Source organism: Pyrus communis, chromosome 3 (assembly GCF_041283825.1).
Source record: "Pyrus communis isolate YQ-2024b chromosome 3, ASM4128382v1, whole genome shotgun sequence".
Classification (NCBI taxonomy): Eukaryota; Viridiplantae; Streptophyta; class Magnoliopsida; order Rosales; family Rosaceae; genus Pyrus; species Pyrus communis.
In genome coordinates, this window is record NC_142567.1 from 14032752 (window position 1) to 14104840 (window position 72089).

Consider the following 72089-nt stretch of genomic DNA (forward strand, 5'->3'; position numbering starts at 1 on the left):
ACTTCACCATTCTCCATATTTTCTGCCCAAAACCAACCCTTGCCGTCCCCTACATCCATCCCAAACCTAAATCCATCATTCTACATCATCCATAAACCCCCTAAACTCACCAGAACCTCTTGTGCCGTAGCAAAGGAGAGGAAGAAGATTGCTTGAAGATTCTAGCTATTCAACATTGGATCGTTGGAGTATTTAGGTGTTCTCTTTCTTATATTTACAATGTATAAATCTGTTTTCCTTTGTTTTGTGAACATGAGGAACTAAGCCTTTTGGCTAGGGGGCTATTCAATACCATGATTATGCTTGCAAGATGAATTGATTACATCCAATTGTTATTTCATCAGTTGTGAATTCAATTTGCTTAACTGTTTGATTGATAACTCATTCTTGTGTGTTGATTAAGGTGGCCACTTAGTTTTTCATGCAGGGATTCGAAGCTAAAATATAAGGGAATTTCACCTAATAGTTATAACCTTATATTTGCTAGTAGTGGAGGTCGTTTATCGACGATCGCGTTAAGTGAATTCTTGGCAAAAGTTTCATGCTTTTCATAGTAACAATTGCCTCGTCAATACTTATAGTTTTCATGAAACTTAATGATCTTTGATTGTACCTTTATTGTGCTTTTCACGTAAGGGACTTTTAGAGAATGTTTTGAGTTCTTGTATGCGCATTCCCATCCAATTCAATAACTTAAGGAAAACTTGAAAGTTAAAAAAGTGTTGTTCACGGTTAACTTGGAGTATTGAGTTTCATGATTTATTGAAAGAAGCAATTGGAAATCAATTTGAATGCAAGTGTGTCATGTGGGGAGAAGAACCCTCTAGTTAGCCCATCATTCATCAATTCACCTAATTTAGTCTAAAGAATCTGTTTTCTTTGTCCTTGTCTTAATTTACTTAATTTTCGTCAAAACCAATTCCCCCATTAATTTAAGTGTTAGATTAGTTAGAAATCAATTTAGTTGATGTTTTTAAGTGTTTGGAGTCAAGTGATAACTTAATTTCGTCCAGATTTGAGTATAGTGTTCAAAACTGCCCAAAAAGTGTTTTTAAGGCAGTTTTGAGTGTTTGTTTGCTGTTTTGAGTCTTTTGGTGTGTTTTGGTGTTTCATAGTTTAGTTTTGCATTCTTTGAGTCTAGTTTAGTGTTTAAACTTTGTTTTTACGATTTTGAGTCAGTTTAGAGTGTTTAGCAATCCCTCCTAATCCCCGGTTTAAGAACGATCCCTACTTACATATCTACTACAATTGTCAACAAGAGGGTTTAATTTGTGTGTTAAGTAATTTTCGCATCGGAGACTTGAGCTTAAACGTTCTTTGGAGAGTTATTAATCTTGATTTCTTGTTTTCTAAAGTCATTGCATGATCTCATTATTCTTTGCTTGGTTGCTACTTAGAATGTGTTTCATCACTATAGTTCCAAATACTAGAACTCATACCCGTTTCATTCAAAGCATGAAATTGATTAGCATAACAAATAACAAGATGAAGTTGTGTAGTGGTCACCACCAGAGCCAAATAGTTGAATCCACGATTGTCATTTGTATTGTAGGAATAGCCCCTTTGAGCCTTATTTAGCCTATTTTCTTTGTTAACCACATCCCCCTTACCTAGCCTAGAATAGGACTTTCCATACCCTTGTTCTTGAAGTATAGTGGGGCATGACTTAGAAGGAATTCCTTTTGAGTGACATTATTCTAGAAAACAAGTGTGGGGGAAGGGATTTTTGTATGTATGTGTGTGCCAAAGTCCTAAAGGGGGCACGAGAAAAGAAAAAAAAAGAAAGAAAAAAGAAAATTGTGAAAAAGAAGAAAAAGAAGAAGAAAAGAAAGAAAAGGAGTTGAAAATAAGTGAGAACGAACTCACAAGTGTTGGTTGTTGAGGAAAGGGTCCAAAAAGTTGAATATGGCCCTAAGTTTTGTGTGACTTCCCCTTGGGTGGTCAAAGTTGATTTTTGCATTCTAAAGGGAATTCTAAGTGCCTAATTCATTACTTTGCTCACTATTGCTTTAAGAACGTTTGTTTCCTCTACCTCTCCTTGTTAGCCAATACCTTAGCCCTATTACAACCTTTAGACTTCTATCTTGCTTGTTATGTGTTTCAATATGTGGAGTTTAAAATTGGTTTGAGCATATGGTATCCCTGGTTCTTGCGTCTAAGTAGTGGCATTCCAGTCATGAGATCATATACATATACATGTTAATAATTCCAGAAAGTGCCTTCTTTCATTATACATATGTGAGTGCTAGTCTACATGTTTACATCAATCTTCTCACATATACCTAGTGTAGGGAGTGTAGTCAGAAAATCTGTGTGAAAATAGAGAGTATATCTTGTGAGGAATTAAGGGATTCTCTAAGGCATGTTACTACATTCAAAATCATGTGTTAATTGATGAAATGCGATCTAGTGAGTGGTAACTATGATTAAGTATATGCTTGAGGGTAGGGATAACTAAAATCTATGTGAGTGGTGATCTTTAATATGTCATGTTGCATTGGAAATCCCTGAGGTAATGTTGGAAGGTCTAGGTTGTGTTTTGCTTGTTTTGTTAGGAGCATATGATGCTATTTAGTTATGTGGGGGAATTTGATAGGAGCATATTATGCTACTTAGTTATGTTATTTCCTTACATTTAGTGAGCTAATTACTACTTATTATAGTGTTTTAAGCTATTTTCGTTTGTTTGTAGGTCCTAATGACAAAGTTGGCAAGAAAAAGCAATTTTGAGCCTTTTAGAGCAGTTTTGGGCTTATTATGGATAGCTTGTATATGAAGCAAGGTGGATGGATGAATTTGGAGTCAAAAGAGGTTAGAAACATGCTACAAATCAGAAAAGGAAAGTTCAAGACAAAGAAGATAAAGAAAGAGCAAGAAATATGGAAACTTATCCTAACAACCTTATCCTATCTTATCCTAACCTAATCTTGTTCCACCTTAATCCTAGCTGCAAGTGGACCTAAAAACCTAACTTCTAGAAGCCTTATCTGACCCTAAAAGGGTGCCACACCTTCCCCCTCTTTTATGCCTTCTAGAACACCTAAAATCAGCCACAAAACACTTAGTTTCTAGAAGGCCCAATTTTGGACGAAAATTCTTAAACATTTTTCTGATTGGATTCTGATTTAATTTGGCCCTTTTCCTCTTGGATTTGGATTGTATAAGTCCATATCTGAAATAAATTGGGCTAGGATTTGATTTCCAAGCCTTTGCCACAACCCTAGGGGCCCTAATCACTTATTTCTGCTAGGTTTAACCCTAAATCTGATTGTTAGGGTTTTTGGCCGTGCTATATATATATATGCATATTATTGTGCCGCACCCCCGGAGACACCCTAGGCAGTCATTCATCATTCAAATCCTTCATTCATTCACATCATTCATCATCCATTGAGAAATAGACCTTTGTGCCGCAATTGTTAGGGAGAAGAAGGAGTGTTGTGGCTTCCATAGGAGAAAGATCATCTTGTGCCGCAAGAAATCTGCAACCCTTGGAGACTTTCAGAGTTTTTTCTTCCCTCGTTTCATGATGTGAGAATTACTTGACACTCAAATTAAACCCTCGTTTGACAATTGTAGTAGAATGAATAAGTGAGGGATCGTTCTAGACCGGGGATTAGGAGGGCTTGCTAAAACCTTCTAAATTGACTTAAAAACATAAAACACAATATAAAACACTATTTAATGCTCGAAGAAAGCAAAACTAAAAATAAGGAAGATTAAGACTAAGACTTCAACGAAATAGGGGGGAATTGGATTTGGACGAATTTAAACTAAAATGAATACTTGGAAACAAAACAAATTGTAAATATGGATTTGACGGAAATGAATGGATGGGAAGCTAGCTAAGGGTTCTTTCTCTACACATGATATTTATGCATATGAATCAATTTCCAGTTATTCCTTCATTGAATTATGAACGACAATGCCCCAAATTAACCGTGACATCACTAGTTAACCCTCAGATTTTCCTTATATTATTGGATTGGATGGCATCATTCGACAACCCAAAACATTCTCAAAAGTTCCCTACATGTCATCATAATAGAGATACAATCGAAGATCATTAAGAATAATGAAAACCATAAGCATTGACAAAGCATTTGCAACTATGACATCATGTTACTCATGCTAAGAATTAAACTTAACGCGATCGTGACAAGCGACCTTCACTACTTTCAAGTATAAGTTAGTAACGATTATGTGAAACCTTCTTAAACTTTAGCCACATATTCATGCATGCTAATTAAGTATCGACCCTCAATCAACAAACACAAATAAGTTAATCATCAAATAGTTAAGCCAATTGCATTCACGAATCAAGAGTTCATAACTGGAATTCATCAATTCATATCACATAAATAATCATGGTATTGAAATCACCCCTAGCCAAAAAGGGTTTAGTTCCTCATAACTTTGAAATCAAAGAAACACCTAAACATTCCAACAACTCAAACTTGAATTGTATGAACGTTTAGGCACTCTTCTCTTCCATTCTTTATATTACAAAACAAAGAGAATTGAATTTAGACATTGAAATCAAAGAAACGCGTAAACATTCCAACAACTCAAACATGAATTGTATGAACGTTTAGGCCTTCTTCTCTTCGTCTTCGTTGTAGCACAAGGACTAAGGGATGTTGTTGGTGTGTTGAATGGATTGGGGGATTATGGAAATGGAAGAAATGGAGGAGAAAGGGAAGGGAATGGTGCAGAAAATGGAGAGACTCACGGCTAGGGAGAAGATGGAAGTGTTTGTGGTGTGTTGTGTATGAAAAATGAGATGTCCATGAATGAATGAATGCAAGGGTATTTATAGGAGTAGTGGAGGGAACATATGGCTATGTCATTTGTAGGTGAAGTAGGTGGATGTTATGTTAAGTGATAAGTGATAAGTGATATGATATGTGGTTATGATATGATAAGTGGTTAAGTGGTGATGATAAGTGATAAGTGATTAAGTGATATGATATGTGGTGATGATAAGTGATAAGTGCATGTGGGTTAACTAATGAAGGAAATGCATGTGCAATGACAATGTGTTAGAATGGATGTGTGTTATGCATGGCATGATTGGGATTAGGAAAGGTTTAAATGTCCTAAAACTAAAGAGAACAAGGTTCCAACACTTTGGCTCCAATTAGGTCTTCAATTTCGTCCAACACTTTGGCTTCAAGCATAAGCTATCCGTCCTTAGCCCAAAAGTGCTCCAAAAGTCTCCAAAATGCATCTTTTTGCTCCTTTAGCCCTTTGGACCTACAAACACACGAAAATAGCTTAAAGTACTAAAATAACTAAAGAAACATAACGTAAATGTACGAGAACAAGCCATTTAAGTCGCATAAATATGCTCCTATCATTTCATTTCCATGTTTATTTTAATTTGCTTCTCAATTGTTATGAACATGTGTAACTAAGTTTTTCTTAGTTAAGGGTGCACTCGAAGCCATGGGCATATGTTTATATGAATTGATTTCCTCCAGATTTTGTTTCTTGAATTGTGAATGTGATTTACTTAATTGATTTATTGAGAACTTGTTCTTGTGTGTTGATTAAGGATGCATACTTAGTTTTCATACATGAATTTGATGCTAGGATATAAGGGCATTTCACCTAATCGTTATGAACTTATACTCACAAGTAGTGAAAATCACTAGTCATGATTGTATTAAGTAAATTCTAGGCACGAGTATCATGCAATTCATAGTTACGAATGCCTAGTCAATGCTTAGAGTTTTCAAAAAGCTTAATGATCTTTGATTTTATCTCTATTATGCAGTTCATGTAGAGAATTTGATAAGAATAATTTGATTGTCGATGCGTATTCGATCCAATTCAATGAAACTAGGAAAATCTGAAAGTTAATTTGTGTTTTTCACAATTAATTTGGGGCATTGTCGTTCATGGTTTAAAGGGATAAAATCTGGAAATCAATTTGTGTAACATATGTGCATGTGTGGAGAAGGACCCTCTAACTAGTCTTTTTCCCATTCAATTCACCTAATTGAGTGCCTAATCTGTTTAATTTACAATCTATCCAAGTTAATTAATTTCGTACAAATCAATTCCCCCTTTTATTAAGTGTGTTAGATTAGTTAGAAAAGTGTTTGAATCTGTCCAAATTAGTGTTTTGGGCTATTTGAGTGTTTTTAAGTGTTTTGGGCTATTCGTTCAAATCACCCTTTAGAGTCTATTTGAGTGTTTTGGGCTGTTTTGAGTCTTTTTAAGTTGTTTTGAGTCATATAGGTCTAGGTAAGCGTTTTAAAGTTTAATTTTGTATTTTTAAGTCAGTTTAGAGTAGATTAGCATCCCTAGTTAATCCCCGGTTGATGTGAAAATTAACTTAACACACAAATTAACCCTCTTTTGACAATTGTAGCATATAAATAAGTAGGGATCGTTCTTACACCGGGGATTAGGAGGGATTGTTAAACACTCTAAACTGACTCAAATAAATAAAACTGACCTTTAAAACACTTAACTCACTTAAAAAGACTCAAACAAGTTCACAAGGCTCAAAATAGGCTAAAAGCACTCAAAACTGCCTAAAAACACAAACTGGGCAGTTTTGAGCCTAAACACAAACTTGGACGAAAATTGGTTCTAACTTGACAGGGGCATATCTATGCACCTTAGTTTAGCTTGTTCTTGTGCATTTATAGTGTTTTTCCTTAGTAAAGTAGTCTTTTAAGCTAGTTTTATGTATTTTCAGGATTTAAGGGCAAAGTATGAAAAAGGATGCATTTTGGAGCCTTTTGGAGCAAATTAGAGCTTGGGATGGATATCATATGCTTGGAGCAACAAAGAAGTTTTCCAAGTCCAAGAAGGAGAAGAATTCCAAGATGAAGAAGGATTAGCTTTCCTAATCCTAATGCACAAGGTTTTCAGCCACAAAGAGGAGTCCTAAACACTTTAGGACACCTTATCCTAATCCTATAGGGATGCCATGCACTTTACCTTATCTTGGAGGGTTTCTAGAAGCCTTAGATGCCCTATCCTATCTTTGCCGTGGGTTTTATCCAACTCCCCTTAGTTTTTAGGCTTTCTAGAAGCCCTAACATTATCCCTAAGAAGGTGCCGCACCCTTATCTCTTTTTCCCTACAAATCTGGCACTTAAATCATGATTCTAGAAACCTTATCTTATCTCCTACAAAGGTGGCGCCCCAAATCCTTCTAGAAGTGCCAATTTCTGCCACAAAACACTTTGTTTCTAGAACCCTAAAAATCTGGCGCCTCTATTCCTTTTCCTTTGGGGTTTCCTACCTTCTAGATGGCCGATTCCTGATGGGTTTTGATTTCCTTGTCATCTTCAAATACTTAGTCCTTTTCCTTGCTGATTGAGAGGGATTTTGCACTATAAATAGACCCCCTTGCCGCACCAATTGATCATCATTCACTCCTCCACATTCAGAAATTGGCCAGAAATACATTCCCAACCCTTTGCCGTAGCCATCCTTCACCATTCCCCATATTTTCCCACCTTGCCGCACTCCCCATCCCTCCTAAACACTACCCTACCATCACACATCCATTCCTCCATACAAATACCACCCAAAACCTGTCCTTAGACCTTGTGCCGCAACAAAGAGGAGGAGTTGCTGGAATTTTTAGGTGTTTCCTCTCCTTTGAATTCAATGGTTAAATTTACTTCTCTTTGTCTTGTACGTATGAGGAACTAAACCCCCCCTTGGCTAGGGGGGATTCGAAACCATGATCATGCTTGCTATATGATTTGATTACCTCTAATTGCGTTTCATAAGTTGTGAATTCAATTCACTTATCTATTTGAATTAAACTGATTTGTGTGTGTTGGTTGAGAGTGCACGCTTAATTATCATGCGTAAATCTAATGCTAGGATATAAGGAAGTTTCACCTAATCGTTACAAACTTATATTCACAAATAGTAAAAGTTGATGATCTCAATTGCGTTAAGTAAATTCTTGGCATAAGTTTCATGCAATTCATAGTAACGAGTGCTTCGTCAATGCTTATGGTTTTCAAAGAACTTAATGATTCTTGCTTGTATCTCTATTATGCAATTCATGTAGGGAACTTGTGGGGAATGCTTTGGGTTGTCGTATGCAATCATCCAACTCAATAACGTTAGGAAAATCTGAGGGTTAATTAGTGCAATTCACGGTTAATCTGGGGCGTTGAGAATTCATGGTTTATTGAAAAGCAATTAGAAATCGTTTTGTGTGCAAGTATGGCATGTGTGGAGATGAACCCCTTAGCTAGCCTTCATTCCATTCATTAAATCCAAATTCGTTTTAAAATCTGTTCGTTTTACAAAGTTTTAAGTTTTGTTTTCAAATTCGTCAAAATCAAAATCCCCCTTTACTTGGAGTGTCAAATTAGTTAGAAATCAATTTAGTTTGTGTTTTTAAAGTATCTTGAGTCAAGTTATAACTATTTTCGTCCAAATTCTTCTCTAGTGCTCAAAACTGCTCAGAAAGTAGTTTTAAGGCAGTTTTGAGTGTTTTCTTGCTGTTTTGAGTCTTTTGGTTTGTCTTAGTGTTTTAAACTTTAGTTTTCCATTCTTTGGGTTTAGTTTGGTGTTTTATATTGTGTTTTTACGTTTTTGAGTCAAATCCAAGTGATTAACAATCCCTCCTAATCCCCGGTCCAGAACGATCCCTACTGACATTCTTCACTACAATTGATAAAAAGAGGGTTTAATTTGTGTGCGTATAATTCTCACATTAAATTTTGGCGCCGTTGCCGGGGATTACCAACTTTGCTAATCCCTTGGATTGTTTTATTTTCGTTTGTTTTATTTTATTCCAGATTCTTAATCTTGTTTTGTTTCTTGTTTTAGGTACTAGTTTATGACTCGGAGTTCTCATCCGATTCGTGAACATATCTTGGACTTTGACGACGATTTCGAGCGAGAGTTGAGACGAAAGAGAAAGAACCCAGAACCTAGCGAATCAAGTGAAAGTTCCGAGTCCGTTTCTGAATTTGAAGAAGAGGAACCCACGGCAAGAGTGGGTGAAGTACACATGGCAGCGGACAACCTAACAATCAAGGAGCTTTCCGCTTCGGGATTGGACAATGCCGCACCCCTATGTATTCAATATCCTAGGGCGGCTCCAGATAAGACTGCCGAGTTCGAATTGAAGTCAAGTTTGTTACATCACATTCCGAAGTACCATGGGCTGTCCATGGAGGATCCAAACAAACACTTAAAGGAGTTCGAAGTTGTTTGTTCGAGCATGACCCCGGTGAATGTCGATGGAAGCATCTTGAAGATGAAAGCTTTTCCATTCTCTCTAATGGATAAAGCTAAAGATTGGTTGTATGAATTGGCTCCCGGAACTATCACATCTTGGGAGAGCATGAAACGGGCTTTCGTGGAGAAGTTTTTCCCAACTTCTCGAGTCATCCTCCTACGAAAAAGGATAAGTGGAATTCAACAAGATGAAGGTGAATCTTTTCCTACTTATTATGTACGTTTCAAATCTCTTGTTGCTTCATGTCCATAGCATCAAATGAAGGAGGAACTTCTCTTACAATACTTCTACGAGGGACTTCTACCAATCGAACGTCAAATGCTAGATGCCTCAGCGGGAGGAGCCTTAGTGGACAAGACCCCCACGGCTGCAAAGACCTTGATTGCTAATTGAGCATTGAACGCTCAACAATACGAAGGCGTTGGACAGAGGAGTACCCCACGGCAACACCAAGTCAATGAGGTAAGTGGCATAACCGAACTTCAAAATCAAATGGCTAACCTTACTACTTTGCTTTCTCAGGTGATGGACGGTCCAAAAGTCCAAACCGTAGCTTCTTGTGGTGTGTGTGCTCCATGCAAGGGCTTCCCACGGATAAGTGCCAACAATTGATCGAGAATGGAGGGTGGGAGACACTCAATGCCGTGGGATATGGGAATCAATACCAAAATCGTGGTGACCCCTTCTCCACTACCTACAATCCCGGTTGGCGTGATCATTCAAATTTCAAATGGCGGGATCCTCAACAACCCCAACAACAAGGAGGATTTAGGCAGCAACCACCGGGCTTTTATACAAAGCCATTCGTCCCCAATCAAAGTCAATCGCAATCTACCCCAACAAGCTCAGGTATGTCTTTGGATAATGATCAAGTTGTTAAGTTACTTACTACTTTGACGCAGGAAGTACAAACTCAAACTAAGGAGAGAAAAATCCAAGACAAAAGGGTGGACAATTTGGAGAAGCAATTGGGGCAAATTGCCGAGTTCATGGGACAATTTCGAGAGCAAGGTAGGTTGCCAAGTTCAACCGTGGTCAATCCGAAAGGTGGATTCGAATCTGCAAAAGCTATGAGTTTGCGAAGTGGAAAGCAAGTTGGATCTGATCCTAGACCACCCACATCACATTCCAACGAGGAGGAAGAATTGAGAATTGAAGAGGAGGAACAAAGCTCACTCACAGCCAAGGTGGAAACACCTTTGCCGCAAGCCTCATGTGATCCTAAACCGTCCAATTCACCCAATAAAGGTAAAAACGTGTCAAGTTCAGTTCCTACTAATGCTTTTCCTTTGAATGTTCCTTTTCCTAGTAGGTTTAAGCAAACAAAAAAAGAGGAAGCAGAAAAGGACATTCTCGAGATGTTTCGCAAAGTTCAAGTCAATATCCCTCTTTTGGATGCAATCAAGCAAGTCCCGAGGTACGCCAAGTTCTTGAAGGAACTTTGCACTAATAGGAGGAGGATTTCGACCAAGGAGGTTGTAAAAGTGGGTGAAAACGTCTCAGCCATCTTGCAACGCAAACTGCCCCCTAAATGCAAAGATCCGGGTAGTTTCACAATTCCGTGTGTTATTGGTAATTCTAGGTTTGAATCTGCCATGTTAGACTTAGATGCATCCATAAATGTCATGCCATATTCAATTTATGCATCTATGCACCTAGGAGCGTTGAAAAATGATGGTGTTATTATACAATTGGCCGATAGATCTAATGCCTATCCAAAGGGAGTTTTGGAAGATGTTTTAGTGCAGGTTAATCATTTGATCTTTCCGGCGGATTTCTACATACTTGAGATGGATGAATCGGACCATGCCCCGTCATTACCCATTCTCCTTGGAAGGCCATTCATGAAAACTGCTCGTACGAAGAGTGACGTCTATAATGGCACTTTGACGATGGAATTTGATGGGGAAGTTATTAATTTCAATCTTTCTGATTCTATGAAGTACCCTAGTGAGAATCATTCATGTTTTCCTATTGATGTAATTGACTCTTTGGCGCAGAACCATTTGGACAATTTGAAGGACGATGCACTTGAATTGGTCATTGCACAAGGAAGGGACATGCAAAACATGGAAACAACCACCAAGGAACCCCACGGTATGCATGAGGAATCCTTGGCCGTGCTCCCTAATGAGGATATTATTGAGATGGTGGCTGCCCTCGAGTCATTGCCATCACAATCGGGTAAGTTTTTGGACCCTGTTTTAAGTTCAGTTTCGGCTAATAAAATGCTTCCCTCAGTTGTGCAGCCACCTACACTTGAACTTAAGCCGTTGCCTAGTCATTTGAAGTATGTTTTCTTGGGCGAGGATGAGACATTGCCCGTCATTATCTCATCCTCACTCACGGCACAAGAAGAAAACAAATTGGTGCGAGTGCTTAAAGAGTACAAAACGGCAATTGGATGGACATTGGCTGACATAAAGGGAATTAGCCCTACTAAGTGCATGCATCGCATACTTCTAGAGGAGGGGTCCAAAACATCTCGAGAGGCTCAATGCCGTCTCAACCCTCCGATGATGGAAGTTGTGAAGAAGGAGATAATCAAGCTTTTGGATTGTGGAGTAATCTATCCAATCTCGGATAGTAGGTGGGTTTCGCTCGTGCAATGCGTTCCAAAGAAATCCGGAGTAACTGTGGTTGCAAATGCCGAGAATGAGCTTGTTCCTACGCGCATTCAAACTGGTTGGAGGGTGTGCATCGACTATAGGAAGCTAAACGCCACCACGAGGAAGGATCACTTCCCATTGCCGTTCATTGACCAAATGCTTAAGAGGTTAGCCGGTTATGCTTTCTATTGTTTTCTTGATGGTTATTCCGGTTATAATCAAATTGTCATTGCACCCGAGGACCAAGAAAAAACCACTTTCACATGCCCTTTTGGTACATTTGCATATCGTCGCATGCCTTTTGGTTTATGTAATGCACCTGCCACATTTCAAAGATGCATGATGAGCATATTTTCCGATTATGTTGAGAAAATAATTGAAGTTTTTATGGATGATTTCAGTGTCTTTGGAGATTCCTTTGATGGTTGCTTGCATAATCTAAGTTTGATTCTAAAACGTTGTGTTGAAACTAACCTTGTTCTTAATTGGGAAAAATGTCATTTCATGGTTAAACAAGGCATAGTTTAAGGTCATATCATCTCCGAAAACGGCATTGAAGTTGATAAGTCAAAGATAGATCTTGTACGTCACTTACCCTCTCCGACTTTGGTTAGAGAGGTTCGTTCGTTTCTTGGCCATGCAGGTTTCTATCGTAGGTTTATCAAAGATTTCTCAAAAGTTGCACAACCTCTTTGCCGCCTCCTACAAAAAGACGTGGCGTTTGAATTCACTAAGGAGTGCACGGCATCATTCAACCAACTCAAGGAGTTGTTGACCACGACACCCATTATTGTTCCCCCGGATTGGAGCCTCTCGTTCGAGCTTATGTGTGATGCATCCGATTATGCTTTAGGGGCTGTTTTGGGACAAAGAAAGGACAAGAGGCCGCATGTCATCTACTATGCCTCACGGACGTTGAACGATGCCCAGTTGAACTACTCCACTACGGAAAAAGAACTTCTTGCCGTTGTCTTTGCTTTAGATAAATTTCGATCATATCTAATTGGTACTAAAGTAATTGTTTTCACTGATCATGCAGCTCTAAAGTACTTGCTCACCAAAAAGGAGGCCAAGCCCCGGCTAATTCGGTGGATGTTGTTACTTCAAGAGTTCGACATCGAAATTCGTGACAAGAAGGGAAGTGAAAACGTGGTGGCTAACCACCTAAGCCGAATGGTGCATAATGAGGAGTCCCTACCCATTGCAGAGACATTCCCCGATGAACAATTGCTGTCCATAAAGGTTAGTACACCTTGGTATGCCGATATAGTTAATTTTTTGGTGTCAAAACGTATTCCAAGTGAGTTCAATAGGCACCAACGTGACAAACTTAGGCATGATGCACGGTTTTATGTGTGGGATGATCCATACTTATGGAAATTTTGTCCCGATCAGATTATACGTCGTTGTGTGCATGATTCTGAATGTCATTCAATTTTGAGTTTTTGTCATACATATGCATGTGGAGGGCACTTTGGCACACAACGCACGGCCCTCAAAGTGTTACAATGTGGATTTTATTGGCCTAGTATTTTTAAGGATGCTAGAACGTTTTGCTTAACATGTGATGATGCACTTTGGGCGTATCGTACGGCATACAAAACCCCCATTGGGATGTCCCCTTTTCGACTTGTCTATGGCAAGGCATGCCATCTTCCCGTGGAGTTGGAGCATAAAGCTCTTTGGGCCGTCAAGAAGTTCAACATGCACTTAAATGAAGCGGGAAGTCATAGGAAATTCCAATTGAATGAGCTTGATGAAATACGGCACGAGGCGTACGAGAATGCAAGCATTTACAAGCAAAAGACCAAAGCTTTCCATGACAACATGATCCGTGGGAAATCCTTCTCCATTGGGCAGAAAGTGCTATTGTTCAATTCCCGTTTACGTTTGTTTCCCGGTAAGTTACGTTCCAAGTGGATTGGACCGTTTGTTATTACTAATGTTTTTGTTCATGGTGCAGTCCAAATCCTAAGCTTGAAAACGGGACATGAATTTAAGGTGAACGGGCATCGTTTGAAGCCCTATTATGAGAACTTTGTGGAGCACATCATGGATGACACCCCCTTGGATGCCGTGGGCTCCAATCTGGAGTGATTAGGTTCTTCGTCCGGCTGTACGACGTTAAAGCAAGCGCTACTTGGGAGGCAACCCATGCATTCAACAAAGGAAGACCTAGAAAGCACTCCAATTCCAGATTTGCGTTCCTAAACTCTTATCTTTGTTGCTATTTCGTTTCTGCCATGTTAGGTTGTTTAGTTTTTGTTTTGTTTATTTGTTTGTTAATTGTGTGAGTCTATGCTTGGAACATTGAGGACAATGTTTGATTTAAGTGTGGGGGGGGGGGGGGTAACTAAAGTGTTTTGATGCAAATTCGTAGGGTTTTATCCACCATAACTTCTAATGTTGTTCTTGCTGTTTTTAAGTGTTTTTAAACTGTTTTAGTGTGTTTTGACTTAAAAATTCGAAAATCCCATAAAAAATTGTTTCAAAAAACCCAAAAAGAGTTGCTTTTGTGTCTTAGGGTACCTTCCAACACAATGATGAGGATTCGGTTTGTAATTGCATGACTATTAAAGAGAGTTGTAAACATGGATGAAAGTTTGATTTACTCTTTGGTTCATGATTGGTTGTGGTTATAATTTATGAATTCACATGCAATCATAAAAGAAAAAAATCAGTTTTTGTAACATGCTTGAAGGAAGGAACTCAAACTAACGCTACAACCTTGTGAGACTTGAGCCTAAACGTTTATTTGGAGAGTTAATAATCTGTGCATTGTTGTTTTCTAAAAGTCGTTGCATGATCTCATTATTCTTTGCTTGGTTGCTACTTAGAAGGCGTTTCATCATTTAGCTCCAAACACTAGAACTCATGCCCAATTCATTCAAAGCATGTTATTGATTTGCATAACACATATTCAAGATGAAGTTGTGTAGTGACCACCATAGCCAAATTGCCATATTTCCCTATTTCATTTGTTTTGTAGGATTTAACCCCGTTGAGCCTTGTGTAGCCTACTTTCTTTGTTAACCCACAATTATCCTCACCTAGCCTAGAGTAGGACCACCCATACCTTTGTTCTTGAAGCATAGTAAAAGCATAACTCAAGATGAATTCCTTTTGATCATTGCATTGCAGAAAACAAGTGTGGGGGAAGGATTCTTGATATATGGGTGTGCCAAAGTCTTGAATGAGGCACCGAAAAGAAAAGAAAAAAAAAAAAAAAAAAGAAAAAAAAAATTTCGTGGAAAATAAGAAGAAAAAAAAGAAAAGTTGTGAAAAGAATGAAAAAGGAGTTGAAAAGATGTGAAAAAGTGTTCTCAAGTGTTGTTTGTTGAAGGAAGGGTCCAAAACATTGAATTCGGCCCTAATTGATTGCTTGAACCTTCCCTTTGAGTTTAAAAGTTGATTTCTGCATTCTAAGGGGAATTCTAAGTTCAATTTCATTATGTTGCTTACTATTGCTTTAAAGAACGTTTGTTTTCCCTATCCTTTCGTTGTTAGCCAACTCCCCAAGCCCCGTTACAACCCTTGACTTTAATCTTGAGTGTTGTGTGTTTCAATTTGTGGAGTTTGAATTTGGTTTGAGCATATGGTGTCATTGGTTCTCGTATCTAAGTAGTAGCGTTCCATTCATGAGATCATATCTAAACATGTTATTAACTCCGGAAATTGCGTTCTTTGTTATACATATATGTGAGCATTCGTTTTTATATTTACATCAATCTTCTCACATATAACTAAGTGTAGGGTGTGTAGTTAGAAAATCTGAGTGAAAATAGAGTGCATATCTTGTCAGGAATTGAGGAAATTCTCTAAGGCATGTTACTACATTCAAAACATCGTTTTAAGTGGTTATTTGTGAACTAGTAAGTAGTGACTATGATTAAGCATGTGCTCGAGTGTAAAGATGGCTAAAATCTGTGGGAATAATGATTTTTAACATGTCATGTGCATTGGAAATCCCTGAGACGATTGTTGGAAGGTTTAGGTTGTGTTTTACTTGTTTAGTGTCGTTTTATTTGTTTGTTTTCATTTTGTTTTGCTCGAGGACTAGCAAAAGCTAAGTGTGGGGGAATTTGATAGGGGCATATCTATGCACCTTAGTTTAGCTTGTTCTTGTGCATTTATAGTGTTTTTCCTTAGTAAAGTAGTCTTTTAAGCTAGTTTTATGTATTTTCAGGATTTAAGGGCAAAGTATGCAAAAGGATGCATTTTGGAGCCTTTTGGAGCAAATTAGAGCTTGGGATGGATATCATATGCTTGGAGCCAAGAGGATGGACGAAATTGAAGACTTGAAGATGATGATTCCTACTTGAGCAAGGTTTCCTAGTTGAAGTAGGAAAGTCCCTAATGGAAGATGGGTTTCCTAGTTGAATTAGGATTCCTAGAAGAACAAAGTTTCCTACTCAAACAAGGTTTCCTACTTGAAGTAGGAAAGTTAAATCCCAATGGCCTCAAGTTGCAGCAACAAAGAAGTTTTCCAAGTCCAAGAAGGAGAAGAATTCCAAGATGAAGAAGGATTAGCTTTCCTAATCCTAATGCACAAGGTTTTCAGCCACAAAGAGGAGTCCTAAACACTTTAGGACACCTTATCCTAATCCTATAGGGATGCCATGCACTTTACCTTATCTTGGAGGGTTTCTAGAAGCCTTAGATGCCCTATCCTATCTTTGTCGTGGGTTTTATCCAACTCCCCTTAGTTTTTAGGCTTTCTAGAAGCCCTAACATTATCCCTAAGAAGGTGCCGCACCCTTATCTCTTTTTCCCTACAAATCTGGCACTTAAATCATGATTCTAGAAACCTTATCTTATCTCCTACAAAGGTGGCGCCCCAAATCCTTCTAGAAGTGCCAATTTCTGCCACAAAACACTTTGTTTCTAGAACCCTAAAAATCTGGCGCCTCTATTCCTTTTCCTTTGGGGTTTCCTACCTTCTAGATGGCCGATTCCTGATGGGTTTTTATTTCCTTGTCATCTTCAAATACTTAGTCCTTTTCCTTGCTGATTGAGAGTGATTTTGCACTATAAATAGACCCCCTTGCCGCACCAATTGATCATCATTCACTCCTCCACATTCAGAAATTGGCCAGAAATACATTCCCAACCCTTTGCCGTAGCCATCCTTCACCATTCCCCATATTTTCCCACCTTGCCGCACTCCCCATCCCTCCTAAACACTACCCTACCATCACACATCCATTCCTCCATACAAATACCACCCAAAACCTGTCCTTAGACCTTGTGCCGCAACAAAGAGGAGGAGAAGAGGGCTTGGACGTTCATGCAATTCAAGTTCGAGTTGCTGGAATTTTTAGGTGTTTCCTCTCCTTTGAATTCAATGGTTAAATTTACTTCTCTTTGTCTTGTACGTATGAGGAACTAAACCCCCCCTTGGCTAGGGGGGATTCGAAACCATGATCATGCTTGCTATATGATTTGATTACCTCTAATTGCGTTTCATAAGTTGTGAGTTCAATTCACTTATCTATTTGAATTAAACTGATTTGTGTGTGTTGGTTGAGAGTGCACGCTTAATTATCATGCATAAATCTAATGCTAGGATATAAGGAAGTTTCACCTAATCGTTACAAACTTATATTCACAAGTAGTAAAAGTTGATGATCTCAATTGCGTTAAGTAAATTCTTGGCATAAGTTTCATGCAATTCATAGTAACGAGTGCTTCGTCAATGCTTATGGTTTTCAAAGAACTTAATGATTCTTGCTTGTATCTCTATTATGCAATTCATGTAGGGAACTTGTGGGGAATGCTTTGGGTTGTCGTATGCAATCATCCAACTCAATAACGTTAGGAAAATCTGAGGGTTAATTAGTGCAATTCACGGTTAATCTGGGGCGTTGAGAATTCATGGTTTATTGAAAAGCAATTAGAAATCGTTTTGTGTGCAAGTATGGCATGTGTGGAGATGAACCCCTTAGCTAGCCTTCATTCCATTCATTAAATCCAAATTCGTTTTAAAATCTGTTCGTTTTACAAAGTTTTAAGTTTTGTTTTCAAATTCGTCAAAATCAAAATCCCCCTTTACTTGGAGTGTCAAATTAGTTAGAAATCAATTTAGTTTGTGTTTTTAAAGTATCTTGAGTCAAGTTATAACTATTTTCGTCCAAATTCTTCTCTAGTGCTTGGTTCGAGAATTATACGCACACAAATTAAACCCTCTTTTTGACAATTGTAGTATAAGTATAAGTAGGGATCGTTCTGGACCGGGGATTAGGAGGGATTGCAAATCTCTTGGAAACTGACTCAAAAACGTAAAATAAAGTTTAAAACACTAAACTAGACTCAAAGAATGCAAAATTAAAGTTTAAAACACTAAGACAAACCAAAAACTCAAAATGCTTTAAAACACAAACTAAATTGAATTCTAACTAAAATGAACATTAAAGCAAAAGGGGGATTGAGGTTTTACGAAAATTGAAATAACGAAACAAGTTAATAAACTAGACAGAATGTAAATATGAAATTTATGGATGAATGCTAGCTAAGGGGTTCATCTCCATACATGTTACACTTGCATACAAGATTGATTCTCAGTTGGTCTTTCGATAAATTATGAAACTCAACGCCCCGGGTTAATTAGGTCCGCTTAAATTAACCGTCAAGTTTTCCTTAAGTTAATGAATTGGATGGGTTAGCGCAACGCAATTCACAACATTCTCCAAAAGTCCTTTACGTGAACAACACAATAAAGAAACAGTCAAAGATCATTAAGCATCATGAAAACTATAAGTGTTGACGAGGCATTCGTTACTATGATGAGCATGAAACTCGTGCCAAGAATTCATTTAACGCGATTGTTTATAAGCAACCTCCACTACTTGTGAATATAAGTTCATAACGATTAGGTGAAACTCACTTATATTCTAGCGTCATATTCATGCATGAAAATTAAGCGCGCATTCTTAATAAACATACATAAATAAGTTATCAATCAAACGGTTAAACAAATTGAATCAACAACTTATGAAATTCCAACGAAAGTTAATCAATTCATATTGCAAATATAAACATAGTTTCGAATCACCCACTAGCTAAAGGGGGATTAGTTCCTCATAACTTTGAAATCAAAGAAACACCTAAACATTCCAACAACTCAAACTTGAATTGTATGAACGTTTAGGCACTCTTCTCTTCCATTCCTCATACGTACAAAACAAAGAGAATTGAATTTAAACTTTGAAATCAAAGAAACACCTAAACATTCCAACAACTCACACTTGAATTGTATGAACGTTTAGGCCCTCTTATCTTCCTCGTTGTTGTAGCACAAGGTCTAAGGTGAGGTTTGGGGGATTATGGAAATGGATGAGGAGTGGTGGAAATGGAAGCAATGGAGGAGAAGTGGAAGGGGGACTCACGGTTTTGGATTCTAAGGGGAAGTGTTTGTGTTAGTTGTGGTGTGAGAAATGGAGATGGAGTGGGGAGTGAATGAATGACAAATGAATGAAGTGTGTGTGGTTTATATAGGGAGAGAATGGGTGAGAATGTGGCTGCAATGCATGTGAAAAACAGCTAGGAAAGTGGGTGGAAAGCTGGAATTGCACAAGGGGAATGCTGGAAAGCCAAGGGAACCCACGGCATTGAAGGTTTTGGTGCATGTGTTGGCTGATTTGTTTGTTGGGAAAAGCTTGTGAAAGCATGTGAATGTTGTTTGTGTGAAGTGTGTGTGAATGCATGTGGATTAAAGAGTGAATGATGGCTGAAATAATGATGGAAAACAGCTAGGAAAAGTATGGAATGCATGTGAAATGTAAAGGGAAAAACTGGAAATGGGAATGAAGGCCACGGCATGGGATGTTTTTCTGGAATGATGGCAGGTTGTGTATGTGTTTGGGAAGAGAATAAATGTATGATGGTGGCTGAATGATTAAAGGGAATGAATGGGAGTGACACTAGGTTGGTTATGCATGTGGAATGTAGGTGTGTAGGTGCTGAAAATGCATGTGAATGCATGCTGGAAATGGGAGTGAAATGCACGGTATTGAGTTGGGAAATGAATGATTAAATGTGCATGTGGGTGAATGTGAAGGGAATGCATGTGTTGATTGATTTGTGGTGCAATGATGAAAGGCAAAGTGGAAGAATGTGGCTGAAATGGTTGAGGAAGGCACGGCAATGGATTAGGGGGAGCATGTGCTTGTCGGGTTGATATGTTTGAAGATGCATGTGTTGAATTGGTGGTTGAATGATGAAAGAATAAGTGAATGATTATGATAAGTGATAAGTGAATGACTATGATAAGTGTATGATATGTTAAGTGATAAATGAATGATATGTGGTGAGTGATAAGTGAATGGAAGTGATAAGTGATAAGTGAATGGTATGATAAGTGAATGCTTATAATAAGTGTATGATATGATAAGTGAATGATATGATAAGTGAATGCTTTAAGTGTTTAAAATAGGGAACAAAGCCCTTCCTTGCATGGCAAGGAAGGGAGACACAAGGAAACACACGACAATGTCCTAAGGTTGCAAGGAATGTTGTTTTTGTGTTCTAAAATGCGTAGGAGTCTTCAATGATGCTTAAACATGAGGTCTTTTAGGATTTAACTTTCCTACTTCAAGTCTTTAATTTCGTCCATCCTCTTGGCTCCAAGCATATGATATCCATTCCAATCTCTAATTTGCTCCAAAAGGCTCCAAAAGGCTCCAAAAGGCATCCTTTTGCATACCTTGCCCTTAGAACCTGAAAACACACAAAAGAAGCATAAAGGACTAAAATAACTAGAGAAACATAACGTAAATGCACGAGAACAAGCCATTTAAGTCGCATGAATATGCTCCTATCAAATACCCCCACACTTATCTTTTGCTAGTCCTCGAGCAAAACAGAAAGAAAAACAAAACAAAACCAAACGAAACAAAACAAGTAAAACACAACCTAAACCTTCCAACAACCGTCTTAGGGATTTCCAATGCACATGACACGTTAAAAATCATCATTCCCACAGATTTTAGTCATCTTCACACTTAAGTACATTCTTAATCATAGTCACCATATACTAGTTCACAATTAAGCATTTAAAACCATGTTTTGAATGTAGTAACATGCCTTAGAGAATTTGCTCGATTCCTTACAAGATATGCACTCGATTTTCACTCAGATTTTCTAACTACACACCCTAACCTAGTCATATGTGAGAAGATTGATGTAAACATGAAAACGAACACTCACATATATGTATCACAAAGAACGCAATTTCTGGAGTTAATAAGCATGTTTAGATATGATCTGATGAATGGAATGCTCCTACTTAGATGCGAGAACCAGTGACACCATAAGCTCATACCAAGTTCAAACTCCACAAATTGAAACACATAACACTCAAGATTGAAGTCACGGGTTGTAATGGGGCTTGGGGTAATTGGCTAAAAATGAAAGGTAAGGATAACAAACGTTCTTTAAGCAATAGTGAGCAAAGTATTGAATTAGGCACTTAGAATTCCCTTTAGAATGCAGAAGTCAACTTTGACCACCCAAGGGGGAATTACACAAAACTTAGGGCCATATTCAACTTTTTTGGACCCTTTCTTCAACCATCAACGCTCGTGAGTTCATTCTTACTTATTTTCACTCCTTTTTTGTTTTTCTTTTTCTTTTCTTCTTCTTTTTCTTTTGAATCTCAAAACATAAATATAAACGTAAGAACAAACTTTTACTCCCCCACACTTATTTCCTTGCATAATGTAACTCAAAAGGAATTCATTTAAGTCATGCTCACTATACTTTAAGAACAAGGGTATAGGAAAGTCCTACTCTAGGCTAGGTAAGGGGTGATGTGGTTAGCAAAGAAAATAGGCTAAACGAGGCTCAACGGGGTTAAAACTAATATATACGAAATATGGGAAGTAAGGCTATTTGGCTATGGTGGCAACTACACAACTTCATCTTGATATATGTTATGCAATTCAATGTCATGCTTTGAATGAAACGGATATAAGTTCTAGCATTTAGTTCTATCATGATACAATTGCATTCTAAGTAGCAACCAAGCAAGGAATAATGAGATCATGCAACAACTTTTGAAAACAAAGAATCACAGAATATAACTCTCCAAAGAAGGTGATGGCTCGAGTCTCACAGGGATGTAGCGTTATTATGAGTTCCTTCCTTCAAGCATGTTACAAAAACGAATTTTTCTTTTATGATTGCATGTGAAGTCATACATTATAACCATAACTAAGCATATACCAAGAGTAAATCAAACTTTCATCCATGTTTATAACTATTTTTAACAGTCACGCAATTACAAACCAAATCCTCATCATAACATTGGAAGGTTCCCTAAGACACAAAAACAACTCAAAACACTCTTTTTGGGCTTTTCAAAAAAAAAAAAAAATGTTTTTCAAATTTTTATGTGATTTTCGGAGTTATAAAACAAAACACGCTAAAACAGTTTAAAAACACCTTAAAAACATTTAAAACAGCAAGGAACAACACTTGAAGTTATGGGTGATAAAATTCAACGAATTTGCATCAACATACTTAGTTACCCCCCTGATGCGTGATTTATACGCACACAAATTAAACCCTCTTTTCGTCAAATTATAGTATATGTATAAGTAGGGATCGTTTTGGACCGGGGATTAGGAGGGATTGTTAATCACTTGGATTTGACTCAAAAACGTAAAAACACAATATAAAACACTAAACTAGACTCAAAGAATGTAAAACTAAACTTTAAAACACTCAAACAAACCAAAAGACTCAAAACAACACAAACACACTCAAATCTGCCTAAAAAACACTTTCTGGGCAGTTTTGAGCACTTTGGTGAATTTGGACGAAATTGGGAAATAAATTGAATCAAAACTCTTAAAAACACAAACTAAGATACTTTCTAACTAAATTGGACAATAAAGTAAAGGGGGATTTAGATTTATACGAAAATTGAAATAACAAAACAAGTAATAAACTAAACAGATTGTAAAACGAATTTGATGGAATGGAATGAATGGATGATAGAATGGCTAAGGGGTTCTTCTCCACACATGTTACACTTACATAATAAAAAGATTTCCAATTGCATTTCAATAAATTATTAAACTCATCACCCCGGGTTAATTAGGTCCGCTTAAATTAACCGTCAAGTTTTCCTTAAGTTAATGAATTGGATGGGTTAGCGCAACGCAATTCACAACACTCTCCAAAAGTCCTTTACGTGAACAGCACAATAAAGATACAATCAAAGATCATTAATCATTATGAAAACTATAAGTGTTGACGAGGCATTCGTTACTATGATGAGCATGAAACTCGTGCCAAGAATTCATTTAACGCGATTGTTTATAAGCAACCTCCACTACTTGTGAATATAAGTTCATAACGATTAGGTGAAACTCACTTATATTCTAGCGTCATATTCATGCATGAAAATTAAGCGTGCACTCTCAATAAACATACATAAATAAGTTATCAATCAAACGGTTAAACAAATTGAATCCACAACTTATGAAACGTAATTAGAAGTAATCAAATCAAAATGCAAGCATAAACATTTATTTCGAATCCCCCCCTAGCCAAGGGGGGTTTAGTTCCTCATGGTACAAAACAAAGAGAATCAAAGAAACACCTAAACATTCCAACAACTCAAACTTGAATTGTATGAACGTTTAGGCCCTCTTCTCTTCCATGCCTCATTCGTACAAAACAAAGAGTATTGAAATTAAACATAGAAATCAAAGAAGCACCTAAACATTCTAACAACTCAAACTTGAATTGTATGAACGTTTAGGCATTCTTCTCTTCCTCTTCGTTGTAGCACAAGGTCTAGGGATAGTTTGATGGTGTGAATGGTTTGGGGAGTGGTGGAGGAATGGAAGAGGAGTTGTGGAGATGGAAGGATGGTGTTTGGATTTGTAGGGGAATGGGGACTCACGGCAATGAGGGAATGGAAGTGTTTGTGGTGTGTTGTGTATGAAAATGAGATGTCCATGAATGAATGAATGCAAGGGTATTTATAGGAGTAGTGGAGGGAACATATGGCTATGTCATTTGTAGGTGAAGTAGGTGGATGTTGTAGGTGAAGTAGGTGGATGATATGTTAAGTGATAAGTGATAAGTGATATGATATGTGGTTATGATATGATAAGTGGTTAAGTGGTGATGATAAGTGATAAGTGATTAAGTGATATGATATGTGGTGATGATAAGTGATAAGTGCATGTGGGTTAACTAATGAAGGAAATGCATGTGCAATGACAATGTGTTAGAATGGATGTGTGTTATGCATGGCATGATTGGGATTAGGAAAGGTTTAAATGTCCTAAAACTAAAGAGAACACGGTTCCAACACTTTGGCTCCAATTAGGTCTTCAATTTCGTCCAACACTTTGGCTTCAAGGCTATCCGTCCTTAGCCCAAAAGTGCTCCAAAAGTCTCCAAAATGCATCTTTTTGCTCCTTTAGCCCTTTGGACCTACAAACACACGAAAATAGCTTAAAGTACTAAAATAACTAAAGAAACATAACGTAAATGTACGAGAACAAGCCATTTAAGTCGCATAAATATGCTCCTATCACCCCCCACACTTAAATCAAACATTGTCCTCAATGTTTTAAGCATAGATTCACACAAAGCATAAGTAAATACACAAAAAACACTTAAACATACTAAACATGGCATAATGTAATTAACAAAGAGAAGAGTTTAGGGACGCAAATCTGGTTATGGAGTGTAAATTCCCTCTTCTCCTTGGTGATTGCATTGAGGCTTTGATTTTTGTGATTCCACAGGCTTACTCTTGAACTGGTTTCTGTCCATCGTTGATTTTCCTTTGTGCTACTTCTTGAACTGGGCAGCAGGATGGTTCTTTTGGTTTCCCCCGAAGGTCTGAGCTTACCCCTTTTATCTGTTTCTTTGTTCAATCTTTGCAGGAGTGGTCCCTTCTCTGGAAGTGTATCAACCGTTGAAGATGACTACTCGAGAGCAACGCTAGGTAAGCAATCAGGAATAGATTCCAGGCAGTCGGCTCCAGATCGGAAGACTGGCTCCAAGTGCCGGCTGATTGCTTCTTTTACTTTGCCATGCAAGTAAGAACAAGGACAAAGAAAAAGACAGGGAAAGAGCATGATATGAGATACTTTTGCTTTTGACCTTGATGATATGAGATACCTTTGCTTTTGAAGAAGCGGTGAATGAATCAGCACATGTATTTGTTGTGCTGCTTCCTCCTGGGTCATCTGTACTCCAGGCATCTGGTATCATGTTTGGGGAAGAAGAAAGAATTGAGTATTTCGAAAGGCTTTGCTGGGAGTGCGCCCTCAGAGGTGAGGGAGAGTTGGGCATTTTCTTCAGGTTTGCCCTGCCATACAAGAAGAAGGTCGACATATATAGAGATAATATTAAGTGGTGGTACTTTTTACCCTTGTCGACAAACGTTTTGATCCCGCAAATCCGGCTTTTTGAAATAGTGGCGCCTCTTCGATCTTTGAATACGCCTCTTCGATTTCTGAGCAGGCGCCCCTTCGATTTCTGAACGACGCCCCTTCGCTTTCTGAACGACACGTGGTAGTACAGATGCGGCTCCTTTTGACAAAGCTGCACGCGTCTTCTGAAAAGCAGAGAAAGTGTCGCCGAACTTTGCGCTTGTCGGCTAAAGATGTGTAGTTGCGATGATGGCCTCCACGTGTTTTCAGCTTTATCAGAAATCTTTTGACAAAGTTGAATGCGTTTTCTGAAAAGCCGAGGGAGCGTCGCCTAACTTACGCTGGAAAATCCGGCTCTTTGAATCGGTGGACGCGTCGCCTTGGCTTTTTATAGAGCTATCGATCACCGCCAACATACACACTCTGAAGATTTCCCATTCTTGAACATCGTCTCCGGCCCTTTGAAAAATTTTAACTCCATCCACCCCTTCTCTTTGAACGCTTTTGAAAAAAAATGGCAAACTTATCGAACCTTAGCTTAGATTTGAGTCTTAGCAGCGATCCGGTTGCGCCCCGTCAAGGTAATGTATGGCGCCCTTCTTTTTTATCTTCTAACGGTCCTCTTTCAGGTGAAGACTCTGTGATGCAGGACGCCACAACAGCTACAATAGTAGCTAGGAACCTCCTCACACCAAAAGATAGTAGGCTGCTGTCAGGACGGTCCGATGAGTTGGCCGTTCAAGAATCTCTCGCACTTAGTGTTTAGTGTGCGAGCTCTGTGTCCAACATGGGCCAACGCCTGCTTGCTCGGTCCCGCCAAGTGGAATCGTTGATGGCAGAGGTGGAAAGTCTTAAGCAGGAAATCAAACAGCTTAAGTACGAGAATAGAAGTTTGCATGTGCTTGCAAATAACTATTCGGCGGGCATGAAGAGGAAGCTTGATGAACTACAAGAATCTGAGGGTCGAATTCACAATGATCGTCAAAGGCTTGCGTCTTATCTCCAGAGGCACCTTTTTCCTGGGTCATCCAGCGTTTGGCCAAATATTGAGGCCTGGAATGCTCTAGCTCCGATGCCTTCCGCTTCTATGCCTTCCGCTCCTATGCCTTCCGCTTCTATTCCTTCTACTTCAACGCCTCGTAGTGGGGCTTCAGATAAACATCCTCTGTGAAGGCTCCATCTTTCTCCATGTTTAGTATCTTTCTTTTTTTTATTTTTTTATTTTTTTTTTATTAACATAAATAAAATCAAACGGCATGGAATTGGTCCTTGAATGGAAGGTGATACTTGAAGTGAACCGGCATTGGTTTGAATTCTAGTGTAGGTGCCTGATTCAAAAAAAATAGCAAGTTAGTATAAAATCTAATGGAATTTGGAAAAAAAAACTTACTTGTTTTGTCCAACAAGAACTCAATGACAAACACCACTCCTTTGAAAGTTTCAGGGATATTGGACTTGGCCAGATTGCAAGTGATGGTTATGACTTGTCCAATGTCATCAAATTTAACTTCTTTGGATTTTGTGGTTTCAAGAACGTCCTCTTTGATGAATTCATGACATTCCCTACTTGTCACCTTTGGAAGGGCTTCCAAGATGTCTTTTTCACCTTCTTCTTCCTTGGAAGTCATGAATCTGCAAGGAATAGGGATACTTGTTGGAACGGGGTTAAAAATAATGAAATTTGGAACAACCATACCTGTATTAGATGGCATAGGAGCAATAGGTGCCTCCGGTAAAGGTGTTTCCACCCTTTCCGTGGGTTGGGTGTATTCCTCTTCCTTGTGATTTGATTTTGATGGTTGAGGGTCCGTTCCAACCTCCTTGTTACTTCTCAACATGATAGCATTGGTGGTTTCAAATTCTCCCTTCTGATTTGCAATGGTTGAACTAGGGAGTTCGCCTTGGTCGCAAAATTGTCCTTCGAACTCCGCTATCTGCCCAATTTGCTTTTCCAGAGTAGTAAGTAATTGAAAAATCGTATCATTATCATTTGAATTACCTACATTACTTTGGGCAGGTTGTGGTGGCTGCATAGGCGTTGAATAGAACTCCTCATACGGCTGCCAATATCCTTCTTGTTGAGCCTCATTGTCTTGATTTTGTGAGCCCTGCACCAAATAAATTAATTCATTAAGCTTTTGATTATAATCTATTGACGAACTTAAATTTGGTTGGGCATATTGAATATGAGGTTGTGGTGGCTGCCAATATCCTTCTTGTTGAACATGTTGAGGTTCCCACCACATAGAGTTTGAATGATCACTCCAATCCGAATTGTAAGTATTGGAAAACACGTTATTCCTTGATTGAAGATCAAATATATCAATGCTTTGCATTTGGGACCTTTTCATGAGCTGTGACAAAAGAGAAGCATTATCAAGTGCCATGTTGTTCTTCTCTAGTACTTGAATTCAACAAACAAAACACAATTCAAAAACTAAAACTAAAATACATAATAGAAACGAACAATCCAAGAGATTAGCAAATTTGCTAATCCCCGGCAACGGCGCCAAAATTTGGTGCGAGAATTATACGCACACAAATTAAACCCTCTTTTTGACAATTGTAGTATAAGTATAAGTAGGGATCGTTCTGGACCGGGGATTAGGAGGGATTGCAAATCTCTTAGAAACTGACTCAAAAACGTAAAATAAGTTTAAAACACTAAACTAGACTCAAAGAATGCAAAATTAAAGTTTAAAACACTAAGACAAACCAAAAACTCAAAATGCTTTAAAACACAAACTGAATTGAATTCTAACTAAAATGAACATTAAAGCAAAAGGGGGATTGAGGTTTTACGAAAATTGAAATAACGAAACAAGTTAATAAACTAGACAGAATGTAAATATGAAATTTATGGATGAATGCTAGCTAAGGGGTTCATCTCCATACATGTTACACTTGCATACAAGATTGATTCTCAGTTGGTCTTTCGATAAATTATGAAACTCAACGCCCCGGGTTAATTAGGTCCGCTTAAATTAACCGTCAAGTTTTCCTTAAGTTAATGAATTGGATGGGTTAGCGCAACGCAATTCACAACATTCTCCAAAAGTCCTTTACGTGAACAGTACAATAAAGAAACAGTCAAAGATCATTAAGCATCATGAAAACTATAAGTGTTGACGAGGCATTCGTTACTATGATGAGCATGAAACTCGTGCCAAGAATTCATTTAATGCGATTGTTTATAAGCAACCTCCACTACTTGTGAATATAAGTTCATAACGATTAGGTGAAACTCACTTATATTCTAGCGTCATATTCATGCATGAAAATTAAGCGCGCATTCTTAATAAACATACATAAATAAGTTATCAATCAAACGGTTAAACAAATTGAATCAACAACTTATGAAATTCCAACGAAAGTTAATCAATTCATATTGCAAATATAAACATAGTTTCGAATCACCCCCTAGCTAAAGGGGGATTAGTTCCTCATAACTTTGAAATCAAAGAAACACCTAAACATTCCAACAACTCAAACTTGAATTGTATGAACGTTTAGGCACTCTTCTCTTCCATTCCTCATACGTACAAAACAAAGAGAATTGAATTTAAACTTTGAAATCAAAGAAACACCTAAACATTCCAACAACTCACACTTGAATTGTATGAACGTTTAGGCCCTCTTATCTTCCTCGTTGTTGTAGCACAAGGTCTAAGGTGAGGTTTGGGGGATTATGGAAATGGATGAGGAGTGGTGGAAATGGAAGCAATGGAGGAGAAGTGGAAGGGGGACTCACGGTTTTGGATTCTAAGGGGAAGTGTTTGTGTTAGTTGTGGTGTGAGAAATGGAGATGGAGTGGGGAGTGAATGAATGACAAATGAATGAAGTGTGTGTGGTTTATATAGGGAGAGAATGGGTGAGAATGTGGCTGCAATGCATGTGAAAAACAGCTAGGAAAGTGGGTGGAAAGCTGGAATTGCACAAGGGGAATGCTGGAAAGCCAAGGGAACCCACGACATTGAAGGTTTTGGTGCATGTGTTGGCTGATTTGTTTGTTGGGAAAAGCTTGTGAAAGCATGTGAATGTTGTTTGTGTGAAGTGTGTGTGAATGCATGTGGATTAAAGAGTGAATGATGGCTGAAATAATGATGGAAAACAGCTAGGAAAAGTATGGAATGCATGTGAAATGTAAAGGGAAAAACTGGAAATGGGAATGAAGGCCACGGCATGGGATGTTTTTCTGGAATGATGGCAGGTTGTGTATGTGTTTGGGAAGAGAATAAATGTATGATGGTGGCTGAATGATTAAAGGGAATGAATGGGAGTGACACTAGGTTGGTTATGCATGTGGAATGTAGGTGTGCAGGTGCTGAAAATGCATGTGAATGCATGCTGGAAATGGGAGTGAAATGCACGGTATTGAGTTGGGAAATGAATGATTAAATGTGCATGTGGGTGAATGTGAAGGGAATGCATGTGTTGATTGATTTGTGGTGCAATGATGAAAGGCAAAGTGGAAGAATGTGGCTGAAATGGTTGACGAAGGCACGGCAATGGATTAGGGGGAGCATGTGCTTGTAGGGTTGATATGTTTGAAGATGCATGTGTTGAATTGGTGGTTGAATGATGAAAGAATAAGTGAATGATTGTGATAAGTGATAAGTGAATGGTATGATAAGTGAATGCTTATAATAAGTGAATGATATGATAAGTGAATGATATGATAAGTGAATGATATGATAAGTGAATGCTTTAAGTGTTTAAAATAGGGAACAAAGCCCTTCCTTGCATGGCAAGGAAGGGAGACACAAGGAAACACACGACAATGTCCTAAGGTTGCAAGGAATGTTGTTTTTGTGTTCTAAAATGCGTAGGAGTCTTCAATGATGCTTAAACATGAGGTCTTTTAGGATTTAACTTTCCTACTTCAAGTCTTTAATTTCGTCCATCCTCTTGGCTCCAAGCATATGATATCCATTCCAATCTCTAATTTGCTCCAAAAGGCTCCAAAAGGCATCCTTTTGCATACCTTGCCCTTAGAACCTGAAAACACACAAAAGAAGCATAAAGGACTAAAATAACTAGAGAAACATAACGTAAATGCACGAGAACAAGCCATTTAAGTCGCATGAATATGCTCCTATCAGTGCTCAAAACTGCTCAGAAAGTAGTTTTAAGGCAGTTTTGAGTGTTTTCTTGCTGTTTTGAGTCTTTTGGTTTGTCTTAGTGTTTTAAACTTTAGTTTTGCATTCTTTGGGTCTAGTTTGGTGTTTTATATTGTGTTTTTACGTTTTTGAGTCAAATCCAAGTGATTAACAATCCCTCCTAATCCCCGGTCCAGAACAATCCCTACTGACATTCTTCACTACAATTGATAAAAAGAGGGTTTAATTTGTGTGCGTATAATTCTCACATTAAATCAGACCATGAATCAGACCATGCCCCTTCATTGCCCGTCCTCCTTGGACGGGCATTCATGAAAACTGCTCGTACGCGGATTGACGTATATAATGGCACTTTGACAATGGAATTTGATGGGGAAGTTATTAATTTCAATCTTTCTGATTCTATGAAGTACCCTAGTGAGAATCATTCGTGTTTTGCTATTGATATAATTGACTCTTTGGTGCAGGACCATTTGGACAATTTGAAGGACGATGCACTTGAATTGGTCATTGCACAAGGAAGGGACATGCAAAACATTGAAACAACCACCAAGGAACCCCACGACAATCATGAAGAATCCTTGGCCGTGCCCCTTAGTGATGGTATGATTGAGATGGTGGCTGCCCTCGAGTCATTGCCATCACAATCAGGTAAGTTTTTGGACCCTATTTTAAGTTTAGTTTCAGCTAATAAAATGCCTCCCTCAGTTGTCCAGCCACCTACACTTGAACTTAAGCCGTTGCCTAGTCACTTGAAGTACGTGTTCTTGGGCGAGGATGAGACATTGCCCGTTATCATCTCATCCTCACTCACGGCACAAGAGGAGAACAAATTGGTGCGAGTGCTTAAAGAATACAAAACGGCAATTGGATGGACTTTGGCCGACATAAAGGGAATCAGCCCTACTATGTGCATGCATCGCATACTTCTAGAGGAGGGGTCCAAAACATCTCAAGAGGCTCAACGCCGTCTCAACCCTCCGATGATGGAAGTAGTGAAGAAAGAGGTAATCAAATTACTTAATTGTGGAGTGATTTATCCTATTTCTGATAGCAGGTGGGTTTCGCCCGTGCAATGCGTTCCAAAGAAATCCGGAGTGACTGTGGTTGCAAATGTCGAGAATGAGCTTGTTCCTACGCGCATTCAAACTGGTTGGAGGGTGTGCATCGACTATAGGAAGCTAAATGCCACCACAAGGAAGGACCACTTCCCATTGCCGTTCATTGACCAAATGCTTGAAAGGTTAGCGGGTTATGCTTTCTATTGTTTTCTTGATGGTTACTCTGGTTATAATCAAATTGTCATAGCACCCGAGGACCAAGAAAAAACCACTTTCACATGCTCTTTTGGTACATTTGCATATCGTCGCATGCCTTTTGGTTTATGTAATGCACCTGCCACATTTCAAAGATGCATGATGAGCATATTTTCTGATTATGTTGAGAAAATCATTGAAGTTTTTATGGATGATTTCAACATCTTTGGTGATTCTTTTGATGGTTGCTTGCATAATCTTAGTTTGATTCTAAAACGTTGTGTTGAAACTAACCTTGTTCTTAATTGGGAAAAGTGTCATTTCATGGTTAAACAAGGTATAGTTTTAGGTCATATCATCTCTGAAAACGGCATTGAAGTTGATAAATCCAAAATAGATCTTGTACGTCACTTACCCTCTCCGACTTCGGTTAGAGAGGTTCGTTCTTTTCTTGGCCATTCAGGATTCTATCGTAGGTTTATCAAAGATTTCTCAAAAGTTGCACAACCTCTTTGTTGTCTCCTACAAAAAGAAGTGGCGTTTGAATTCACCAAGGAATGCACGGCTTCATTCAATCAACTCAAGGAGTTGTTGACCACGGCACCAATCATTGTTCCACCTGATTGGAGCCTCCCTTTTGAGTTAATGTGTGATGCGAGATTTATACGCACACAAATTAAACCCTCTTTTCGTCAAATTGTAGTATATGTATAAGTAGGGATCGTTCTGGACCGGGGATTAGGAGGGATTGTTAATCACTTGGATTTGACTCAAAAACGTAAAAACACAATATAAAACACTATACTAGACTCAAAGAATGCAAAACTAAACTTGAAAACACTAAGACAAACCAAAAGACTCAAAACAGCACCAAAACACTCAAAACTGCCTAAAAACACTTTCTGGGCAGTTTTGAGCACCTTGAGTACTTTGGACGAATTTGGGAAATAAATTGATTCAAAACACTTAGAAACACAAACTAAATGTATTTCTAACTAATCTAACACTTTAAAAGAAATGGGGGATTGGTTTTGACGAATTTAAAATTAAAACAGAAACATGGAGTACATAATTCGAAAATCCCATAAAAATTTGAAAAATGTTTTGAAAAACCCAAAAAGAGTTGTTTTAAGAGTCGTTTTTGTGTGTTTGTGTCTTAGGGTACCTTCCAACACAATGATAAGGATTTGGTTTATAATTGCATGACGGTTAGGAAGAGTTATAAACATAGAGAAAAGTTTGATTTACTCTTGGTATATGCTTGGTTATGGTTATAATGTATGACTTCACATGCAATCATAAAAGAAAAAAATTCGTTTTTGTAACATGCTTGAAGGAAGGAACTCAAACAAACGCTACAACCCTGAGAGACTTGAGCCTATAACGTTCTTTGGAGAGTATAATCTGTGATTTCTTGTTTTCTAAAGTCGTTGCATGATCTCATTATTCTTTGCTTGGTTACTACTTAGAAGGCGTTTCATCATATAGTTCCAAATGCTAGAACTCATGCCCATTTCATTCAAAGCATGTTATTGATTTGCATAACACATATTCAAGAAGAAGTTGTGTAGTGACCACCACCATAGCCAAATAGCCTTACTTCCCATACTTCGTATATGTTGTAAGTTTTAACCCCGTTGAGCCTCGTTTTGCCTTTATTCCTTGTTTACCCACATCACCCCTTACCTAGCTTAGAGTAGGACTTTCCTATACCCTTGTTCTTAAAGTTTAGTGAGCATGACTTAAATGAATTCCTTTTGAGTTACATTATGCAAGAAAATGAGTGTGGGGGAGTAAAAGTTTGTTCTTACGTTTATATGTATGTTTTGAGATTCAAAAGAAAAAGAAGAAAAGAAAAAAAAAAAAAAAAAAAAAAAAAAAAAAAGAAGGAGTGAAAATAAGTAAGAATGAACTCACGAGTGTTGATGGTTGAAGAAAGGGTCCAAAAAGTTGAATATGGCCCTAAGTTTTGTGTGATTTTCCCTTGGGTGTTCAAAGTTGACTTCTGCGTTCTTAAGGGAATTCTAAGTGCCTAATTCAATACTTTGCTCACTATTGCTTTAAGAATGTTTGTTTATCCTTCACCTTTCATTGTTAGCCAATACCCTAGCCCCGTTACTACCCTTTGACTTCTATATTGAGTGTTATGTATTTCAATTGTGGAGTTTGAACTTGGTATGAGCTTATGGTGTCACTGGTTCTCGCGTCTAAGTAGTAGCATTCCATTCATGAGATCATATCTAAACATGCTTATTAACTCCAGAAAATGCTTTCCTTATTATAACATATGTGAGTGTTCGTCTACATGTTTACATCAATCTTCTCACATATACCTAGTGTAGGGTGTGTAGTCAGAAAATCTGTGTGAAAAACGAGAGTACATCTAGTAAGAAATTGAGGGAATTCTCTAAAGGCATGTTACTACATTTGAAATGTGTTTTAATTGCTTAATTGTGAACTAGTATGTGGTGACTATGATTAAGAATGTACTTAAGTGTAAAGATGGCTCAAATCTGTGAGAATAATGATTTTTAACTTGTCATGTGCATTGGAAGTCCCTGATACGATTGTTGGAAGGTGTAGGTTGTGTTTTGTTCTTTTTGTTTTGTTTTTCTGTTTTGCTCGAGGACTAGCAAAAGCTAAGTGTGGGGGTATTTGATAGGAGCATATTTATGCGACTTAAATGGCTTGTTCTCGTACATTTACGTTATGTTTCTTTAGTTATTTTAGTACTTTAAGCTATTTTCGTGTGTTTGTAGGTCCAAAGGGCTAAAGGAGCAAAAAGATGCATTTTGGAGACTTTTGGAGCACTTTTGGGCTAAGGACGGATAGCTTATGCTTGAAGCCAAAGTGTTGCACGAAATTGAAGACCTAATTGGAGCCAAAGTGTTGGAACCTTGTTCTCTTTAGTTTTAGGACATTTAAACCTTTCCTAATCCCAATCATGCCATGCATAACACACATCCATTCTAACACATTGTCATTGCACATGCATTTCCTTCATTAGTTAACCCACATGCACTTATCACTTATCATCACCACATATCATATCACTTAATCACTTATCACTTATCATCACCACTTAACCACTTATCATATCATAACCACATATCATATCACTTATCACTTATCACTTAACATAACATCCACCTACTTCACCTACAACATCCACCCACTTCACCTACAACATCCACCTACTTCACCTACAACATCCACTTCACCTACAACATCCACCTACTTCACCTACAACATCCACCTACTTCACCTACAAATGACATAGCCATATGTTCCCTCCACTACTCCTATAAATACCCTTGCATTCATTCATTCACGGACATCTCATTTCATACACAACACATTACAAACACATTCTCCCTTCCCTAGCCGTGAGCTTCCCATCTCTCCCTATTAATCCAAACACCATCCTTCCATCTCCACAACTCCTCTTCCATTCCTCCACCATTCCCCAAACCATTCACACCATCAAACCATCCTTAGACCTTGTGATACAACGAAGAGGAAGATAAGAGGGCCTAAACGTTCATACAATTCAAGTTTGAGTTGTTGGAATGTTTAGGTGTTTCTTTGATTTCAATGTTTAATTTCAATACTCTTTGTTTTGTACGAATGAGGAATGGAAGAGAAGAGGGCCTAAACGTTCATACAATTCAAGTTTGAGTTGTTGGAATGTTTAGGTGTTTCTTTGATTCTCTTTGTTTTGTACCATGAGGAACTAAATCCCCTTGGCTAGGGGGGGATTCGAAATAAATGTTTATGCTTGCATTATGATTTGATTACTTCTAATTGCGTTTCATAAGTTGTGGATTCAATTTGTTTAACCGTTTGATTGATAACTTATTTATGAATGTTTATTAAGAATGCGCGCTTAATTTTCAAGCATAAATATGACGCTAGAATATAAGTGAATTTCACCTAATCGTTATGAACTTATATTCACAAGTAGTGGAGGTTGCTTATAAACAATCACGTTAAACGAATTCTTGGCATAAGTTTCATGCGTATTCCATAGTAACGAATGCCTCGTCAACACTTATAGTTTTCATAATGCTTAATGATCTTTGATTGTATCTTTATTGTGATTTTCACGTAAAGGACTTTTGGAGAATGTGGTGAATTGCGTTGCGCTAACCCATCCAATTCATTAACTTAAGGAGAACTTGACGGTTAATTTAAGCGGACCTAATTAACCCGGGGCGTTGAGTTTCATAATTTATCGAAAGACCAACTGAGAATCAATCTTGTATGCAAGTGTAACATGTATGGAGATGAACCCCTTAGCTAGCATTCATCCATAAATTTCATCTTTACATTCTGTCTAGTTTATTAACTTGTTTCGTTATTTCAATTTTCGTAAAAACCTCAATCCCCTTTTTGCTTTAATGTTAATTTTAGTTAGAATTCAATTTAGTTTGTGTTTTTAAAGCATTTTGAGTTTTTGGTTTGTCTTAGTGTTTTAAACTTTAGTTTTGTATTCTTTGAGTCTAGTTTAGTGTTTTATATTGTTTTTACGTTTTTGAGTCAGTTTCCAAGAGATTAACAATCCCTCCTAATCCCCGGTCCAGAACGATCCCTACTTATACTTATACTACAATTTGACAAAAAGAGGGTTTAATTTGTGTGCGTGTAATTCTCGCATCAGAAAGTCCTAAACTAGGCTAGGTGAGGATAATGTGGGTTAACAAAGAACAAAGGCTAAACAAAGCTCAACGGGGTTAAAACTTACAACAAATACGAAATATGGGAAGTAAGGCTATTTGGCTATGGTGGCAACTACACAACTTCATCTTGATATATGTTATGCAATTCAATGTCATGCTTTGAATGAAACGGATATAAGTTCTAGCATTTAGTTCTATCATGATACAATTGCATTCTAAGTAGCAACCAAGCAAGGAATAGTGAGATTATGCAACAACTTTAGAAAACAAAGAATCACAGATTATAACTCTCCACAGAAGGTAATGGCTCGAGTCTCACAGGGTTGTAGCGTTTGTTTGAGTTACTTCCTTCAAGCATGTTACAAAAACGAATTTTTCTTTTATGATTGCATGTGAAGTCATACATTATAACCATAACCAAGCATATACCAAGAGTAAATCAAACTTTTCTCTATGTTTATAACTTTTTTTAACAATCATGCAATTACAAACCAAATCCTTATCATTGTGTTGGAAGGTACCCTAAGACACAAACACACAAAAACGACTCAAAACACTCTTTTTAGGCTTTTCAAAACATGTTTTTTTTTCAAATTTTTATGTGATTTTCGGAGTTATAAAAACAAAACATACTAAAACACTCTAAAACAACTTAAAAACACCTTAAAACAGCAAGGAACAACATTTGAAGTTATGGGTGATAAAATCCCACGAATTTGCATCAAATATACTTAGTTACCCCCCCCCCCCCCCACACTTAAATTAAACATTGTCCTCAATGTTTTAAGCATAGATTCACACAAAACATAAGTAAACACACAAAAAGCAACTAAACATACTAAACATGGCAGAATGTAACTAACAAAGAGAAGAGTTTAGAGACGCAAATCTGGAATTGGAGTGCTTTCTCGGTCTTCCTTTGTTGAATGCATGGGTTGATCTTAGTGATTCCACAGGCTTAATCTTGAACTGGTTTTCTCCCATCGTTGATTTTCCACAGGCTACTCTTGAACTGGGCTGGAGGATTCTTTTGGTCTCCTCCACTCGTTGATTTTCCTTTGTGCTACTCTTGAACTGGGCAGCAGGATTCTTTTGGTCTCCCCCGAAGGTCTGAGCTTACTCCTTTGGTCTGTTTCTTTGTTCAATCATTCCAATTCGTATTGAAAAGGGTTGGAGATTAACTCAGCCTTTGCGCTTGTCTCCACATGCTTCAATGTATCATTTTCACTTGCCTTACTTGCTCCCCTTGCAGAAGTGGTCCCTTCTCTGGAAGTGTATCAACCGTTGAAGATGACTACTCGAGAGCAAGGCTAGGTAAGCAACCAGGAATAGATTCCAGGCAGTCGGATCCAGATCGGAAGGCTGACTCCAAGTGCCGGCTGATTGCTTCTTTTACTTTGCCATGCGAGTAAGAACAAGGACAAGGAAAAAGACAGGGAAAGAGCATGATATGAGATACTTTTGCTTTTGACCTTGATGATATGAGATACCTTTGCTTTTGAAGAAGCGGTGAATGAATCAGCACATGCTTCAATCTATCGTTTCCTCCAGGGTCATCTGTACTCCAGGCATCTGGTAACATTTTTGGGGAAGAAGAAAAAATTGAGTATTTCGAAAGGCTTTGCTGGGAGTGCGCCCTCAGAGGTGAGAAAGAGTTGCGCATTTTCTTCAGGTCTGCCTTGCCATAAAAGATGAAGGTGAACATATATAGAGATAATAGCAAGTGGTGGTACTGTTCTTTTACCCTTGTCGACAAACGTTTTGATCCCGCAAATCCGGCTTTTTGAAATAGTGGCGCCTCTTCGATTTCTGAATACGCCTCTTTGATTTTTGAACGACGCCTCTTCGATTTCTGAGCAGGCGCCCCTTTGCTTTCTGAACGACACGTAGTAGTGCGGATGCGGCTCCTTTTGACAAAGCTGCACGCGTTTTCTGAAAAGCAAAGAAAGCGTCGCCGAACTTTGCGCTTGTCGGCTAAAGATGTGTAGTTGCGATGATGGCCTCCACGTGTTTTCTGAAAAGAAGAAATCTTTTGACAAAGTTGAACGCGTCTTCTGAAAAGCCGAGAAAGCGTCGCCTAAATTACGCCGGAAATTCCGGCTTTTTGAATCGGTGGACACGTCGCCTTGGCTTTTTATAGAGGTATCGATCACCGCCAAAATACACACTCTGAAGATTTCCCATTCTTGAACATCGTCTCCGGCCTTTTGAAATTTAATTCCATCCACCCCTTCTCTTTGAACACTTTTGAAAAATGGCAAACCCATCGAACCTTAGCTTAGAATTGAGTTTCAGCAGTGATACGGGCGCGCCGCGTCAAGGTAACGTATGGCGCCCTTCTTTCTTATCTTCTAACGGTTCTCTTACAGGTGAAGACTCCGTGATGCAGGACGCCACAACAGCTACAATAGTAGCTAGAAACCTCCTCACTCCAAAAGATAGTAGGCTGCTGTCAGGACGGTCCGATGAGTTGGCCGTTCAAGAGTCCCTCGCTCTTAGTGTTTAGTGTGCGAGCTCTGTGTCCAACATGGGCCAACGCCTGCTTGCTCGGTCCCGCCAAGTGGAATCGTTGATGGCAGAGGTGGAAAGTCTTAAGCAGGAGATCAAACAGCTTAAGTACGAGAATAAAAGTTTGCATGTGCTTGCAAATAACTATTCGTCGGGCATGAAGAGGAAGCTTGATGAACTGCAAGAATCTAAAGGTCGGATTCAAAGTGACCGTCAAAAGCTTGCTGCTTATCTCCAGAGGCACCTTTTTCCTGGGTCATCCAGCGTTCCACCCAGTATTGAGGCCTGGAATGCTCTAGCTCCGATGCCTCCCGCTCCGATGCCTCCCGCTTCGATGCCTCCCGCTTCGATGCCTTCCGCTCTGATGCCTTCTGCTCCGACGCCTCGTAGTGGGGCTTCACGTAAACATCCTTTGTGAAGGCTCCATCTTTCTCCATGTTTAGTATCTTTTTTTTTTTTTTTTTTTTTTTTTTTTTTTTTTTTTAAATCAAATCAAACGGCATGGAATTGGTCCTTGAATGGAAGGTGATACTTGAAGTGAACCGGCATTGGTTTGAATTCTAGTGTAGGTGCCTGATTCATAAAAAACAGCAAGTTAGTATAAAATGTAATGGAATTTGGAAAAGATAACTTACTTGTTTTGTCCGACAAGAACTCAATGACAAACACCACTCCCTTGAAAGTTTCAGGGATATTGGACTTGGCCAGATTGCATGTGATGGTTATGACTTGTCCAATGTCATCAAATTCAACTTCTTTGGGTTTTGTGGTTTCAAGAACGTCCTCTTTGATGAATTCATGACATTCCCTACTTTTCACCTTTGGAAGGGCTTCCAAGATGTCTTTTTCACCTTCTTCTTCCTTGGAAGTCATGAATCTGCAAGGAATAGGGAAACTTGTTGGAACGGGGTTAAAAATAATGAAATTTGGAACAACCATACCTGAATTAGATGGCATAGGAGCAATAGGTGCCTCCGGTAAAGGTGTTTCCACCCTTGCCGTGGGTTAGGTGTATTCCTCTTCCTTGTGATATGATTTTGATGGTTGAGGGTCCGTTCCAACCTCCTTGTCACTTCTCAACATGATTTCCTTGGCATTTTCAAATTCTCCCTTCGGATTTGCAATGGTTGAACTAGGGAGTTTGCCTTGGTCGCAAAATTGTCCTACGAACTTCGAGATCTGCCCAATTTGCATTTCCAAGTGGTCCAACCTTTTGTCTTCTTGTTGAGCCTCATTGTCTTGATTTTGTGAGCCCTGCACCAAACAAATTAATTCATTAAGCTTTTGATTATAATCTATTGACGAACTTGAGTTTGGTTGGGCATATTGAATATGAGGTGGCTGCCAATATTCTTCTTGTTGAACATTTTGAGGTTCCCACCACATAGAAGTTGAATGATCACTCCAATCCGAATTGTAAGTATTGGAAAACATATTATTCCTTGATTGAAGATCAAATATATCAACGCTTTGCATTTGGGACCGTTCCATGAGCTGTGACAAAAGAGAAGCATTATCAAGTGCCATGTTGTTCTTCTCTAGTACTTGAATTCAACAAACAAAACACAAATCAAAAATTAAAACTAAAATACATAACAGAAACGAACAATCCAAGAGATTAGCAAAGTTGCTAATCCCCGGCAACGGCGCCAAAATTTGATGCGAGATTTATACGCACACAAATTAAACCCTCTTTTCGTCAAATTGTAGTATATGTATAAGTAGGGATCGTTCTGGACCGGGGATTAGGAGGGATTGTTAATCACTTGGATTTGACTCAAAAACGTAAAAACACAATATAAAACACTATACTAGACTCAAAGAATGCAAAACTAAACTTGAAAACACTAAGACAAACCAAAAGACTCAAAACAGCACCAAAACACTCAAAACTGCCTAAAAAACACTTTCTGGGCAGTTTTGAGCACCTTGAGTACTTTGGACGAATTTGGGAAATAAATTGATTCAAAACACTTAGAAACACAAACTAAATGTATTTCTAACTAATCTAACACTTTAAAAGAAATGGGGGATTGGTTTTGATGAATTTAAAATTAAAACAGAAACATGGAATTAAAACAGATTCTAAAAACGAAATTAATGAAATAGAATGATGATAAACTAGTTAGAGGGTTCCTTATCCACACATGAACATATGCATATAATTTGATTCCCAGTTATGACTTCAACAAACGATGAATGACAATGCTCCAAGTTAATTAGGTCCGCTTAAATTAACTTTCAGATTTCCCTAGATTCATTGGATTGAATGGGATACGTATTACAACCAAATTATTCCTAATCAAAGTCCCTAACATGGAATACGCATGATAGAGACATTCAACAAAGATCATTAAGTTCAACGGAAATCATAAACATCGACTAGGCATTCATAACTATGGAATACGCATGTTAATCCAGCCTAGGGTTTACTAAACACAATCGTGACTAGCGATTTTTACTACTCATGAATATAAGTTCATAACGATTAGGTGAAATTCCCTTATATCCTAGCATCAAGTTTAGGCATGCAAATTAAGTGTCGACCCTCAACCCACATACATAAACAAGTTCTTAATCAAAACAGAAAAGTAAACCACATCTAAAGTTCGTGAATTCATAACTGGAGTAAATCAAATCATAACCAACATATGTAAATGGCTTCAAATTCGCCTCTAACTAAAAAAAGAAATTAGTTCCACATGTTTAACATAATTGAACAACAAGTTAAATTAAACATGAAAATAGAAACAAGAAAAGAAAGAACAAATGGATGGAATTGAATGGATGGAAAGTTAGCTACGGGGTTCATCTCCACATATGTTATACTTGCATAATAAAACGATTTCCAATTGCGTTTCAATAAACCATGAATTCTCAACACCCCAAGTTAACCGTGATGCACTAATTAACCTTCAAATCTTCCTAACGTTATTGAATTGGATGATTGCATACGACTACCCAAAACATTCCCCACAAGTCCCCTACATCATTACGCTCTATGAAAATTAGGAATCCTTCAATTTCGTCCATTCCTTTTGCTCCAAACATAAGCTATCCATTCCAAGTCCAATTTTGCTCCAAAATGCTCCAAAATGCATCTTTTTGCTTCCTTAGCCATATGAACCTAAAAACACACGAAAATGGCTTAAACGACTAAAACAACTAAGTACTAGCAACATAAATGCAAGAAAACAAGCAAACTAAGGCGCATAAATATGCTCCTATCAATGTGTGACGCATCTGATTATGCTCTAGGGGCTGTTTTAGGGCAAAGGACAGACAACAGGCCGCATGTCATCTACTATGCGTCACGGATGTTGAATGATGCCCAACTGAATTATTCCACAACCGAAAAAGAACTCTTGGCTGTTGTATTTGCATTAGATAAGTTTAGATCATATCTTCTTGGTACTAAAGTAATTGTTTTCACTGACCATGCAGCCTTGAAGTATCTTCTCACCAAAAAGGAGGCCAAGCCAAGGCTCATTCGTTGGATGCTCCTACTTCAAGAGTTCAATCTTGAAATTCGGGACAAGAAAGGATGTGAAAACGTGGTGGCTGACCACCTCAGCCGAATGGTGGGTAAAGAAGAGTCCATTCCCATCTCAGAAACATTTCCGGATGAGCAACTTCTGTCCATTGAGGTAAGAACCCCTTGGTATGCCGATTTGGTCAATTTCTTGGTGTCTAAGCAAGTTCCTAGTACCCTAAGCAAGTTCCAACGTGATAAACTTGTTCATGATGCACGTTTTTATGTTTGGGATGATCCATATTTGTGGAAATTCTGCCCAGATCAGATTGTGCGTATATGTGTGCATGAATCTGAGTTTAATTCCATTCTTACATTCTGCCATACTTATGCATGTGTGGGACATTTTGGCACCCAAAGGACAGCCCTAAAGGTGTTACAATCTGGATTTTACTGGCCTAATCTCTTTAAAGATGCTAAAATGTTTTGTTTAACATGTGATAAGTGTCAAAGAACAGGTAACATAGGGCCTAAGGACCAAATGCCGCAGCAATCTCTTTCCTTTGTGGAAATGTTTAATGTTTGGGGTATCGATTTCATAGGCCCCTTTCCTCCATCTTTTGGTTTCACTTACATCTTGCTAGCTGTCGATTATGTTTCCAAATGGGTGGAAGCCAAAGCCACCCGTACTAACGATTCTAAGGTTGTTGCAGATTTTGTGAAATCTAATATTTTTGCTAGGTTTAGGATGCCACGAGTTTTAATCAGTGATGGGGGTTCTCACTTTTGTAACCACACCATTGAAGCTTTGCTCAAGAAGTACAACGTTACGCATAAGGTTTCAACACCTTATCACCCTCAAACTAATGGGCAAGCTGAGGTTTCAAATAGGGAGATCAAACAAGTCCTAGAGAAAATCGTGGGACCCTCAAGAAGAGATTGGAGTTTGCTCTTGGACGATGCATTGTGGGCCTATCGTACGGTTTACAAAACTCCCCTTGGCATGTCACCTTTTCGGCTTATCTATGGTAAGCCATGTCATTTGCCCGTTGAGTTAGAGCACAAGGCACATTGGGCTGTGAAAACCTTCAATATGGACATAGACGCTGCTGGAGTTCATAGGAAGCTCCAGTTAGATGAACTTGAGGAGATTAGGAATGAGGCTTACGAGAATGCTCGCATCTACAAAGACAAGACGAAGGCTTATCATGATAAGATGCTTCGTACCAAAACGTTCTCCAAAGGGCAGAAAGTGTTGCTTTTTTATTCAAGACTTCGGTTATTCCCTGGTAAGTTACGTTCCAAATGGATTGGACCTCTTGTTGTTACTAATGTTTTTCCTCATGGTGCAGTCCAAGTCCAAAGCTTAAAAAGTGGCCACGAGTTCAAGGTAAATGGGCATCGATTGAAGCCTTATTACACTCTGTTTGAGGAGCATGTCGTGGAGGAAACACCCCTCCATGCCGTGGCCTCCCCTGAAGCTTGATGGAGGTGTTCGTCCGACTGCACGACGTTAAAGCGAGCGCTTCTTGGGAGGCAACCCATGCGTTCGACAAAGGAAGAGCTTAAAGATCGCTTCACATCCAGATTTGCGTTCCTCAACTCTTCTCTTTGTTATTTATATTCTGTTATTTGTGCTCAGTTTGTTGATTTGTTTGTTTATGTGTTTGCATGTTAGTTTATGCTTGAAACATTGAGGACAATGTTTGATTGAAGTGTGGGGGGTGAACAATCTGTTTTTGTTTGAAATTCGTGGGAGTTATTCACCTATCACTTATAATGTTGTTTCTTGCTGTTTTAAGTGTTTTTAGAGTGTTTTAGTGTGTTTTATGATGTCTTGAAGTAAAACTCCGAAAATGTGATAAAAAATTGAAAAATTGTTTTGAAAAACCCAAAAAGAGTTGTTTTTGTGTGTTTGTTTGTGTTTTAGGGTACCTTCCAACACAATGATGAGGATTCGGTTTGTAATTACATGGCTGTTAAAGAGAGTTATAAACATGGATGAAAGTTTGATTTACTCTTTGGGTTATGCTTGATTGTGGTTATAATTTATGAATTCACATGCAATCATAAAGGAAAAATCAGTTTTTGTAACATGCTTGAAGGAAGGAACTCATAATAACGCTACATCCCTGTGAGACTCGAGCCATTACCTTCTTTGGAGAGTTATAATCTGTGATTCTTTGTTTTCTAAAGTTGTTGCATGATCTCATTATTCCTTGCTTGGTTGCTACTTAGAATGCAATTGTATCATGATAGAACTAAATGCTAGAACTTATACCTGTTTCATTCAAAGCATGACATTGAATTGTGATGCGAGATTTATACGCACACAAATTAAACCCTCTTTTTGTCAATTTGTAGTATAAGTGTAAGTAGGGATCGTTCTGGACCGGGGATTAGGAGGGATTGTTAATCTCTTGGAAACTGATTCAAAAACGTAAAAACGCAATATAAAACACTAAATTAGACTCAAAGAATGTAAAACTAAACTTTAAAACTCTAAAACAAACCAAAAACTCAAAATGCTTTTAAAAACACAAACTAAAATGATTTCTAACTAAATTGACATTAAAGTAAAGGGGGATTTAAGTTTATACGAAATTAAATTAAATGAACAAATTAAAACAGAATGTAAATATGAAATTGATGAAATGGAATGAATGGATAATAGAATAGCTAAGGGGGTCATCTCCACATATGTTACACTTGCATAATAAAAAGATTTCCAATTGCATTTCAATAAATTATGAAACTCATCACCCCGGGTTAATTAGGTCCGCTTAAATTAACCGTCAAGTTTTCCTTAAGTTAATGAATTGGATGGGTTAGCGCAACGCAATTCACAACATTCTCCAAAAGTCCTTTACGTGAACAACACAATAAAGATACAATCAAAGATCATTAAGCATTATGAAAACTATAAGTGTTGACGAGGCATTCGTTACTATGATGAGCATGAAACTCGTGCCAAGAATTCATTTAACGCGATTGTTTATAAGCAACCTCCACTACTTGTGAATATAAGTTCATAACGATTAGGTGAAACTCACTTATATTCTAGCGTCATATTCATGCATGAAAATTAAGCGTGCACTCTCAATAAACATACATAAATAAGTTATCAATCAAACGGTTAAACAAATTGAATCCACAACTTATGAAACGTAATTAGAAGTAATCAAATCAAAATGCAAGCATAAACATTTATTTCGAATCCCCCCCTAGCCAAGGGGGGTTTAGTTCCTCATGGTACAAAACAAAGAGAATCAAAGAAACACCTAAACATTCCAACAACTCAAACTTGAATTGTATGAACGTTTAGGCCCTCTTCTCTTCCATGCCTCATTCGTACAAAACAAAGAGTATTGAAATTAAACATAGAAATCAAAGAAGCACCTAAACATTCTAACAACTCAAACTTGAATTGTATGAACGTTTAGGCATTCTTCTCTTCCTCTTCGTTGTAGCACAAGGTCTAGGGATAGTTTGATGGTGTGAATGGTTTGGGTAGTGGTGGAGGAATGGAAGAGGAGTTGTGGAGATGGAAGGATGGTGTTTGGATTTGTAGGGGAAGGGGGACTCACGGCAATGAGGGAATGGAAGTGTTTGTGGTGTGTTGTGTATGAAAATGAGATGTCCATGAATGAATGAATGCAAGGGTATTTATAGGAGTAGTGGAGGGAACATATGGCTATGTCATTTGTAGGTGAAGTAGGTGGATGTTGTAGGTGAAGTAGGTGGATGATATGTTAAGTGATAAGTGATAAGTGATATGATATGTGGTTATGATATGATAAGTGGTTAAGTGGTGATGATAAGTGATAAGTGATTAAGTGATATGATATGTGGTGATGATAAGTGATAAGTGCATGTGGGTTAACTAATGAAGGAAATGCATGTGCAATGACAATGTGTTAGAATGGATGTGTGTTATGCATGGCATGATTGGGACTAGGAAAGGTTTAAATGTCCTAAAACTAAAGAGAACAAGGTTCCAACACTTTGGCTCCAATTAGGTCTTCAATTTCGTCCAACACTTTGGCTTCAAGCATAAGCTATCCGTCCTTAGCCCAAAAGTGCTCCAAAAGTCTCCAAAATGCATCTTTTTGCTCCTTTAGCCCTTTGGACCTACAAACACACGAAAATAGCTTAAAGTACTAAAATAACTAAAGAAACATAACGTAAATGTACGAGAACAAGCCATTTAAGTCGCATAAATATGCTCCTATCAAATACCCCCACACTTAGCTTTTGCTAGTCCTCGAGCAAAACAGAAAAACAAAACAAAAAGAACAAAACACAACCTACACCTTCCAACAATCGTATCAGGGACTTCCAATGCACATGACAAGTTAAAAAATCATTATTCTCACAGATTTTAGCCATCTTTACACTTAAGTACATTCTTACTCATAGTCACCACATACTAGTTCACAATTAAGCATTTAAAACCATGTTTCAAATGTAGTAACATGCCTTTAGAGAATTCCCTCAATTTCTTACTAGATGTACTCTCGTTTTTCACACAGATTTTCTGACTACACACCCTACACTAGGTATATGTGAGAAGATTGATGTAAACATGTAGACGAACACTCACATATGTTATAATAAGGAAAGCATTTTCTGGAGTTAATAAGCATGTTTAGATATGATCTCATGAATGGAATGCTACTACTTAGACGCGAGAACCAGTGACACCATAAGCTCATACCAAGTTCAAACTCCACAATTGAAATACATAACACTCAATATAGAAGTCACGGGTTGTAATGCGGCTTGGGGTGTGTGGCTAACAAAGAAGGGATATGGAAAACAAAGGTTCTTAAAGAAATAGCGAGCAAAGTATTGAATTAGGCACTTAGAAGGGATACATATAAACGTAAGAACAAACTTTTACTCCCTCACACTCATTTTCTTGCATAATGTAACTCAAAAGGAATTCATTTAAGTCATGCTCACTAAACTTTAAGAACAAGGGTATAGGAAAGTCCTACTCTAAGCTAGGTAAGGGGTGATGTGGGTAAACAAGGAATAAAGGCAAAACGAGGCTCAACGGGGTTAAAACTTACAACATATACGAAGTATGGGAAGTAAGGCTATTTGGCTATGGTGGTGGTCACTACACAACTTCTTCTTGAATATGTGTTATGCAAATCAATAACATGCTTTGAATGAAATGGGCATGAGTTCTAGCATTTGGAACTATATGATGAAACGCCTTCTAAGTAGTAACCAAGCAAAGAATAATGAGATCATGCAACGACTTTAGAAAACAAGAAATCACAGATTATACTCTCCAAAGAACGTTATAGGCTCAAGTCTCTCAGGGTTGTAACGTTTGTTTGAGTTCCTTCCTTCAAGCATGTTACAAAAACGAATTTTTTTCTTTTATGATTGCATGTGAAGTCATACATTATAACCATAACCAAGCATATACCAAGAGTAAATCAAACTTTTCTCTATGTTTATAACTCTTCCTAACCGTCATGCAATTATAAACCAAATCCTTATCATTGTGTTGGAAGGTACCCTAAGACACAAACACACAAAAACGACTCTTAAAACAACTCTTTTTGGGTTTTTCAAAACAATTTTTCAAATTTTTATGGGATTTTCGAATTATAAAACAAAACACACTAAAACACTCTAAAACAACTTAAAAACACCTTAAAACAGCAAGGAACAACATTTGAAGTTATGGGTGATAAAATCCCACGAATTTGCATTAAATATACTTAGTTACCCCCCCCCCCCCATACTTAAATCAAACATTGTCCTCAATGTTTTAAGCATATGGTTCACACAAAACATAAGTAAACACACAAAAAGCAACTAAACATATTAAACATGGCAGAATGTAATTAACAAAGAGAAGAGTTTAGGGATGCAAATCTGGTTATGGAGTGTAAATTCCCTCTTCTCCTTGGTGATTGTATTGAGGCATGATCTTGGTGATTCCACAGGCTTACTCTTGAACTGGTTTCCGCCCATCATTGATTTTCCTTTGTGCTACTCTTGAACTGGGCAGCAGGATGGTTCTTTTGGTTTCCCCCGAAGGTCTGAGCTTCCTCCTGTTATCTGTTTCTTTGTTCAATCTTTGCAGGAGTGGTCCCTTCTCTGGAAGTGTAACAACCGTTGAAGATGACTACTCGAGAGCAACGCTAGGTAAGCAATCAGGAATAGATTCCAAGCAGTTGGCTCCAGATCGGAAGACTGACTCCAAGTGCCGGCTGATTGCTTCTTTTACTTTGCCATGCAAGTAAGAACAAGGACAAAGAAAAAGACAGGGAAAGAGCATGATATGAGATACTTTTGCTTTTGGCCTTGATGATATGAGATACCTTTGCTTTGAAGAAGCGGTGAATGAATCAGCACATGCTTCAATCCGCCATTTCCTCCTGGGTCATATGTACTCCAGGCATCTGGTATCATCTTTGGGGAAGAAGAAAGAATTGAGTATTTTGAAAGGCTTTGCTGGGAGTGCGCCCTCAGAGGTGAGGGAGAGTTGGGCATTTTCTTCAGGTTTGCCCTGCCATAAAAGACGAAGGTCGACATATATAGAGATAATATCAAGTGGTGGTACTTTTTACCCTTGTCGACAAACGTTTTGATCCCGCAAATCCGGCTCTTTGAAATAGTGGCGCCTATTCGATTTCTGAGCAGGCGCCCCTTCGATTTCTGAACGACGCCCCTTCGCTTTCTGAACGACACGTGGTAGTGCAGATGCGGCTCCTTTTGATAAAGCTGCACGCGTCTTCTGAAAAGCAGAGAAAGCGTCGCCGAACTTTGCGCTTGTCGGCTAAAGATGTGTAGATGCGATGATGGCCTCCACGTGTTTTCAGCTTTGTCAGAAATCTTTTGACAAAGTTGAACGCGTTTTCTGAAAGGCCGAGGGAGCGTCGCCTAAATTACGCCGGAAAATCCGGCTCTTTGAATGGGTGGACGCGTCGTCTTGGCTTTTTATAGAGCTATTAATCACCCCAACACACACACTCTAAAGATTTCCCATTCCTGAAACTCGACTCCGGCCCTTTGTGAAATTTTAACTCCATCCACCCCTTCTCTTTGAACACTTTTGAAAAAAATGGCAAACTCATCGAACCTTAGCTTAGATTTGAGTCTCAGCAGCGATCCGGTTGCGCCCCGTCAAGGTAATGTATGGCGCCCTTCTTTTTTATCTTCTAACGGTCCTCTTTCAGGTGAAGACTCTGTGATGCAGGACGCCACAACAGCTACAATAGTAGCTAAAAACCTCCTCACTCCAAAAGATAGTAGGCTGCTGTCAGGACGGTCCGATGAGTTGGCCGTTCAAGAGTCCCTCGCACTTAGTGTTCAGTGTGCGAGTTCTGTGTCCAACATGGGCCAACGCCTGCTTGCTCGGTCCCGCCAAGTGGAATCGTTGATGGCAGAGGTGGAAAGACTTAAGCAAGAGATCCAGCAGCTTAAGTACGAGAATAGAAGTTTGCATGTGCTTGCAAATAACTATTCGTCGGGGATGAAAAGGAAGCTTGATGAGCTGCAAGAATCTGAGGGTCGAATTCACAGTGACCGTCAAAGGCTTGCGTCTTATCTCCAGAGGCACCTTTTTCCTGGGTCATCCAGCGCTTGGCCAAGTATTGAGGCCTGGAATGCTCTAGCTCCGATGCCTTCCGCTCCGATGGCTTCCACTCCGATGCCTCCCGCTTCTATGCCTCCCGCTTCTATGCCTTCCGCTTCTGCGCCTCGTAGTGGGGCTTCACGCAAACAACCTTTGTGAAGCTCCACCTTTCTCCATGTTTAGTATCTTTCTTTCTCTCTTTTTTTTTATTTTTTTATTTTTTATTTTTTTTTATTTTTTTATTTTTTTTTATTAACATAAATAAAATCAAACGGCATGGAATTGGTCCTTGAATGGAAGGTGATACTTGAAGTGAACCGGCAATGGTTTGAATTCTAGTGTAGGTGCCTGATTCATAAAAAACAGCAAGTTAGTATAAAATGTAAAGGAATTTGAAAAAAACTTACTTGTTTTGTCCGACAAGAACTCAATGACAAACACCACTCCTTTGAAAGTTTCAGGGATATTGGACTTGGCCAGATTGCAAGTGATGGTTATGACTTGTCCAATGTCCTCAAATTTAACTTCTTTGGATTTTGTGGTTTCAAGAACGTCCTCTTTGATGAATTCATGACATTCCCTACTTGTCACCTTTGAAAGGGCTTCCAAGATGTCTTTTTCACCTTCTTCTTCCTTGGAAGTCATGAATCTGCAAGGAATAGGGATACTTGTTGGAACGGGGTTAAAAATAATGAAATTTGGAACAACCATACCTGTATTAGATGGCATAGGAGCAATAGGTGCCTCCGGTAAAGGTGTTTCCACCCTTTCCGTGGGTTGGGTGTATTCCTCTTCCTTGTGATTTGATTTTGATGGTTGAGGGTCCGTTCCAACCTCCTTGTCACTTCTCAACATGATAGCATTGGTGTTTTCAAATTCTCCCTTCTGATTTGCAATGGTTGAACTAGGGAGTTCGCCTTGGTCTCAAAACTGTCCTACGAACTCCGCGATCTGCCCAATTTGCTTATCCAAGTGGTCCAACCTTTGTGGTGGCTGCATAGGCGTTGAATAGAACTCCTCATATGGCTGCCAATATCCTTCTTGTTGAGCCTCATTGTCTTGATTTTGTGAGCCCTGCACCAAACAAATTAATTCATTAAGCTTTTTATTATAATCTATTGACGAACTTGAGTTTGGTTGGGCATATTGAATATGAGGTTGTGGTGGCTGCCAATATCCTCCTTGTTGAGCATTTTGAGGTTCCCACCACATAGAGTTTGAATGATCACTCCAATCCGAATTGTAAGTATTGGAAAACACGTTATTCCTTGATTGAAGATTAGATATATCAACTCTTTGCATTTGGGACCTTTCCATGAGCTGTGACAAAAGAGAAGCGTTATCAAGTGCCATGTTGTTCTTAACAAACAAAACACAAATAAAAACTAAATCTAAAAGACAATACAGAAACAAACAATCCAAGGGATTAGCAAATTTTCTAATCCCCGGCAACGGCGCCAAAATTTGATGCGAGATTTATACGCACACAAATTAAACCCTCTTTTTGTCAATTTGTAGTATAAGTGTAAGTAGGGATCGTTCTGGACCGGGGATTAGGAGGGATTGTTAATCTCTTGGAAACTGACTCAAAAACGTAAAAATGCAATATAAAACACTAAATTAGACTCAAAGAATGTAAAACTAAACTTTAAAACTCTAAAACAAACCAAAAACTCAAAATGCTTTTAAAAACACAAACTAAAATGATTTCTAACTAAATTGACATTAAAGTAAAGGGGGATTTAAGTTTATACGAAATTAAATTAAATGAACAAATTAAAACAGAATGTAAATATGAAATTGATGAAATGGAATGAATGGATGATAGAATAGCTAAGGGGGTCATCTCCACATATGTTACACTTGCATAATAAAAAGATTTCCAATTGCATTTCAATAAATTATGAAACTCATCACCCCGGGTTAATTAGGTCCGCTTAAATTAACCGTCAAGTTTTCCTTAAGTTAATGAATTGGATGGGTTAGCGCAACGCAATTCACAACATTCTCCAAAAGTCCTTTACGTGAACAACACAATAAAGATACAATCAAAGATCATTAAGCATTATGAAAACTATAAGTGTTGACGAGGCATTCGTTACTATGATGAGCATGAAACTCGTGCCAAGAATTCATTTAACGCGATTGTTTATAAGCAACCTCCACTACTTGTGAATATAAGTTCATAACGATTAGGTGAAACTCACTTATATTCTAGCGTCATATTCATGCATGAAAATTAAGCGTGCACTCTCAATAAACATACATAAATAAGTTATCAATCAAACGGTTAAACAAATTGAATCCACAACTTATGAAACGTAATTAGAAGTAATCAAATCAAAATGCAAGCATAAACATTTATTTCGAATCCCCCCCTAGCCAAGGGGGGTTTAGTTCCTCATGGTACAAAACAAAGAGAATCAAAGAAACACCTAAACATTCCAACAACTCAAACTTGAATTGTATGAACGTTTAGGCCCTCTTCTCTTCCATGCCTCATTCGTACAAAACAAAGAGTATTGAAATTAAACATAGAAATCAAAGAAGCACCTAAACATTCTAACAACTCAAACTTGAATTGTATGAACGTTTAGGCATTCTTCTCTTCCTCTTCGTTGTAGCACAAGGTCTAGGGATAGTTTGATGGTGTGAATGGTTTGGGTAGTGGTGGAGGAATGGAAGAGGAGTTGTGGAGATGGAAGGATGGTGTTTGGATTTGTAGGGGAAGGGGGACTCACGGCAATGAGGGAATGGAAGTGTTTGTGGTGTGTTGTGTATGAAAATGAGATGTCCATGAATGAATGAATGCAAGGGTATTTATAGGAGTAGTGGAGGGAACATATGGCTATGTCATTTGTAGGTGAAGTAGGTGGATGTTGTAGGTGAAGTAGGTGGATGTTGTAGGTGAAGTGGATGTTGTAGGTGAAGTAGGTGGATGTTGTAGGTGAAGTAGGTGGATGATATGTTAAGTGATAAGTGATAAGTGATATGATATGTGGTTATGATATGATAAGTGGTTAAGTGGTGATGATAAGTGATAAGTGATTAAGTGATATGATATGTTTTGATGATAAGTGATAAGTGCATGTGGGTTAACTAATGAAGGAAATGCATGTGCAATGACAATGTGTTAGAATGGATGTGTGTTATGCATGGCATGATTGGGACTAGGAAAGGTTTAAATGTCCTAAAACTAAAGAGAACAAGGTTCCAACACTTTGGCTCCAATTAGGTCTTCAATTTCGTCCAACACTTTGGCTTCAAGCATAAGCTATCCGTCCTTAGCCCAAAAGTGCTCCAAAAGTCTCCAAAATGCATCTTTTTGCTCCTTTAGCCCTTTGGACCTACAAACACACGAAAATAGCTTAAAATACTAAAATAACTAAAGAAACATAACGTAAATGTACGAGAACAAGCCATTTAAGTCACATAAATATGCTCCTATCAAATTGCATAACACATATCAAGATGAAGTTGTGTAGTTGCCACCATAGCCAAATAGCCTTACTTCCCATATTTCGTATATTTTGTAAGTTTTAACCCCGTTGAGCCTTGTTTAGCCTTTATTCTTTGTTAACCCACATTATCCTCACCTAGCCTAGTTTAGGACAGTCCACACCCTTGTTCTTAAAAGAGAGTGAGCATGACTTAAATGAATTCCTTTTGAGTTACATTATGCAAGAAAATGAGTGTGGGGGAGGGAATGTTTGTTCTTAAGTTTATATGTATGTTTTGAGATTCAAAAGAAAAGAAGAAGTTGTGAAAAACGTATGAAAAAGAAAAACAGAAAAGAAAAGAAAGAAAGAAAGGAAAAAGTGCTTGAAAAGATGTAAGAATGAGTGATTAAGTGTTGAATGTTGAAGAAAAGGGTCCAAAACACCAAATCTGGCCCTAAATTGTCTAAATTTTCCCTTTTTGTTCAAAAGTTGAGTTTTCATTCAAAAGTGAATTCTAAGTTGATTCAAATGCTTTGCTCACTATTTCTTTAAGAACTTTTGTTTTCCATATCCCTTCTTTGTTAGCCAAACACCTTTAGCCCCGTTTCAACCCTTATGCTTCAATCTTGATCGTTAGTTAAGGGTGCACTCGAAGCCATGGGCATATGTTTATATGAATTGATTTCCTCCAGATTTTGTTTCTTGAATTGTGAATGTGATTTACTTAATTGATTTATTGAGAACTTGTTCTTGTGTGTTGATTAAGGATGCATACTTAGTTTTCATACATGAATTTGATGCTAGGATATAAGGGCATTTCACCTAATCGTTATGAACTTATACTCACAAGTAGTGAAAATCACTAGTCATGATTGTATTAAGTAAATTCTAGGCACGAGTATCATGCAATTCATAGTTACGAATGCCTAGTCAATGCTTAGAGTTTTCAAAAAGCTTAATGATCTTTGATTTTATCTCTATTATGCAGTTCATGTAGAGAATTTGATAAGAATAATTTGATTGTCGATGCGTATTCGATCCAATTCAATGAAACTAGGAAAATCTGAAAGTTAATTTGTGTTTTTCACAATTAATTTGGGGCATTGTCGTTCATGGTTTAAAGGGATAAAATCTGGAAATCAATTTGTGTAACATATGTGCATGTGCGGAGAAGGACCCTCTAACTAGTCTTTTTCCCATTCAATTCACCTAATTTAGTGCCTAATCTGTTTAATTTACAATCTATCCAAGTTAATTAATTTCGTACAAATCAATTCCCCCTTTTATTAAGTGTGTTAGATTAGTTAGAAAAGTGTTTGAATCTGTCCAAATTAGTGTTTTGGGCTATTTGAGTGTTTTTAAGTGTTTTGGGCTATTCGTTCAAATCACCCTTTAGAGTCTATTTGAGTGTTTTGGGCTGTTTTGAGTCTTTTTAAGTTGTTTTGAGTCATATAGGTCTAGGTAAGCGTTTTAAAGTTTAATTTTGTATTTTTAAGTCAGTTTAGAGTAGATTAGCATCCCTAGTTAATCCCCGGTTGATGCGAAAATTAACTTAACACACAAATTAACCCTCTTTTGACAATTTTAGCATATAAATAAGTAGGGATCGTTCTTACACCGGGGATTAGGAGGGATTGTTAAACACTCTAAACTGACTCAAATAAATAAAATTGACCTTTAAAACACTTAACTCACTTAAAAAGACTCAAACAAGTTCACAAGGCTCAAAATAGGCTAAAAGCACTCAAAACTGCCTAAAAACACAAACTGGGCAGTTTTGAGTCTAAACACAAACTTGGACGAAAATTGGTTCTAACTTGACTGAAGACTCTTAAAAACACAATCTAAAACATATTCGAACCAATTAGACACTCTAAGACAATTGGGGATTTGGTTTTGGACGAAAATCAAACAAACAAAACAATAATGTAAACTAGGCAGATTTGGGCGAAATTGATAGAATTAAGTGGATGGTGAGATGGCTAGGAGGTTTTTCTCCACACATGGCATACTTGCATACAACACAATCTTCAGTTGCTTATTCAATGAATTATGAACCTCAACACCCCAAGTTAATTAGGTACGCTTAAATTAACTCTCAAATTTCCCTTAGGTTATTGAATTGAATGGAATTAGCGCATTGCAATCAAATTATTCCTTAAAAGTTTTCTATATGAAAGCGCATAATAGAAAGACAATCAAAGATCATTAGGTTCTATGGAGATCATAGGTGTTGACGAGGCATTCGTAACTATGAAAGCGCATGATACTTATGCCAAGAATTTACTTAACATAATTGTGACCAACAATCTTAACTACTCATGAATTTAAGTTCCCAACGATTAGGTGAAGTTTCTGATAGGAGCATATTTAGGCGACTTAGTTGGCTTGTTCTTGTGCATTTACGTTGTTATTTCTTAGTTCTTTAAGTCTTTTAAGCCATTTTCTTATGTTTTCAGGTTCTAAGGGCTAAAGGAGCAAAGAAGTGCATTTTGGAGTCTTTTGGAGCACTTATGGGCTAAAGATGGATAGCTTCTGCTTGGAGCCAAAGTGTTGGACGAAATTGAAGACCAAGTGAGCCTAAAATCGAAGGAAGAAGGAGGAATCAAGAATTGGAAACCAGTTTCCATTATTGGGAGTTTCCATTTGTGAAGGTGTCCATTTTTGAAGTTGCCAAATAATGTTGGTTGCCTAAATCACATGTTCTAGAAGCCCTAGACATGTCCTAAATTGTGCCGCACCTTACTGATGTGATAAAAGATAGCACTCAAATTAAACCCTCTTTTTGACAATTGTAGTATAGATATAAGTAGGGATCGTTCTAAGCCGGGGATTAGGAGGGATTGCTAATCTAATGAAAATTGACTCAAGGATGTGAAAATATGCTTTAAAACACTTTAAATGACCTCACAAGACTCTTACTAACTTATATGACCCAAAAACAAACTTAAAAGACTCGAAACAACTCAAAACAACCAAAAAGACTCAATTTAGACTCTAGGACTTAATTTGGACGAAAATACACTTGGTTTTGACTCTAAAGACTCAAAAAGACTCTTTTGGACAGATTTGGAACAAATAAGAAAGGGGGTTTGATGCGAGAATTATACGCACACAAATTAAACCCTCTTTTTGACAATTGTAGTAATGATATAAGTAGGGATCGTTCTGGACCGGGGATTAGGAGGGATTGTTAATCACTTGGATTTGACTCAAAAACGTAAAAACACAATATAAAACACTATACTAGACTCAAAGAATTCAAAAATACTTTAAAACATAAACTAAATTGATTTCTAATTAAATTGAACAATAAAGTAAAGGGGGGATTGTGTTTGGACGAGATTAAATTAAATGGACAAATTGTAATTAAAGGCAAAACGTAAATATGAATGTGATGAAAATATGGATGATGGAATAGCCAAGGGGTTCTTCTCCACACATGTTACACTTGCATACAAGATTGATTCTCAGTTGGTCTTTCGATAAATTATGAAACTCAACGCCCCGGGTTAATTAGGTCCGCTTAAATTAACCGTCAAGTTTTTCCTTAAGTTAATGAATTGGATGGGTTAGCGCAACGCAATTCACCACATTCTCCAAAAGTCCTTTACGTGAAAAGCACAATAAAGATACAATCAAAGATCATTAAGCATTATGAAAACTATAAGTGTTGACGAGGCATTCGTTACTATGATGAGCATGAAACTCGTGCCAAGAATTCATTTAACGCGATTGTTTATAAGCAACCTCCACTACTTGTGAATATAAGTTCATAACGATTAGGTGAAATTCACTTATATTCTAGTGTCATATTCATGCATGAAAATTAAGCGCGCATTCTTAATAAACATTCATAAATAAGTTATCAATCAAACGGTTAAACAAATTGAATCCACAACTTATGAAATTCCAACGAAAGTTAATCAATTCATATTGCAAATATAAACATAGTTTCGAATCACCCCCTAGCTAAAGGGGGTTTAGTTCCTCATAACTTTGAAATCAAAGAAACACCTAAACATTCCAACAACTCAAACTTGAATTGTATGAACGTTTAGGCACTCTTCTCTTCCATTCCTCATACGTACACAACAAAGAGAATTAAATTTAAACTTTGAAATCAAAGAAACACCTAAACATTCCAACAACTCACACTTGAATTGTATGAACGTTTAGGCCCTCTTATCTTCCTCGTTGTTGTAGCACAAGGTCTAAGGTGAGGTTTGGGGGATTATGGAAATGGATGAGGAGTGGTGTTTGGATTATAAGGGAATGGATGGGAAGCTCACGGCTAGGGAAGGGAGAATGTGTTTGTAATGTGTTGTGTATGAAATGAGATCTCATGAATGAATGAATGCAAGGGTATTTATAGGAGTAGTGGAGGGAACATATGGCTATGTCATTTGTAGGTGAAGTAGGTGGATGTTGTAGGTGAAGTGGATGTTGTAGGTGAAGTAGGTGGATGTTATGTTAAGTGATAAGTGATAAGTGATATGATAAGTGGTTAAGTGCATGTGGGTTAACTAATGAAGGAAATGCATGTGCAATGACAATGTGTTAGAATGGATGTGTGTTATGCATGGCATGATTGGGATTAGGAAAGGTTTAAATGTCCTAAAACTAAAGAGAACAAGGTTCCAACACTTTGGCTCCAATTAGGTCTTCAATTTCGTCCAACACTTTGGCTTCAAGCATAAGCTATCCGTCCTTAGCCCAAAAGTGCTCCAAAAGTCTCCAAAATGCATCTTTTTGCTCCTTTAGCCTTTTGGACCTACAAACACACGAAAATAGCTTAAAGTACTAAAATAACTAAAGAAACATAACGTAAATGTACGAGAACAAGCCATTTAAGTCGCATAAATATGCTCCTATCAGGGTTTTGATTTTGGACGAATTTAAAAGAAAACAAGTGACTTAAAACTTTAAAACAGATTTTGGACGAAAATAAGAAAAACTAATGGATGATGGGATAGCCAAGGGATACTTCTCCACACATGATACTTTCTAACATAAATTGATTTCCAGTTGCTTTTCCGATAAACCATGAACCTCAACACCCCAGATTAACCGTGAATTGCACTAATTAACCCTCAGATTTTCCTCACGTTATTGAATTGGATGATTGCATACGACAACTCAAAGCATTCCCCACAAGTTCCCTACATGAATTGCATAATAGAGATACAAGCAAGAATCATTAAGTTCTTTGAAAACCATAAGCATTGATGAAGCACTCGTTACTATGAATTGCATGAAACTTATGCCAAGAATTTACTTAACATGATTGTAAAAACAACCTTAACTACTTGTGAATATTAGTTTGTGATGATTATGTGAAACACCCTAATATTCTAGCCCCAAATTCAAGCATGCAAATTAAGTAGGCCTCCCTAATAAACATACAAGAATAAGTTATCCGTCAAACGGTTAAGTAAATTGCGTTCACAATTTATGAAATCACAACTGGACTTAATCAACTCATATTATAAATGTAATCATGGTTTCAAAGCATCCCTAGGCTAAAACGAGTTTAGCCTCTCATGTTCATGACAAAACAAAGCAACATAGATTTAAACATTAACAATAAAGGATAGATTACACCTAGAAACGTCCAACACTCCAACTTGAATGCACAAACGCCCAAGGCTTGGTCTTCCTTCTCCTCCTCCTTGCTAAGTCACGGCAAAGGGTCTATGGTGGTGTATGGAGGTTGGGATGGAGGTGTGGAGGTAGGGGAATGATCAATGGGTGGTTGTAAGGTCACGGCAAAGGATGGTTGTGTTTATGAATGAATGATTGTTGTGTGAAGGGTGGTGGTGACTAAATGGTGCGGCAAAGGCTGTTTATATAGGCTAGTTTGGCACACTTAGTGAAGGAAAAGGATTGCCTAATCCTATTGAAAAAGGGTTAATTCAAGGCAGAAATCAAGTGGGATTGGGGAATAGGAATTTCGGCTAGGAATTAGGGAGTTCTAGAAGGCTAGGTGCGGCACACATGTAGGGATAGGATTAGGTGTTCTAGAAACTGTGTTTTAAGGCAGATTTCCTAATCCTAAAGGGCCTAGGACATGTGATATAAGAGTAGGAGAGGGATTGTGATTACTAAACCTACAAGGAATGGTGATTTGCGGCATTGGCATGGATAAGTCTTCTAGAAACTGAAATAGGTGTTTAAATGTGTAATTGATTCTCCCTAAGTAGCTAGGTTTAGGTCCTAATCTGATTTGGATAGGATAGAATAGGATAATGTTAGAGATAGGATAGGATAGGGTTTCTAGGATAGGATAGGATAAGGTTGGATAAGGTTGGATAAGGTTCCTTGTTTCTTGCTTCTTCCTTATCTTCATTGTATTAGGACTTCTTCCACCAGATTTGTAGCCTTTCCTAGCTCTTCTAGTCTTCAATTTCGTCCATCCTCTTTGCTCCATTGTTAAGCTATCCAATCCATGCCCAAAAATGCTCCAAATAGCCTCAAAATGCACTTTATTGCTCCCTTTGCCATTAGAACCTAAAAACACACGAAAATACTTTAAAAGACTAAAACAACTATGAATTAATAACATAAATGCATGAAAACAAGCTAAGTAAGTCGCCTAAATATGCTCCTATCAAATTCCCCCACACTTAGCTTTTGCTAGTCCTCCAGCAAAACGAAATAAATAGAACAAACTAAATACAATCTAAACCTTCCAACAATTGCCTCAGGGATTTCCAACGAACATGACACATTATTGAACATCATTCCCACTGTTTTTAGCTTTCTTTATACTTCAACAAACACTTAATCATAGTTACCACTTATTAGTTCACATAGAATCAATTAAAACAATGTTTTGAATGTAGTAACATGCCTTAGAGAATTCCCTCAATTCCTCACTAGAATGCACTCTATTTTCACACAGATTTTCTGACTACACTCCCTACACTAGGTACATGTGAGAAGATTGATGTAAAGATGTAGACTAATACTCACATATGTATAATCAAACAAGGCACTTTCTGGAATTATTAACATGTATATGATGTCATGAATGGAATGCCACTACTTAGACGCGAGAACCAGGGATACCATATGCTCAAACCAATTTCAAACTCCACATATTGAACACATAACATCAAGATAGAAGTTGAGGGTTGTAAGGAGACTTAGGTATTGGCTAACAAAGAAAGGTAAGGATAAACAAAAGTTCTTAAAGCAATAGTAAGCAAAGTAATGAATTTGACACTTAAACTCTCTTCAAATGGCCGAAATCAATTTGTACACACAAGGGAAGATTCATGCAACATTTAGGGTCAAATTCACTCTTTTGGACCCTTCCTTCAACAACCAACACTTGTGAGTTCATTCTCACTTATTTTTCAACTCTTTTTCTTTCTTTTCAACACTTTTCTATTTTCTTTTGATTTTTCCACGAAATTTTTTTTCTTCTTTTCTTCTCTTTTTTTTTTCTTTCTTTCTTTTTCGTGCCCTATCATCTTCCCCCACACTCGTTTTCTGCCATATATTGACCAAAGGAGTTCACCCTAAGTCGTGCTTTACTATCCTTTTAAGAACAAAGGTATGGAAAGTCCTAATCTAGGCTAGGTGAGGATAATATGGCTAACAAAGAAAATAGGCTTTGAAAAGGCTCAAGAGGGTTAATCCTACAATACATATGAAAAGGGGTAGGCTTTTTGGCTCTGGCTTGACTAACAACTTCATCTTATTGTATGTTATGCAATCAATACCATGCTTTGAATGAAATGGTGATAGGAGCATATTTATGCGACTTAAATGGCTTGTTCTCGTACATTTACGTTATGTTTCTTTAGTTATTTTAGTACTTTAAGCTATTTTCGTGTGTTTGTAGGTCCAAAGGGCTAAAGGAGCAAAAAGATGCATTTTGGAGACTTTTGGAGCACTTTTGGGCTAAGGACGGATAGCTTATGCTTGAAGCCAAAGTGTTGGACGAAATTGAAGACCTAATTGGAGCCAAAGTGTTGGAACCTTGTTCTCTTTAGTTTTAGGACATTTAAACCTTTCCTAATCCCAATCATGCCATGCATAACACACATCCATTCTAACACATTGTCATTGCACATGCATTTCCTTCATTAGTTAACCCACATGCACTTATCACTTATCATCACCACATATCATATCACTTAATCACTTATCACTTATCATCACCACTTAACCACTTATCATATCATAACCACATATCATATCACTTATCACTTATCACTTAACATATCATCCACCTACTTCACCTACAACATCCACCTACTTCACCTACTTCACCTACAACATCCACTTCACCTACAACATCCACCTACTTCACCTACAACATCCACATACTTCACCTACAACATCCACCTACTTCACCTACAAATGACATAGCCATATGTTCCCTCCACTACTCCTATAAATACCCTTGCATTCATTCATTCAAAGACATCTCATTTCATACACAACACATTACAAACACATTCTCCCTTCCCTAGCCGTGAGCTTCCCATCTCTCCCTTTATAATCCAAACACCATTTTTCCATTCCCCTTCCACTTCTACACCACTCCTCATCCATTTCCATAATCCCCCAAACCTCACCTTAGACCTTGTGCTACAACAACGAGGAAGATAAGAGGGCCTAAACGTTCATACAATTCAAGTTTGAGTTGTTGGAATGTTTAGGTGTTTCTTTGATTTCAAAGTTTAAATTCAATTCTCTTTGTTTTGTACGTATGAGGAATGGAAGAGAAGAGTGCCTAAACGTTCATACAATTCAAGTTTGAGTTGTTGGAATGTTTAGGTGTTTCTTTGATTTCAAAGTTATGAGGAACTAATCTCCCTTTAGCTAGGGGGTGATTCGAAACTATGTTTATATTTGCAATATGAATTGATTAACTTTCGTTGGAATTTCATAAGTTGTTGATTCAATTTGTTTAACCGTTTGATTGATAACTTATTTATGTATGTTTATTAAGAATGCGCGCTTAATTTTCATGCATGAATATGACGCTAGAATATAAGTGAGTTTCACTTAATCGTTATGAACTTATATTCACAAGTAGTGGAGGTTGCTTATAAACAATCGCGTTAAATGAATTCTTGGCACGAGTTTCATGCTCATCATAGTAACGAATGCCTTGTCAACACTTATAGTTTTCATGATGCTTAATGATCTTTGATTGTATCTTTATTGTGCTGTTCACGTAAAGGACTTTTGGAGAATGTTGTGAATTGCGTTGCGCTAACCCATCCAATTCATTAACTTAAGGAAAACTTGACGGTTAATTTAAGCGGACCTAATTAACCCGGAGTGTTGAGTTTCATAATTTATCGAAAGACCAACTGAGAATCAATCTCGTATGCAAGTGTAACATGTATGGAGATGAACCCCTTAGCTAGCATTCATCCATAAATTTCATATTTACATTCTGTCTAGTTTATTAACTTGTTTCGTTATTTCAATTTTCGTAAAAACCTCAATCCCCCTTTTGCTTTAATGTTCATTTTAGTTAGAATTCAATTTAGTTTGTGTTTTTAAAGCATTTTGAGTTTTTGGTTTGTCTTAGTGTTTTAAACTTTAATTTTGCATTCTTTGAGTCTAGTTTAGTGTTTTAAACTTTATTTTACGTTTTTGAGTCAGTTTCCAAGAGATTTGCAATCCCTCCTAATCCCCGGTCCAGAACGATCCCTACTTATACTTATATTACAATTGACAAAAAGAGGGTTTAATTTGTGTGCGTATAAATCTCGCATCAAATGGGCATGAGTTCTAGTATTTGGAACTATAATGAAATGCATTCTAAGTAGCAACTAAGCAAAGAATGATGAGATCATGCAACGACTTTAGAAACAAGAAATCACAGATTATACTCTCCAAAGAACGTTTTAGGCTCAAGTCTCTCAGGCTTGTAGCGTTAGTTTGAGTTTCTTCCTTCAAGCATGTTAAACTGATTTTTTTCCTTTGTGATTACATGTGAATTCATAAGCTATAACCATAACCAAGCATAAACCAAAGCACAAATCACTTCCAGCCATGTTTACAACATTCTTTAATAGTCATGCAATTAAAAACCAAATCCTCATCATTGTGTTGGAAGGTGACCTAAGACACAAACAAACACACAAAAACAACTTAAAAACAACTCTTTTTGGGTTTTTTTGAAACAATTTTTCAAATTTTTATGGGATTTTCGAATTTTTAAGTCAAAACATACTAAAACAGTTTAAAAACACTTAAAACAGCAAGAAACAACATTAGAAGTTATGGTAGATAAAACCCTACGAATTTGCATCAAAACACTTTAGTTACCCCCCCCCCCCCCCCCACACTTAAATCAAACATTGTCCTCAATGTTTCAAGCATAGACTCACACAATTAACAAACAAACAAACAAAACAACAACTAAACATCCTAACATGGTAGAAACGAAATAGCAACAAAGAGAAGAGTTTAGGAACGCAAATCTGGAATTGGAGTGCTTTCTAGGTCTTCCTTTGTTGAATGCATGGGTTGCCTCCCAAGTAGCGCTTGCTTTAACGTCGTACAGCCGGACAAACGTTCTTCTTATCCTCACTTGGAGCCCACGGCATGGAGTGGAATGTCCTCCACAACTTGCCCTTCAACACTTTCGTAATATGGCTCTATGAATGGGAGGGGATAGTGATCCTCCCTAATGGTGGTATTTTGGTTCCGGAAGTCCATGTAAATGCTCTCACCACCTTGAAATCGATTTGGAACCTGCACCAAAGAAGGTAACAACCTATTAGTTGAAATGGGAATTGGAATTGGGATTGGAGACTTACTAGGATGTTGTGGCAATGCCCCTAGGGCAGCCACCATCTCGCCAATTTTATCCTTAGGTACGGCCAGATTGGGTGTTTGTAGGGCAATGGCGTGCTTCTTGTGCTTCCCTCCAATTCCTTCCTCGATGGTGGTTCTAGACGCATCCTTCTTGATAGGTGTTGAACGTTCCTGCCCTATATTTTTAATTGTACCAATGGCAAAACAAGAACGAACATCATTAGGATTCTCAGTGGATTCAGAAACTTTAAAGTTAATCGTATCACCACCAAACTCCATAGTTAAGGCTCCCTTGGCCACGTCAACCTTGGTGTGGGCTGTTTTCATGAAAGGTCCTCCAAGTAAGAGTGGCGATGGTGGAGAGTGGGTTGAATTCTCCATGTCAAGCACATAGAAATCTGCAGGAAAAATCAAGTGGTCTACCTGCACCAAAACATCTTCCAAAACTCCTCTTGGGTATGCATTAGATCGATCGGCTAATTGAATAATAACACCATCATTTTTAAGCTCTCCTAGGTTCATAGATGCATAAACAGAGTATGGCATGACATTAATTGATGCACCTAAATCTAGCATAGCATGCTCGAACCTTGTATTACCAATTACACAAGGGATAGTGAAACTACCTGGATCTTTGCATTTAGGTGGCAGCTGTCTTTGTAACATTGCAGAGACATTCTCACTTACATGTACCACCTCCTTCTCCCGAATCCGTTTCCTTGTTGTACAAATCTTTCTTAAAAACTTAGCGTACTTCGGAATTTGCTTTATTGCATCAAGGAGCGGGATATTGACATGCACCTTCCTAAACATCTCCAGGATGTCTTTTTCATCCTCTTCCTTCTTTGTTTGCAAAAATCTGTGAGGAAAAGGAACATTGGATGGAACGGGGTTAGAATTAATCAAATTTGAACCCAACTTACCTTTGGTGGCCGAATGGGATGCATTGGATGAAGTAGTGTCCTTAGGTGCTTGCGGCTAAGGGGATTGTGTCCTTGCTGTGGGCTTGTTTGCAGCCTCCTCTTCATGTTGCAACGTTTCGTATTCATTAGGACTTGTTTTGGATGGTGTGGATGTAGTGCCAACTTCTTTTCCACTCCTCAAGGTTATTGCGTTGGCTGTTTCGAACCCTCCCTTTGGATTGACAATGGTTGAGCTTGGGAGCTTGCCTTGGTCTCGGAATTGTCCCACAAACTCCGCAATCTGCCCTATTTGCTTCTCTAAGTGGTCCATCCTTTTGTCTTGGTTTTGCATTGCCTTTTCGTGGTTTTGCAATACCTTTTCTTGGTTTTGCAATACTTTGTTTTGATTTTCTTGCCCCTGAGACAAACTAGTAAGTAACTTAAGAATCATAGCATTATCTAAAGACGTACCTTGATGGTTTTGGGCGGATTGGGGTTGGGTTTGGTCTTGGCTGTGGGTGTTGGTGTAAAACCCCGGGGGTTGCTGCCTAAAGCCTCCTTGTTGGTAAGGTTGTTGAGGCTCCCTCCACTTGAAGTTTGGATGGTCTCTCCAACCCGGATTGTATGTATTGGAATATGGATCATTCCTTGGTTGATTTTGGCTTGGAAACCCAATGGCGTTTGCACTCTCCCACCCACCATTCTCAATCAATTGAGGGCACTTTTTCGAAGGATGACCTTGAATAGAACATACGCCACATACAATTAGACTTTGGATCTTCATTCCTTCGGCCATCTGAGACACAAGAGAAGTAAGATTAGCTAATTGAGTTTGAAGATCGGATTGAGAACTTACCTCATTCAACTGTTGTCGTGGGGGGTCCCTTTGCCCAATTCCTTCGTATTGTTGTGCATTGAGAGCTCGGTTTGCAATGAGGTTCTTGGCTGCCATAGGGGTTTTATCCACCAACGCTCCTCCCGCCGAAGCATCAAGCATTTGCCTTTCAATGGGAAGAAGACCTTCATAGAAGTATTGAATTAGAAGCTCCTCCTTCATTTGATGTTGAGGACATGATGCAACAAGGGTTTTAAAACGCTCATAGTATGTTGGAAAAGACTCCCCTTGACTTTGTTGAATTCCGCTAATCTTCTTTCTCAAGAGAATGACTCTTGAAGTAGGAAAGAACTTTTCAAGAAACGCCCTCTTCATGCTCTCCCAAGAGGTGACCGTTCCGGGTGCTAGCTCGTATAACCAATCTTTGGCCTTCTCCAAAAGTGAGAACGGGAAAGCCTTCATCTTCAAAATGCTACCATCAACGTTAACTGGAGTCATGCTCGAACACACCACCTCGAACTCCTTCAAATGCTTGTTGGGATCCTCCATGGACAGTCCATGGAACTTTGGAATGTGGTGCAACAAGCTTGACTTCAATTCAAATTCGTCGGTCTTGTCTTGAGCCGCCCTTGGGTATTGGATGCACAAGGGTGCGGCATTGGCCATTCCCGATGCGGAAAGCTCCTTGATTGTACGGTTGTCCACTGCCATGGTTTCTTCCTCTTGTGTCGTGGGTTCTTCTTCCTCCCTTGGCGTTGGCTCTTCCTCCTCCTCAAGGTTGGGAGCCGTACTAGATTCTGGGTTCTTCTTCTTCTTCCTCAAAGTGCGCTCAAAATCGTCGTCAAAATCCAAGATGTTTGCACTAACAGGTTGAAAACGACGAGTCATAAACTAGTACCTACAAACAAGAAAAGAAACTAGGTCAGTAGCTAAAACAAAAAGAAAACAAAAAGAAACACGGGGGATTAGCAAAATTGCTAATCCTCGGCAACGGCGCCAAAAATTTGATGTGATAAAAGATAGCACTCAAATTAAACCCTCTTTTTGACAATTGTAGTATAGATATAAGTAGGGATCGTTCTAAGCGGGGGATTAGGAGGGATTGCTAATCTAATGAAAATTGACTCAAGGATGTGAAAATATGCTTTAAAACACTTTAAATGACCTCACAAGACTCTTACTAACTTATATGACCCAAAAACAAACTTAAAAGACTCGAAACAACTCAAAACAACCAAAAAGACTCAATTTAGACTCTAGGACTTAATTTGGACGAAAATACACTTGGTTTTGACTCTAAAGACTCAAAAAGACTCTTTTGGACAGATTTGGAACAAATAAGAAGGGGGGTTTTGATTTTGGACGAATTTAAAAGAAAACAAGTGACTTAAAACTTTAAAACAGATTTTGGACGAAAATAAGAAAAACTAATGGATGATGGGATAGCCAAGGGATACTTCTCCACACATGATACTTTCTAACATAAATTGATTTCCAGTTGCTTTTCCGATAAACCATGAACCTCAACACCCCAGATTAACCGTGAATTGCACTAATTAACCCTCAGATTTTCCTCACGTTATTGAATTGGATGATTGCATACGACAACTCAAAGCATTCCCCACAAGTTCCCTACATGAATTGCATAATAGAGATACAAGCAAGAATCATTAAGTTCTTTGAAAACCATAAGCATTGACGAAGCACTCGTTACTATGAATTGCATGAAACTTATGCCAAGAATTTACTTAACATGATTGTGAAAACAACCTTAACTACTTGTGAATATTAGTTTGTGATGATTATGTGAAACACCCTAATATTCTAGCCCCAAATTCAAGCATGCAAATTAAGTAGGCCTCCCTAATAAACATACAAGAATAAGTTATCCGTCAAACGGTTAAGTAAATTGCGTTCACAATTTATGAAATCACAACTGGACTTAATCAACTCATATTATAAATGTAATCATGGTTTCAAAGCATCCCTAGGCTAAAACGAGTTTAGCCTCTCATGTTCATGACAAAACAAAGCAACATAGATTTAAACATTAACAATAAAGGATAGATTACACCTAGAAACGTCCAACACTCCAACTTGAATGCACAAACGCCCAAGGCTTGGTCTTCCTTCTCCTCCTCCTTGCTAAGTCACGGCAAAGGGTCTATGGTGGTGTGTGGAGGTTGGGATGGAGGTGTGGAGGTAGGGGAATGATGAATGGGTGGTTGTAAGGTCACGGCAAAGGATGGTTGTGTTTATGAATGAATGATTGTTGTGTGAAGGGTGGTGGTGACTAAATGGTGCGGCAAGGGCTGTTTATATAGGCTAGTTTGGCACACTTAGTGAAGGAAAAGGATTGCCTAATCCTATTGAAAAAGGGTTAATTCAAGGCAGAAATCAAGTGGGATTGGGAATAGGAATTTCGGCTAGGAATTAGGGAGTTCTAGAAGGCTAGGTGCGGCACACATGTAGGGATAGGATTAGGTGTTCTAGAAACTGTGTTTTGATGCGGGAATTTATACGCAGACAAATTAAACCCTCTTTTCGTCAAATTGTAGTATATGTATAAGTAGGGATCGTTCTGGACCGGGGATTAGGAGGGATTGTTAATCACTTGGATTTGACTCAAAAACGTAAAAACGTAATAATAAACACTAAACTAGACTCAAAGAATGTAAAACTAAACTTTAAAACACTAAGACAAACCAAAGACTCAAAATGCTTTTAAAAACACAAACTAAAATGATTTCTAACTAAATTGACATTATAGTAAAGGGGGATTTAAGTTTATACGAAATTAAATTAAATGAACAAATTAAAACAGAATGTAAATATGAAATTGATGAAATAGAATGGATGAATGCTAGCTAAGGGGGTCATCTCCACATATGTTACACTTGCATAATAAAAAGATTTCCAATTACATTTCAATAAATTATGAAACTCATCACCCCGGGTTAATTAGGTCCGCTTAAATTAACCGTCAAGTTTTCCTTAAGTTAATGAATTGGATGGGTTAGCGCAACGCAATTCACAACATTCTCCAAAAGTCCTTTACGTGAACAGCACAATAAAGATACAATCAAAGATCATTAAGCATTATGAAAACTATAAGTGTTGACGAGGCATTCGTTACTATGATGAGCATGAAACTCGTGCCAAGAATTCATTTAACGCGATTGTTTATAAGCAACCTCCACTACTTGTGAATATAAGTTCATAACGATTAGGTGAAAATCACTTATATTCTAGCGTCATATTCATGCATGAAAATTAAGCGCGCATTCTTAATAAACATACATAAATAAGTTATCAATCAAACGGTTAAACAAATTGAATCAACAACTTATGAAATGCAATTAGAAGTAATCAAATCAAAATGCAAGCATAAACATATATTTCGAATCACCCCCTAGCTAAGGGGGGTTTAGTTCCTCATACAAAACAAAGAGAATTAAAATTAAACATTGAAATCAAAGAAACACCTAAACATTCCAACAACTCAAACTTGAATTGTATGAACGTTTAGGCCCTCTTCTCTTCCTCTTTATTGTAGCATAAGGTCTAAGGATAGTTGGTTTGGGGAATGGAAGTGTGGAATGGAGTGAGGAGTGATGGAAATGGAAAGATGGTTTTTGGATTCTAAGGGAAACTCACGGCTAAGAGAGAAAGGGATGTGTTTGTGGTGTGTTGTGTATGAAATGAGATGTCCATGAATGAATGAATGCAAGGGTATTTATAGGAGTAGTGGAGGGAACATATGGCTATGTCATTTGTAGGTGAAGTAGGTGGATGTTGTAGGTGAAGTAGGTGGATGTTGTAGGTGAAGTGGATGTTGTAGGTGAAGTAGGTGGATGTTGTAGGTGAAGTAGGTGGATGTTGTAGGTGAAGTGGATGTTGTAGGTGAAGTAGGTGGATGTTGTAGGTGAAGTGGGTGGATGTTGTAGGTGAAGTAGGTGGATCTTGTAGGTGAAGTGGGTGGATGTTGTAGGTGAAGTGGGTGGATGTTGTAGGTGAAGTAGGTGGATGTTATGTTAAGTGATAAGTGATAAGTGATATGATATGTGGTTATGATATGATAAGTGGTTAAGTGGTGATGATAAGTGATAAGTGATTAAGTGATATGATATGTGGTGATGATAAGTGATAAGTGCATGTGGGTTAACTAATGAAGGAAATGCATGTGCAATGACAATGTGTTAGAATGGATGTGTGTTATTGATAGGAGCATATTCATGCGACTTAAATAGCTTGTTCTCGTACATTTACGTTATGTTTCTTTAGTTATTTTAGTACTTTAAGCTATTTTCGTGTGTTTGTAGGTCCAAAGGGCTAAAGGAGCAAAAAGATGCATTTTGGAGACTTTTGGAGCACTTTTGGGCTAAGGACGGATAGCTTATGCTTGAAGCCAAAGTGTTGGACGAAATTGAAGACCTAATTGGAGCCAAAGTGTTGGAACCTTGTTCTCTTTAGTTTTAGGACATTTAAACCTTTCCTAATCCCAATCATGCCATGCATAACACACATCCATTCTAACACATTGTCATTGAACATGCATTTCCTTCATTAGTTAACCCACATGCACTTATCACTTATCATCACCACATATCATATCACTTAATCACTTATCACTTATCATCACCACTTAACCACTTATCATATCATAACCACATATCATATCACTTATCACTTATCACTTAACATAACATCCACCTACTTCACCTACAACATCCACTTCACCTACAACATCCACCCACTTCACCTACAACATCCACCCACTTCACCTACAACATCCACCCACTTCACCTACAACATCCACCTACTTCACCTACAACATCCACCCACTTCACCTACAACATCCACCTACTTCACCTACAACATCCACTTCACCTACAACATCCACCTACTTCACCTACAACATCCACCTACTTCACCTACAAATGACATAGCCATATGTTCCCTCCACTACTCCTATAAATACCCTTGCATTCATTCATTCATGAACATCTCATTTCATACACAACACATTACAAACACATTTAACCTTCCCTAGCCGTGAGCTTCCCATCTCTCCCCTTATAATCCAAACACCATTTTTCCATTCCCCTTCCAGTTCTCCACCACTCCTCTTCCATTCCACACTTCCATCCCCCAAACCAATTATCCCTAGACCTTATGCTACAATAAAGAGGAAGAGAAGAGAGCCTAAACGTTCATACAATTCAAGTTTGAGTTGTTGGAATGTTTAGGCGTTTCTTTGATTTCAATGTTTAATTTCAATTCTCTTTGTTTTGTATGAGGAACTAAACCCCCCTTTAGCTAGGGGGTGATTCGAAATATATGTTTATGCTTGCATTTTGATTTGATTACTTCTAATTACGTTTCATAAGTTGTGAATTCAATTTGTTTAACTGTTTTATTGATAACCTATTTATGTATGTTTATTGAGAGTGCACACTTAATTTTCATGCATGAATTTGACGCTAGAATATAAGTGAATTTCACCTAATCGTTATGAACTTATATTCACAAGTAGTGGAGGTTGCTTATAAACAATCGCGTTAAACGAATTCTTGGCATAAGTTTCATGCGTATTCCATAGTAACGAATGTCTCGTCAAAACTTATAATCTTCATAGAGCGTAATGATTCTTGCTTGTATCTCTATTATGCAATCATGTAGGGGACTTGTGGGGAATGTTTTGGGTTGTCGTATGCAATCATCCAATTCAATAACGTTAGGAAGATTTGAAGGTTAATTTAAGTGGACCTAATTAACTTGGAGTGTTGAGAATTAATGATTTATTGAAATGCAATTGGAAATCATTTTATTATGCAAGTGTAACATGTGTGGAGATGAACCCCTTGGCTAGCATCCATTCATCCATACTTTCATCATATTCATATTTACATTCTGTCTAGTTTATTAACTTGTTTCGTTATTTCAATTTTTGTCAAGTCCTAAACCCCCCTTTACTTTCTTGTTCTTTAATGCTTAGAATCTGTTTAGTTTATGTTTTAAAGTATTTTTGAATTCTTTGAGTCTAGTATAGTGTTTTATATTGTGTTTTTACATTTTTGAGTCAAATCCAAGTGATTAACAATCCCTCCTAATCCCCGGTCTAGAACGATCCCTACTTATACATATACTACAATTTGACGAAAAAAGGGTTTAATTTGTGTGCGCATAATTCACGCATCAAATTTTGGCGCCGTTGCCGGGGATTAGAAAATTTG

General features: G+C 38.0%; 1 protein-coding gene across 1 annotated transcript; it reads left to right on the top strand.

Moving 5' to 3' along the window:
• Positions 1 to 29608: 29608 nt before the first annotated feature.
• On the top strand, positions 29609 to 43929 carry LOC148697995 (uncharacterized). The gene is made up of 6 exons (XM_088690176.1): positions 29609 to 29615; positions 30635 to 30893; positions 31217 to 31227; positions 33510 to 33539; positions 42195 to 42533; positions 43922 to 43929. Exons 1-6 carry the CDS (start codon positions 29609 to 29611, stop codon positions 43927 to 43929), a joined length of 654 nt encoding a protein of 217 aa, XP_088546302.1.
• Positions 43930 to 72089: the final 28160 nt, after the last annotated feature.

What these genes read in the sequence shown, in the direction of transcription:
- LOC148697995 (XM_088690176.1), top strand. An exon ending in AAGTAAGAATGAACTCACGA is followed by an intron (nt 33,540 to 42,194) that starts GTGTTGATGGTT and finishes TATTTGCATTAG; the next exon opens with ATAAGTTTAGATCATATCTT.